Raw genomic sequence first — 69,797 nt, forward strand, 5'->3', positions numbered from 1 at the left:
CCTGGATTTAATAGCTGTACTGGCTATACTCAACGACACATACTGAAGTGAAACGTTGCTGAGGCCTGAATTATTACCTGGATCTCTGCAGAACTGGATTTGCATAGCTCTCCACTTTCCTCAAGCTGGTTCTTCAGCTCTTTGAATGAATGAATAAAAAACATTCACATGGAATTCTAGTGCCACCTGTCACTGAAAAAGGCAATGGCACGTTTCTACCAGGAAAGCCTCCAAGAGATTATTTCTTAACACTGCATTTTGAACGTAGCTTTTCCAGAGAGGATTCCTCGTGCCACTGGTAACAGGCTTTGATTTCTTCTGCCTGGCCCTCCCTGTCACTTCCACCAGATTCGATTCCTCTTTCAATCCCTTTGCCTGTCAAATGCTCTCACAAGATCCAGTTCTTCCCCTTAGAAGCAATCACTACATTTGATAATTTTACATGAATATTTTATGATGATGATGATCTGGTTAAAGTCATCCTTCCCACTGGTTTAACGTCCACAAGGAGAGGCCTTGTCTGTGGTTCGCCCACCATCATCTCCCAGCACCTGTGAACATTTCTGGTTCACTACAATCCTGTTGAAACAAAGATGCCTCTTGATGCTTTGATAATTTCTACTTCTACGTTGCCTTTACTTAAGCGTAATCCTGTTTTTTTTATTTTTATTTTTTAAAATTTTTAAAAAAGTCTACAGCACCCAGTATTCCCAGGCAGTCTCCCATCCAAGTACTAGCCAGGCCCGACCCCGCTTAGCTTTCGAGATCAGACAAGATCGGAAGCGTTCAGGGTGGTATGGCTGAAAACAAGGGTAATCCTTTAATAAACTTTATCAAATGTCTGTTTTAACAGTCACAAACAGATTTAATACTCAACGTCAGGCCTTAACCAGAGGGAAACATTTTCTAGCCCAAGTTTTCCCCTTCACCGGGTCAGCAGGGGAAGGATGTAATTTTCAGGCAGGGGGTGACTTCGCTCCCAGGGCGTGAACGCGCTATTTTGACGCTGCCTGTAAGAACGGTGTCTCTGACACTGAATAAACGGCACCATCCTCTCAACGACCAAAGCGGCCAGCATCGCGGGCCAGCACGTCCGAAGTGCGCCATGAGTATTCCCGTCCTCAGAAACGGGAGACGGAGGCGGCATGCGCAGGGGTCGGGCCCGACGGGCCCGAGGTTGAATCACTCGCGTTCCGGGCCCCGGAGTCCGAGACGGGCGGAGACCTCGGCAGCCTCAGTTGCTCGTTCTAAGCAAGTTCCGAGCCGCGCTCCCGGGAAGCCACTGTCGGTCGCCAAGGGCGCGGGAAACCTCCCGCCCCAGAGACCGGAAGGGGCGGGGGAAGCGCTGCGGATTGGCCCCTGGGCGCAACCTCATTTCCGCGCGCCGGGGAGGGCGGGCCTGGCGCCTGAGGCGGCGCGGCTCAGCGCCCGTTGGCGGCGGGGGTGGTTGGGCGTCCGTACCATGAGTGAGGCGGACGGGCTGCGACAGCGGCGGCCCCTGCGGCCGCAGGTTGTCACGGACGATAATGGCCAGGCCCCGGAGGCTAAGGACGGCAGGTAAGTCGGACTCCCAGACCGGGCGCTGAGCCGGGCCGAGCGGAGGGCGACCCTCCCGGACAGCGGCGACAGCAGTCACCGTCAGCCTGGGGGGATGCGGTGCCGAGCGCGTGGGCAGTGCCCTCTCGTTTAATCTCCAGGGAAAACTTGTTTTTCCGAGGAGGAAACGGGCTCCGACAGGCTGGATGCCTCTGCCAGGTCCTTGAGGTTCCGGTGCACCCTGCGCCGGGTAGTCAGTTATCCGTGGCTCTCCGGGTCCGTTCTGTGCCTGCCTTCCCCTCACTCCTGCCCCACCCTACAGAGCGGTCGCTTCCTCGCCTTTCCTTCGCTCCCCTCCCGCTGCGCTTCCTTTGGCTCATCTCATCTCCCGGGGGGCCGCCGCCTGGCCAGGGCCCTGCGTCTTCCTGGTCCCCCACTCGCACTTTCCTAAAGGAAGGAGGTCCCACGAGGTGCTGGGGTGATCCGGCGAAGAGATGGCTTCTACACTTGCTCTTTTGCACTTACGCCCCTCACGCTGCATGACCAGACCTCACCGCGGTGCTTGGAAAGAGTGGAGAACAGAAGTGACATTGTAGGCATTTTTTTTTTTTTTTTTTTGAGAATTCACCCTTGCAGGTTTTTCCTGATAGGAATGGAGAAACATAGGAAACTGTAGTTGTTGACGTCTAAGAAATTCCAGGTTTTGCCTTTTGGCTCCTCTCCCATCTTCCAGAATGTAAAAATGCTGCATTTTGTTAGCTAAAAACGGAATCATGATCCGTGCACCTAGATTTCAATATAAGATACTTAAAATTCACTTTCCAATTTTGTGTCCTGAATTTTGTAACTTTTAAGTTTTGAGGAAGACTCAAGAGGCCCCATAGACCAAGCTCGAAGTTGTGAAACTGATTTGACTTATATTTGATAGAAATATTGGAAATATTTGTTGATCAGTAGTGTGCCAAGAGGTGGTGTGGTACATATGAATGAGAGGCAGTTTTTGCCCCTGTATACTGAGTTTATTGACTGATCATAAGAGGAACACACTTGAAGGAGAGCGGTGGCAGAGCATTTAAGCTCTAGAGAGGCAATTTAGAGAGAAGACTTTGCGGTGACAGTTGACTCCTTGGGCCAGTGGAAAGATCAGGAAGATGCTCCCATATGTCCTGACCAACCATTCTGGGTTGCCCTGGACTGGGGTTTCCAAGGATGTAGAACTTTCAGTGCTAAACCTGGGCAAACTGGGAGAATCTGGTCACCCTACTTACTGTGAATAAATCATCTGTTGATGAAGGCATTTAGAGTGGACATGCAAGAGGTGGCAACTGTTTCCTACAGAAGTCTTAAAAACAAGGCATTTTTACCTGAGAAATGAAAGAGCAGTGGCCCAAGTTTGTCATTAGGTGCAGGGTGTTGAAAACCAGGGCATAGAGCCCTCAACTCTCAAGTCGACTTGCTCACGCTTCTGCCCCAGGGCAGAGAGGCAGATTTAATTGTTTCTTTTTTTTCTTTTTCTTTTTCTTTTTTTTTTTTTTAGGTTCTCTGTGAGGATTTCTTAATGACTAAGTAAATCTGGTTTTGAAGTCCTTTTTTACTGCCTGATCTTTTCCAGTGTGCCTTTTATATTTGCATTTAGTTACTTTCTTGACTTCCCCTGTCCGTGAACGTTGTTTCTGTTTCCCTGTGTTTGTTCTTGTTGTTTTTTTTTTTTTTTAAATCCCTTTTCTGTATATCTGTAATGATCTCTTTCAAAATGAGGTCTTGTTACCACCCTTCCTTTCTGCATTTATTATTGTAATATGGTATCTGTTTTTTCTTATTTTTCTTCTGCAGTTCTCTTCATTTTCATTTCTTTTGTGGTCATTTCTATTAGTTCATGTAATAGTATTCTTGATTACCTTAAAAGTCGAGGGTTCAACATAAGCCAGGAAAGCCTGTGTATAGTGGGTAAAGTAAAGGAATCTAAATTAGGAAGCAAAAACATGAAACTGTTAGGATAAACTTTAGCACTTTAGGTGTGCTAAATAGAATGAAGGAAGCCTTGAAAGGCATATTGCTAAATTGATGGAACTGAGACATAGATTTTAGCAATGCAAAGGACCCCTAGCAATAAGTTGGCTGGTCTCCCAACTTTTGGCGTGAAAGGTGGTGTTTGCTTTGTTTTGCTGATGAGATCATTGAGGTCTATGTGAGCGAGGTAGTTTATATGAAGTTACAGAGAATAGAGCTAAAAGAGAAATGAAAATGAATGCTGAAAATAGAACTGGTAACTGGACAATGAGAAGCGTATTTTTAAAATTATGCTTTGGAAATGAGATTTTATGCCAAAGCTCTTGAATTTCTGTATTCAGATCCAGTGGAGAATTTGGTTGGTAAATTCTTATATTCATTGTGGAACACAGATGAGCTAAGCACTTTAACATACCAGTACAAGCTTATAGTTATTATTTGACATTGATTTCCCCAAATGCTTTAGAAACTTAACTATACACTGTGGAACTATTCCTTTCCTTTGGAACATAGTTCTATCTAGGAAGAGAACTGTTTAATGTCCATAAATGACTCTTTAGGGGTGCAGAATGAATATATTTTCTTTAAAAAAAAAAAAGAAGAAAGAGAAAGAAAGAAAAAGAAAGAATAATAATAATGAAAAAAAGAATGAAGGAGAGGAAGAAAGAGGAAGAGGGAGAGAGAACGGGGGTGTTGCTTTATTGCCGGGGCTAAAATACAGTCTAAAAATGGGTATGCCTATAATTGTGCTTAATAATAGAGACATAAAAAAAAAGAGGGAAGAAAATAACTAACAAGCAGCCAACCAATATTTCATTTAAACCTGTAAATAGGTGTGATGTAGTACTGATAAGAGTGTATATTTTGTGTATTTGAAGTGGAGAGTTCTGTAAATGTTAATTAAGTCTACTTGTTCTGGATCTGAGTTCAAGTCCTGGATATCGTTGTTAACTTTCTGTCTCATTGATCTGTCTAATATTGATGTTGAAGTCTCCCACTGTTATTGTGTGAGAGTCTAAGTCTCTTTATAAGTCTTATATATCTGGGTATTCCTGTATTGGGTGCGTATATATTTAGGATCTTTAGCTCTTCTTGTTACATTGATCCTTTTATCATTATGTAATATCCTTCTTTGCTTCTTTTGATCTTTGTTGCTTTAAAGTCTATTTTATCAGCAAAAATGGAAACTCCTGCTTTTTATTTATTTATTTATTTATTTATTTTTTGCTCTCCGTTTGGTTGGTAAATCTTTCTCCATCCCTTTGTTTTGAGTCTGTGTATCCTTGTATGTGAGATGGGTCTGGATGCAGCATACCGACGGGTCTTGGCTTTTTTTTGGCCTGTCTGTGTCTTTGGATTGGGGAATTTAGTCAATTTAAATTTAGAATTTATAATAATATATGTGAGTTTAATACTGGCACTTAATGTTAGCTGGCTGTTTTGCCCATTAGTTGATGTAAATTCTTGATTATGTTGATGCTCTTTATTTTTTGGCATTTTTTAGAAAGGCTGATACTGGTTGTTCGTTTCTATGTGTAGTGGTTCTTTCAGAAGCTCTTGTAAAGCAGGCCTGGTGGTGATGAAATCTCTGAGTGCTTGCTTGTTCACAAAAGATTTTATTTTTCCTTTGCTTATGAAGCTTAGTTTGGCTGGATGTAAAATTCTGGGTTGAAAGTTCTTTTCTTTGAGGATGTTGAATATTGGCCCTCACTCTCTTCCGGCTTGTAGGGTTTCTGCTGAGAGATCTGCTGTGAGTCTGATAGGCTTCCCTTTGTGGGTAACCTGACCTTTCTCTCTGGCTGCCCTTAGTATTTTCTCCTTCATTTCAACCCTGGTTGAATCTGACGATTATGTGTCTTGGGGTTGGTCTCTTTGTGGAATATCTTTGTGTTGTTCTCTGTATTACCTGAAGTTGAATATTGACCTGCCTTGCTAGGTTGGGAAAGTTTTCCTGAATAATATCCTGAAGCATATTTTCCAGCTTGGATTGATTCTTTTCGTCACATTCAGGTACACCTATCAAATGTAGATTAGGTCTTTTCACATAGTCCCATATTTCTTGGAGACTTTGATCGTTCCTTTTTATCCTTTTTTCTCTAATCTTGTCTTCTCGTTTTATTTCATTAAGTTGGTCTTCGACCTCTGATATCTTTTCTTCTGCTTGATCAATTCGGCTGTTAAAACTTGTGCCTAGTTCGTGAAGTTCTCGTGTTGTGTTTTTCAGCTCCATTAATTCACTTATATTCCTTTCTAAATTGTGTATTCTTGTTAACATTTCGTCAAACTTTTTTCAAAGTTCTTAGTTTCTTTGCATTGGGTTAGAGCAAGTTCTTTTAATTCACAGAAGTTTCTTATCATTCATCTTTTAAAGCCTGCTTCTGATAATGGAACACACTTGTTCTCCATCAGGCCTTGTTCCGTTGCTGATGAGGAACTGTGATCCCCTGTAGAGGGGGAGGCATTCTGATTCTGGGTATTCTCAGCCTATTTAGGCTGGTTTCTTCCCTTCGTTTTAGATTTATCCATCTGTGGTCTTTATAATTACCATCTTTATAGTTGGGTTTCCGAGTGGATGTTCAACTTGTTGATTCCCAGTGCTAAAATCTGAGCAACCCACTGCACTGGCCAAAACAGCAGCGTTAAGATTGATGGTGCTTTTTTGACTGCACCAAGAATCGCGGCACCAAGGCAGCGGCAAAACCGCCTCGCCAGCCACAAGAGTCGCACTGGCGACCCGTGGGGCTCCTCCGCTGGGAATCTCCTGGTGCATGAGCAACAAAAATTCGTCTGAAAGTGTGGCATCCTCTCATTCTCTGTGCTTTCACTGGGAGCTACAATCCGGAGCTGCTAGTGATAAGCCATCTTGGATCTCTCTCCCTCCAGAATGAATATATTGAGGATTTAATATATTTTACTACATTAAATTCTGTATAATTCTGCTTTTTCAATAAATTTCTGAAGGATTTTAGTCTAATTAAAAGTCTCTACTAGGTCCATTTTCCTTTTTCCTCTTGGAGACTAAGGAGTAAGGCAGGCAGTATGGAGAAACGGATGAGGCATTCAGGAATTCATGAGGAGTCAGGCAGCTGGAGTGTTTGTCTCAGCTCTGCCCCAGGTGTATATTTTCAGGTGGCTTTTTAAACTTGTTTCTTAATTTCTTATTTTTTCTAAGGATAAAATGATGAATCTAGGAGCCCCAGTTTAAAGGATTGTGAAAATGAACAAATTCAATAATCTGTCAGTAAAAAAGATAGGTTGATGCAGTTTGACTTTCTCAGGTTGCAGGGATCACCTTGACACATGAGGCTGCTGGTCCCCTATGAATTTGGGGCTAACAGGTTTTCCACAACAATCACAGGTGAATTTTGATCTCTTGGAGTCTGCTTGTTGGGACTTTAGTTCAGGACCCAAGGCCCTGATGTCCTTTGTGCAGAGTTAGAGCCTACCCTTCAGACTCCGCCAGATCGGCTGGTGAATCTACAGAAGATTTTGCAAATTGTGGGCTGGCCAACAGCAATTGTCAAATCCTGTTGCATCACTGTGGTTGTGCTCTTGCCTTTAGAGAGCATAGGCAATTTCAGGTTGCAGATGTCCTCCTGGAGATGGGCATCCCTTTCAAGAGAACGGGACAAACAAATTGATTTCTCAAACTGCGTCTGGGAACTAAGTTGCCAACCTTCCTGGATGTGTCAGCAAGGATGGGAACCTGCAGTGCTTTGTCAGTGAAAATGGATAGGGATCGATATAGTGTCCTTTACTTAAGTTAAAATAAAGAGGGTAAGAGGGAGGCAGGCACCGAGAAAAGACAGAAGAATTGTAGTTGACTATGAGTTTGCAGGCAGCAACTCTGATGAGGGCCTGCCAAAAAGTTAATGAACCCTGGGCTAAAATAAGTCCGGTGCCCAGAGCAGGGGTCCAGGAGCTGTGGTTGATTCATGTATATAACAAGCTAACTCCATTTCAAGTAGTCAGGAACCACACATGGCTAGTGGCTATTGTATTTCCATCATTGCAGAAAGTTCTGTTGGACAGTGCTACTCAAGGAGTTTTGTTTAAATTTAAGCCAGTATTTCTAATACGTGACCACAGAACTTCCCAGTGGAGGCTGGATCAGGTGGGGTGGGGAGGTGTTGGTGAACTTGGGGAAGGGAGTTGGATAGAGTTAATGGTGTCCAGCTGCACATCAGGAACAACGGATGAAAAAGTTTTTAGGCCCACCCTGCATCTACCAAACCAGAATCTCTGGGTCTTGTTTAAGGTTTCTCAGGTCATCTTGATGTAGCCCATCTAGGAGTTGGCAGCCTTTGGGAACAGTAGACTCAGTGGCCTTTAAGAGAGTGTTACTGCTAGATCCCTGGCACTGGGACACAAATCTTTGCCCCTGGACTTTTGGCTTTCTTTCTGGCTGTAAGTACCGTGGCTTTCAGTCCTGGCTGGACTTTTTGTTTTGTACGTAATTGAGCCTTTAACCATTGTGTGAAAGGGCAACCAGATATTTAAACGGGGTGTCACCAGCTCTGAATCAGATTACCACATCAAGATTTTAAGAAGGTAAGCTGCAGTGTGGTAAAGGAGAGGTCACAATGTTGGAATCCAGGGATCACATCAGCTTCCTTTGCAGACAGGAGCGTCCCTGTTGGACTCAGTACCTGAGTGCAGTGAGGGCAGCGCTTAGGGCCGGCAGCCATATCTTCACCATCCATCTTTCAGTGTGCTTGTCTCTCTTTGGGATTTACACTGTCAAAAACGTTTCTGTCATTTCCTTGTAACCAGCCCTGCTTTAGTGTACAAGTAATTCATTTCTGTTGTGTTGGAAGACTTTACATCACTTAAAGAAAGTCACCTGGGTTGAAGAGTATCCTAGCCACTGGAGTGGCAGTTTGCATAGTGGAGTCACTGACTTTGTTTTTTTTTTAAACATCTTTATTGAGATGTAATTTGCATACCATAAAATTAACCTACTTAAAATGTCCAAATCAGTGATTTTTAGTATAATCTTCCATTTTGCAATAATTACCACAATCTAAGTGTAGAACATTTTTGTCACTGTCAACTTTTTTTTTTAGTCAAGGTGAAATTCACGTAACAGACAATTAATCATTTTAAAGTACACAGTTCAGTGATATTTAGTGTATTCACGATGTTGAGCAACCACCAGCTCTCTCTGGTTTTAAAACTGTTTGATCAAGGTGTTTGCCTTTTACCTATTAAGTAATCACTCCCATTTACCCCTCCCACACAAATGTTCTTCAGCAGATGAGTAGGGCTGGACATGGTCGCTCATGCCTGTAATCCTAGCACTTTGGGAGGCTGAGGCAGGAAGACTGCTTGAGGCCAGGAGTTCAAGACCAGCCTGGACAATGTAGCAAGACATTGTCTCTACAAAAAGTAAAACAATTAAGGCCGGGCGTGGTGGCTCAAGCCTGTAATCCCAGCACTTTGGGAGGCCGAGGCGGGTGGATCATGAGGTCAAGAGATCGAGACCATCCTGGTCAACATGGTGAAACCCCATTTCTACTAAAATACAAAAAAATTAGCTGGGCATGGTGGCATGTGCCTGTAATCCCAGCTATTCAGGAGGCTGAGGCAGGAGAATTGCCTGAACCCAGGAGGCGGAGGTTGCGGTGAGCCGAGATTACGCCATTGCACTCCAGCCTGGGTAACAAGAGCGAAACTGTCTCAAAAAAAAAAAAAAAAAAAAAGTAAAACAATTAGCCAGACATGATGGTACACACCTATAGTCCTAGGTACTTGGGAGGCTGAGACAGGAGGATCACTTGAGCCCAGGAGTTTGAGATTACAGTGAGATATGACCATGCCACTGTACTCCAGCCTGGTAGACAGACTGAGACTGTGACTTGATATTTAAAAAACAAACAAACAAAAAACAGATGAATGGGCAGCAAGTTGTGGTATATACATATGTAATCAACTGTTGACAGGAACTATGTATGGATACATACTGCAACTTAGGTGGGCCTAGAAAACACACTGAGTGAAAGAAGCAAGTCATGAGGGGTCATATATTGTGTGACTCTGCTTATATGAAATGCTTAGAATAGGCAAATCAACATGAGCTTTCACAGAGTTTTCAAACTTTGGCTCTGAAGGGCTCTGGGTCTGGGCATCCTCCACTCCTTCCTCTTGCCCTTGGCAGGCAGTGCTTCTAATAGTGACCGCAGGCATACAGGCACATCTGGCTCTCAGTCGTGCTTTTCCAGCTCTTGTGCTGGTTGTGGGAAAGCCACTAGAGCCTTTCCCCACCCACTTCCTTCATTTGTGAAGGAGAGAAATACCTAGTTGCGTCTGGTTGCCCACATAAAGCACGTTTTATGGCATACTCTCATTTTCACTGTGTTTGCCATTCCTCTTTTCCTGACCCTACTCCTTTCCCTGCTGCAGACCTCTCAGGTTGCATGAGCCTGCCGTTGTGTCCGGTCATAGTTGGTCTGTGCTTTGTAGACGTTTTCATGCCTGTGGTTCTCATACCTTTGGCTGGTGTAAGTCAGTCACATTAGAAGATTATTTGGTCCTGGGGTTTGGAGACAGGACTGGGAGGGAGAGGTTGACCTGACTTTCCCCTTCTTTCTCACCTGCCCTCTTCTAGGAGCCTGGGATCTCGTGGCCTCTCCCCGGGTTGGGTATGTGGCATTTTATTTGGGTTTGTAGGACCTGGACCACCTCCTTTTCCACCTAATAAAAGGGGTAAGGATGGCAATGTGGCATTTTACCTGGTCTCAGGTACGGGGTGAGCTGTGAACCTCTTATGAGTGAAGAAGAGGAAGTTAGGGACAAATTCATTTTTGGAAGATTATTAGAAGAAAAATGGACATAAAATTCTCATCAGCAAAAGGAAATGCCAAAGGAAGAAGGCAGTGGTTAGCACTGCCCCTGGGGTTGTCCTGCTCTGGAGGAGAGAGCAGCAGGAGAAACAGGGCCTCGCCTTCAGCACTCTGGAAATGTCCTTAATTGGGTCCAGTTTCAGCTTTTAGAGGTTCTGCTTTCCACGTAACTGCAGGATGTGATTCAGCCAAGGTTTCTGCCACGCGTTACAGGATCCACTTTCCTCCAGTTTTCAATCCCACATTCCTGACAAACTTCCATACCCTCCCCAGCACTGCCAACAGTGTTGTACCCAGTTAGGTTTCTCCAAGGCGATGTTTTTTTTTTTCCTGCTTTGCTCCTCTCTTCCTTCTGAGCCCTCACGAGCAGAGTCTCTTAACATTCATAGTTTTACGACTGTGTTCAAGGAAATCTAGGCTTTTTCTATGCTGCTCCTCAGAATTCTTCCATCCTTCACCCACAGCTCGATTCCAAAGCTACTTCCACATTTTTAGATATTTGTTACAGGAGCATCCCACTTCCAGGTGCTGGAAACTAGTTTAACTAGAAAACTGTTAATTTTTATGGTTGCCATTAACAAATCACCACACAATGAGTGTCCTGAACAACACAAGTCTATCATATGATATTTCTCTAGGTCAGAAGTCCTGGGCAAGTCTCCCTTTGCTAAGGTCAGGATATCAGTAGAGTTGTGTTTCTGGAAGGTCTGGGAGACTTGGTTTCGTGCCCACTCAGGTTGGTGGCAGAACCCAGCTGCTCTGCAGAGGTGCTGTCCAAAATGTGAGGGACACTTTGTGAAAGCTGCTTCCTCTTCTTCCCCTTGGTCCTTCCTTTGTCTTTATTTCCGCCTACCCCAGTAGAAATAGAGGGATTTATTTTCTTTTCTGCCTTGTTTGTAAGAATAATGCATGTACAGGACTTTATTTGTTTGTTAAAATCATGCATTTTCAGGAGGTTACCCTGCCTAACACCCTGTTTCACACTGGGGGAAACTGTAGGTTTTGGAGTAGAGACACTGGCCCGGCGTTGCCTGGCTGCTTGTTGGGAAAGAGGACTTGGCCTCCACATTTCTACACCGTACCCGGAACAGAGTTTAACATGTCTCAGTGGCAGAACACTACGCTTGTGTCAAAAATCAAACCCTGCCCCCTGAAATCAAGTCTGTTTTGTTAAGTGTGAGTCTTGATTTTTTCTTTGTCAACACTTTAATTTTTTTGGATGGAAGAAAATAATCTTACCTTAGGAACTCATGATTTTATTCATTTTAAGTTAATATTTATATCAAGCATTTAGTAAATTTGAATTCAATTTATGTAAACAAATAATGATTCTGTGATGTTTACTTAGTAGCAAGAGGCCAAATGTTTTTACTTGTTTACCAGATGAGAAATACTATATGTAAAGATGGGTCTGGTCATTTGTCCACATACTTCACCCAGGATTCCCAGGGAAGCTTTCAGATCTTCCCAAGGGTTTAGGAGTGATGACTTGGAATGCGAACTTTTAAGATCCTGTGTGGATAACTGTCAGTATCTGTCAAACTTCTTCTATTAGGTTGAAGAACTGGGAGGTCCTTTTGAATTCCTAAAAGTAGGCTGGGAAAATTACTGGGGAATTGGATTCTCAGGAATTTGTTCTGCTTCCATGTCCTTCATGAATTTAGCACTCTCTTCTATCCGTGAGAATCTTGGGGCTGTGCAGTACTGATTGTTGCTGCTTTGAATCCATGCACCAGGAAATCGTGGCTTTCGAGAATTACCCACCTTTTCTGTGAATGAGTATGCACCATTTACATCATTAGAAGCCTTTTTTACCATTACATTTTGTGCTCCTCAGTTCTTTGACTTTGCCTTCTTTAAAACCCTGCTAGAGGATTCAAGATCTGGAAAGTAACTGATCCAACATATCATACACAGGGGAAGCTGGAAGATTAAAAAAAAGAACAACAACAAAGGTGTGTTTGCCAATCCTAGCAAACAGTGCTAAAGTTTAATCACAGGCTAGAGGTCGGCCACCTTGCAGTGGGTGAACTAAATGAGCGTCCCTGCTCCTTCTGGGAGGGCTTTCGGACCAGCCAACCTTGTCACCGTCTGAGACTCAGCTGATTGCCTTTGTATCTTTTATTTCTGGCAGCTCCTTTAGTGGCAGAGTTTTCCGAGTGACCTTCTTGATGCTAGCTGTTTCTCTCACCGTTCCCCTGCTTGGAGCCATGATGCTGCTGGAATCTCCTATAGATCCACAGCCTCTCAGGTAGGCTGCCCTGCAGTCCTCAGGAGGGGTTGCTTGACAAAATGTAATAGGCTGAAATAATTTCTAAGGAATGGAGGGTGCTGAAATCAGTCTGTTCTGAAAGGTAAGTTTGAGAAAAAGTTTTGTGATTTCTTTAGTACCTGGGTTTTTATGCTGAATTAGATGTTACTCAGGAAATATGCCTGGTATTTCCCTGTCATTGTTAAAAAAAACTGCATAAACCAAAAATAAAATTTCAAAATTAGAGAGGCTTAATAATCATTAGAGACAGTCAACTGTAATTCATTTCAAGTAACAAAAGCACACACAAATGGAGCTTAAGTTACCTCATTACAGTTTTATAAGTAACTGATTTTCTACAAAACCTATAATCAGTATTTTTTTTTCCTAAGTTACCTTTCACCAATAGAGATCTATGAGCAATGCAGTCCATTATAATTTGAAAAAAGTAGCGTATATGTAGGGCTCCCTGAAATAGATTCTTGTTTGTAATTATAGTGGTACAGAGCCAGGCTCTCATCGATGTGGTGATCTATGACTTCCATGTTGGCCTAGTTGCAGGAGGGTTGTATAGTCTGGTTCAGTAATTTCCTGGTTCCCCTTGCAACTGCTGATGGGGTGAAGCCATCTGAAGCTTATTTTAAACGAATTAGTCCATGTAAAGCTTTAAAAACTTGAGACAAGAATTATATCTAGTTAAAGAGTGAATATAACATACTAACTAGATAATGTAGTGTTTTATCCATAAAAAATAAGGCTTTATATTGGATCTGATTCACTAAGAATATAGAGGACACGGTTCTGACCTTAGATTGACGTGTGTAGGTGAGTCAGTTTTTGTTGGATTTAGAATAGTGAAGGCTCAGGGTACTGTAAACACACAATTTGCTCATGTAAGATTGAGACTGGGTGAAGGGCTGGGAACTCTAGTCAGCCCCAAGAGTGTCAGCTGTGTAATTCCTGTTGTGCAGGTGGGTCCTCAAACGCATTTATCTGCCTGAGCCAGGCCTGAGGACATCCTGTCTCCGAAGGGGTGTTGGGGGGAGGTGTTGTGTGTTTCTAACCCTTCTCAACAGAGCAGGATGGCCCATTCTACCTGAAGAGAAACTGATCTGGGCCTTCTTGGATAGTCCAGTTGGCTAAGGTGGGGAGGGAACTATGTCCACAGTCAGGGATTAGAAGCTTGGGTTGCGGGGCAGGCCTTGGAAAAGGAGGCTGAGATTGAGCTTTGAGTTGGAGAGAGAGAGTGGAGCCTCAGTGAGTGAAGACCTTTGATCTCAGGAAAGATGAGTTTATGTGCAGAAAGAGTGGTGAAGAAATGCACTAGGAATAGGGGTACGTAGCCCTGGCCGGACACTGAAGGGAAGCAGGGCCCACTGGGGATTGAAAGTTGTTTGTACAAAGTAAGTTCTGTTTGTGGAGTAGAAGAGCCTGATGAGCAGGGAAAGGAAGAGAAGCAGTGGGACTGTCACAGCCAACAGGGGCCTCTCTCCTGGGCTCAGCTTTAGGAATGGCAGTGGGACCATCACAGCCAACAGGGACCTCTCTCCTGGGCTCAGCTTTAGGAATGGCAGTGGGACCATCACAGCCAACAGGGACCTCTCTCCTGGGCTCAGCCTTAGGAATGGCAGTGGGACCATCACAGCCAACAGGGACCTCTCTCCTGGGCTCAGCTTTAGGAATGGCAGTGGGACCGTCACAGCCAACAGGGGCCTCTCTCCTGGGCTCAGCTTTAGGAATGGCAGTGGGACCATGACAGCCAACAGGGACCTCTCTCCTGGGCTCAGCTTTAGGAACGGCAGTGGGACCATGACAGCCAGCAGGGGCCTCTCTCCTGGGCTCAGCTTTAGGAATGACAGTGGGACCATCACAGCCAACAGGGACTTCTCTCTTGGGCTCAGCTTTAGGAATGACAGTTGAACCGTCACAGCCAACAGACCTTGCACCTGGGCTCAGCTTTAGGAATGGCAGTGGGACCGTCACAGCCAACAGGGACCTCTCTCCTGGGCTCAGCTTTAGGAATGGCAGTGGGACCATCACAGCCAACAGGGACCTCTCTCCTGGGCTCAGCTTTAGCAGTGGCAGTGACCTAGTAGGTCACAACAGGCCTTGCTCCTGGGCTCAGCTTTAGGAATAGCACACTCAGAATGGGAAGATGGATCCAAAATGCAGAGCAGAGGCAGAAGCCTGGTATGTGACAGAGCTTGGAGTGTCTCACACAAGTACATGTGGCTGTGACACAGTCTGTGCCCCATGCATGCCATCTCAGCAGGTGCTGACTCAGCTTTGGCCTCTCATTCCATAGTCACTCTGTGGAAGGACGTGGTTTCTCTGCAGAAGGGGGCAAAAAGTTTATTTTTCATAGAAGGATATGGATGTTTCTAGTCACTGAGGAAAAATTAAAGTCAAATTTATGGTTAAAAAAAATTAGAGTAGCATTTTGGAGGATGGATTTGGCTGCTATAATTTTAAAGACCAACAGGAAGGGTAATTCTACTGGTGGTTGAAAGTTGTGGTACTGTTAGAAGTACACCTTTTACTACCAGGTTGAACTGTCAGATTGAGAGATATTAAAAAATAGCAACAACCTTTATGGGTGGTCTGGGACATCAAGAGAAAATAGAAGCACTGTATAGAACTCAGGCAGGGCCCACATGAGACCTACAAGGGAGGGAGAGAGCAGTGCCCCAGACCCTAGCTTCCTGTGTTAGAGACAGATGTGGGGACATCAGAGACCTGGTTCTCAGAAGTGCTTAGGAAAATCTTTGTGCAGTCTGTGGGCCGCAGTGGGTCACATCTCTACAGTTGAGAATCACTGCATCAGTGCAGGCTTCCTTCCCCTGTGTCAGCCATCTGTGATCATGCTGACACCCTGTTACTCTGTTCACATCTCCCCAGGTTGTCACAGGGAACTTGAAAGCCACTCTGTACATGCTATGGGAATCAAGATGTCACATACGGTGTGTCTGTGACAGCCCTCTAATCTTCCCAAAAGGAAGGGAAAGTGGTTTTGCAGGGCAGGTTTTTGGCAAAGCCCTGCAGCCTTCCTGGTGACTTTGTCCTTAAGTACTGAAACCAGCTTTGTAATAGTCTAGACTGGAAGAGCCACCACTCTTCTCTTAGTCCCCACCACACTCCTAGTCTCGCTGCTCTGATTATTTGGAGATTTCTAAGTGTGATTTAAGCTCGCACAGGAGTGGTATAGTACCCTGGGTAGACTCGCAAACACTTGTCCATTAGCCAAGTGGCCATTCCTGCCCTGTCTGCTGGCCTGATCCTCTTGACCATGGTGACCCCATGCTACCCAGCATGTAGAAGTGACCGAGGCTGGACAGAAACTGGTAACTCTGCTTTTGTCATCGTTGCATGGCACCACTTGCCCCAGGTGGGGTTTCCCTTTCCTTCCTCTTTTGCTGTGAAAAGAGCTTTAAAGAAGCCGTTTTTGCTGTTGTCATAAATTTTTCCCCAGCCCTTAGCTCCTTCCTATTCTTGAACTCCCTGCCTTGCTGGAGGCAGGGGGCAGGGAATAATTAGAAGATATTCCTCCCCACTTTGCTTCTCTTCAACAGTGCTCCTTGGGAGCCATCTATGTGCCATGTTCCATGCTGGGTGCTGGGAATGCAGTAGAGAAAAACACAGAAATCCCTGATCTCATGGAGCATATGCCATAGTGGGGACAGACAGACTATAAACATAAAAGAAGCAAATTACACAGTGCCTGAGAAGCTGGTATGTGCTATGAGGAGCATGGAGCAGGGCAGGGGCCTGCGTTCAGGGGAGGTGTTGGATATTCAGTTGGGTGGTCAGCGTGGGCCTCCTGGGGAGGGGAGGGTTGGTGTTTCAGGTGGAGCAAAGAGCTGGTGAGAAGGCACTGGTTAGGGAGATGCTGGTGTAGTCAGGACCCGGCAGGGAGGGGCTGGTGTGGGGGATGCAGAAGGCACAAGAAGGGGAGGAGGCAAGAAGATGCTGTGGCCAGAATGTGGTGCTCAAAGGCTGCTGCCAGGACTTGGCTCTGTGTGAGAGGGGCCGTGATGGGGCTCTGAGGAGAGGAAGGTCATGATCTGACCTGCTTGCTGGGTTGAGTAGGCTACAGGGGTCAAGGGAGGAAGCAGGAGCGATAGGATGGTGGCCATGGCCTGGGTGGTAAGGAGGACATGGGGAGAAGGGGTTTAATGGTGTCTGTTCAAAGGAGCCTCGCAGAATTGATGGTGGGTTGGGAGGTGTGACGTACTGGCATGTGGATGGGAAGGACAAGTAGAGGCAGGAGTTCCTGGAGCTGTGTCTGTGAGAAGGGCTCCAGGGCTCAGCTCAAGCCCCTGCTTTAGGGAGAGCCTGGTGGGCCCTCAGAGTGTCAGCGGGAGGTGGAGTGCCCTGTGCTGGACCATGGGGCAGTGGCTGCAGTCCCAGGAAGGTCTCCCCTTGCTCCTTCCATCTTCTCTGTGTAGCACGAGGCCGGGCCATCAGTTGTGAAATGTGGGCACCACTTGCCACCACTTTAGGTGGACTCCAGTGGCTGTGGTGCTGTGTGAGTCACAGGGGTGAGGAGGTCCAGCTGCCCTGAGGCATTGGATGGGGTGGGGAGCTGGGGAGGCTGCAGGGTGGGTGGGCTCAGGCCCCAGGATGCTCTCAGGAGACAGGACTGATGAAGGCCTTGCATTAGCACATTTATGTTGTCATATTTTTTTTTGTACTTTGACATTTTCTGATATCCTGAAACATTTTTTTCTTAACCCTTGTATTTATGGCAACTGGGGATGTTATTAGAAAGTGCCATCTTTATCAAAGAACCGAGACTAGGTCCTCGGTATACATTTTTTTCACATGTGTATTTATAGACAAATCTCTGGAATTGCATTATTTTGCAGCTTCAAAGAACCCCCGCTTTTGCTTGGTGTTCTACATCCAAATACAAAGTTGCGACAGGCAGAAAGGCTGTTTGAAAATCAGCTTATTGGACCGGAGTCCATAGCACATATTGGGGGTAAGTCTGAGCTGGGGGACCTTCCAGGCTATCTGTTGTCTGCGGGGACAGGTTCTGTGGGAACAGCTGCAGTGGCACACTGCTCCTGGACTGGGACCCTGCACACCCTTCTTTTTTTTTTTTTTTTCTTTTTTTTTTTCTTGAGACAGGGTCTTGCTCTGTCACCAGGCTGGAGTCAGTCGTGCAATCTCAGCTCACTGCAACCTCTGCCACCTGGGTTTAAGCAGTTCTTCTACCTCAGCCTCCCGAGTAGCTGGGACCACAGGCGCGTGCCACCACACCTGGCTAATTTTTGTATTTATGGTTGAAGTGCAAACCAATGATTTTACTTCTCAAAGAGAGCACTTTCCTGTCTTTTTTCTTTTCACTGGGATATTTGGGTTATGTGGGATATTTTGGGTCTTTGCCCTCTTCTTATGAACTTTAGGATTCATTTGTCTGTATCTATGAAATAACTTGCTGGGATTTTGATTGGCATTGCATCGAATCTATAAATTAAGGTTGGGAAAAACTGACATCTTGACAATGTTGATTATTCCTCTTCATGAACATGGAATATCTCTCCATTTATTTAGTTACTTTATTTCTTTCATCAGAATTTTGTAGTTTTCCTCATATAGACCTTGTGCATATTATATTTATTCCTAAGTATGCCATTCTTTTGGATGTTAATGTTTCATATATTGTGTCTTTAATTCCAAACTTCATTTGTTCATTGTTAGTATAAAGGAAGGTGAGTCAGTATCTTACAGTATCCTGCAACCTTGCTGTAATTGTGTATTAGTTCCAGGAGGGTTTTTTGTTGTTGTTGTTGATTCTTTTAGGTTTTCTTCCTAGACAGTTGTGTCACTTGCACACAAAGATGATTTTATTTCTTTTTTCTTAATTTGTATACCTTTGTTTCCTTTTCATGTCTTGCATTAGCTAGGTCTTCCAGTAAGATGCTGAAAAGGAATGGTGATAAGGGACATCTTTGCCTTGTTCTTGATCTTAGCAGGAAAGCTTCTAGTTTGTTACCATTAAGTATGATGTTAGATGTAGATTTTTTGAATGGATGTTCTTGATTAAGTTAAGAAAGTTTCCCTCTATTCCCAGCTTGCTGAGAGTTTTTAATCATGAATGAGTGTTGGATGTTACTAGATGCTGTTGATATGATCATGTGATTATTCTTGCTTAGATTGTAGAAGTCTCTAACTGTGATAGTGGATTCTGTTTCTCCTTGCAGTTTCATCAGTTTTTGCCTCACATATTGGTGCTCTATTGTGAAGTGTATACACATTAAGGATTCATATGTCTTTTTGAGGAATTGACCCATTTGTCATTGTGTGATGCTCCTGTTTATCCCTGATAACTTTCCTTGGTCTTAAGTCTTTTCTGTGTGAATTTAATACAGCTACCCTGGCTTGCTTTTGGTTAGTGTTAACATGACATACTTTCATCATCCCTTCACTTTTAATCTATGTGTCTTTATATTTAAAGTGGGTTTCTTGTATACAACATAGAGTTGGGTCTTGTTTTTTGAGTCATTCTGGCAACGCATGTCTTTGAGTTGGTATATTTAAACCATTTATGTTTGAAGTGATTAGTGATATATTGGATTAATATCTGCCATATTTGTTACTGTTTTCTATTTTTGCCCTCATTCTTTGTTTCTATTTTTGCGTTCTCCTCTTTTTCTATCTTTTGTAGTTAAAAACTGAGTATTTTATATGATTCCATTTTCTCTCCTTTCTTAGCATATCACTTATACTTCTTTTTTTACTTTTTGTAGTGTGACCCTTGAGTTTGCAATATGCATTTGAAAACTATGAAATATTTTAAGAACTTGTGTATCATCAGTGCCCAAGGGGCATGCTAGTCTTTTCTGTATTGTTCTAATTTTAGTATATGTGCTGTTGAAGTAAGCGCTTAATGTGCTGTAATTTTCTCCTCGAGGATTTCTGGCAGACATGGATGTGAGGTGAATGTGAACTCATGCCCCTGAGTGCTAAGTGTCAGCTTGAGTGCTTCAGGACTGGAGGAAATCCTCCCAGTGCTCATCACTGATTGGTATCTGCTGTACCCTTGCTCTTGAGTCAGGTTCATGCCCACAGGCTGCTTCCCTAGGGCCCCACAGTTTTATTGCTGTAAGTTTGAAGAATTTTTTGCATTCCCAGAAATTGCATCTCCTTCATCTTCAGAATTGCCACTTCCTCTTGGGGGGCAGGGGGAACACATAAACAGGCCCTCTTGTAGGAGAAGGTGGCATAGTCATGGTTGTTAAGCTAACATTGCTCTTCCTCCTTTTTGTGTTTTTAAACAGATGTGATGTTTACTGGGACAGCAGATGGCCGGGTCGTAAAACTTGAAAATGGCGAAATAGAGACTATTGCCCGGTTTGGTTCGGGCCCGTGCAGTAAGTTGGTGGTAATCCCTTGACGTGTATCTCTTCCAGTCTTTCAGAAGGATGTTGGATTGCTCTGTGGAACTGCTTTTCCCTAGAATGCTTGTGGGGGAAAAAGAACCTCTGACCATCTAGCAGAAGGAACGTGATGTCACCATGAGCTCTTCATTTGCCTGGTAGTTTCTGAGCCTCATGGTGCCTGATGGTCACCTGCAGTCCCCATTTTGCAGCTGGGCCATGGCCCCTGCTTGGTACTGTGTGGGCCTCGCCCTTCACCATTTTACTGGGCTCCCTGTTTATCTTTGTGGTAGTTCAGAGGCCAATAGGTGTTGTCAGCGTGCTGCTGTAGAAAAGCAGGTGACCTTGTCATTACTTGGATTGTAACTTAATTCTGCCTTGGTCACAGCAATTTCAGCCCTATCATTCAAAGTGAGAATACCCTTAAGTCACTCAGATTTTGGAGAAGTAGAGTAGAAGACTCACTGTTTAAAACTGATAGTCTATAGACTTAATAGTGCCATTTTTTAATAGTTGGAATGTTTTTATTAAAATGATGCATTTTTTTTTTTTTTTTTTTGAGACGGAGTTTCACTCTTGTTACCCAGGCTGGAGTGCAATGGTACGATCTCGGCTCACCGCAACCTCCGCCTCCTGGGTTCAGGCAATTCTCCTGCCTCAGCCTCCTGAGTAGCTGGGATTATAGGCATGCGCCACCATGCCCAGCTAATTTTTTGTATTTTTAGTAGAGACGGGGTTTCACCATGTTGACCAGGTTGGTCTCGATCTCTCGACCTTGTGATCCACCCACCTCAGCCTCCCAAGGTGCTGGGATTACAGGCTCGAGCCACCACGCCCGGCCTTAAAATGATGCATTTTAATAAACACAACACAAAGGTACAAAGAAGAAAATAAAGATCACCTACATTTTTTCAGATGTAAGTGTTACGAACATTTTAGTGAATGTCTTTTCAGACATCTTTCTGTTCATGGACATCCACACCCACACACAGTTTTGCATGATGGAATTGCACTCTACATCAGTTCTTTAACCTGCCTTTTTTTGTGCCATATGGTCAGTAAGCCCCCTGCAGTGAGCATCTCACCGTGAACACCCTGCAATAAGCATTTGCAGTGAGCACTCATGGTGAGCACCTACAATAGCACCTGGAGTGAGCACCCATGGTGAGCACCCTGCAATAAGCACCTGGAGTGAGCACCCCACGGTGAACACCATGCAATAAACACCTTCAGTGAGCACCCTGCAGTGAACACTCTGCAATAAGCACCTGCAGTGAGCACCCCACAGTGAACACCCTGCAATAAGCACCTTCAGTGAGTACCCCACAGTGAACACCCTGCAATAAGCACCTGCAATGAGCACCCGGCAGTGAACACCCTGCAGTAAGCATTTGCAGTGAGCACCCCACAGTGAACACGCTATTAAAAGCACCTGTAGTGAGCACCCTGCAGTGAACACCTTACATAAGCACCTCCAGTGAGCACCCCACAGTGAACACCCTGCAGTAAGTACCTACAGTGAGCACCCCACAGTGAACACCCTGCAATAAGTACCTGCAGTGAGCACCCTGCAGTGAACACCCTGCAGTAAGCACCTGCAGTGAACACCCGGCAGTAAGTACCTGCAGTGAGCACCCCACAGTGAACACCCTGCAGTGAACACCCTGCAATAAGCACCTGCAGTGAGCACCCTGCAGTGAACACCCTGCAATAAGCACCTGCAGTGAGCACCCTGCAGTGAACACCCTGCAATAAGCATCTGCAGTGAGTACCCTGCAGCGAATACCCTGCAATAAGCATCTGCAGTGAGCACCCCACAGCGAACACCCTGCAGTAAGTACCTGCAGTGAGCACACCGCAGCCAATACCCTACAATAAACACCTGCAGTGAGCACCCCGCAGCAAACACCCTACAATAAACACCTGCAGTGAGCACCCCGCAGCAGACACCCTACAATAAACACCTGCGGTGAGCACCCCGCAGCAGACACCCTACAATAAACACCTGCAGTGAGCACCCCGCAGCAGACACCCTACAATAAACACCTGCGGTGAGCACCCCGCAGCAGACACCCTACAATAAACACCTGCGGTGAGCACCCCGCAGCAGACACCCTACAATAACACCTGCGGTGAGCACCCTGCAGCAAACACCCTACAATAAACACCTGTGGTGAGCACTCCGCAATGAACACCCTGCAGTAAACATCTGCAGTGAGCACCCCACAGTGAACACCCTGCAATAAGTACCTGCAGTGAGCACCCCACGGTGAACACCCTGCAGTAACCACCTGCAGTGCTAGCTGTATGCCATGGTCTTGTTTTGTTCCATACTGCATGACGTATGGGAAGGGATGGATGAGAAAACTGGATACTGCAGAGAGCACAGATAGAATCTGGGACCAACTACCAATCCCTGTCTTTTATTTTTCTAGAAACCCGAGACGATGAGCCTGTGTGTGGGAGACCCCTGGGTATCCGTGCAGGGCCCAATGGGACTCTCTTTGTGGCTGATGCATACAAGGGACTATTTGAAGTAAATCCCTGGAAACGTATGTGACAATATCTTATTTCCGTCTATGATGATTTTAGATCTTTTAAACAATATGTGTGTGCATAGACTTAAAAGGATTTGTTAACAACAGTCTACTAAAGACTGATATTTCTTTCTTTTTTTTTTTTTTTGAGACGGAGTTTCATTCTTGTTACCCAGGTTGGAGTGCAATGGCACGATCTCGGCTCACCGCAACCTCCGCCTCCTGGGTTCAGGCAATTCTCCTGCCTCAGCCTCCTGAGTAGCTGGGATTACAGGCACGCACCACCATGCCCAGCTAATTTTTTGTATTTTTAGTAGAGACGGGGTTTCACCATGTTGACCAGGATGGTCTCGATCTCTTGACCTCGTGATCCACCTGCCTCGGCCTCCCAAAATGCTGGGATTACAGGCTTGAGCCACCGCGCCCGGCCTGATATTTCTTATCTACTGAACAGTACTGAAAGCATTGCCTAGAAAAGTCAGCTAGTTTTAAACACCAGAAAACTCCCCACCCATGATTCCATTTGGTCCATGGAATTTCCTCCTACTATTTATATTTTAGCTACAGGGTCTCAAAAGGACTTATTTTGAGGAAATTAGATGTGTTTCTGTCTGTATTTTTCTGTGTCTTTGCGTCTTGTCTATTTGTTTTCTGCCTCCTTTGTCTTCTCTGTGGCCTTCCCCTTTGTCTCCGCCTTTCCATTTTCTCCCGTTGTTCCTCCTCTTCTCTCTCCTGATTGCTCATGAGTCCCCTTGAGCAAGCTGTAACAGGTGCTATGTGTCCGAGTGGAGGTTCCTGCCAGGGAGGAGTCTGTCGTCTTGCAGTGCATGGGGACCTGAATGTAGGCCCTGCAGCCCAGTTGCTTGGGGACGCTCCCCTCTGCTGGCTACCAGCTGTGACCGTGCAGGTCCCTTGGCTGCTCTGTGTCCAGCTTCCTCATGAAGTCGAGGTCACAGTAGCCCTGCCCGTGGGATTGTTGTGAAGGTTTAAAGGTGATCACACCTGGAAAGAGCTTAGCACTCAGTCCATGTTCTTTCTACTGTTTTTCAAAACTTACTACAACTTTTTTTTTCAAAAAGCAGGTGAGTAGAATATGTCTTATTTCTCTCAAACAAATAGAATTAAAGCCTAACACTTGGAATGGATGTATCAAGTTAGTTGGCCTTAGTAAAAGAAAGATTCCTCATCCTTATAGCAAAGATTCTGCCTTAAACGAAGTTAGTCTAAAAAGAATTGTTTAACACCTAATACTGTTTTTAGTATAAGAAGGAATAAATCTTCTGACATATGGAGAAGTTTATGTTTTTAAGTCAGGCTGGTTAATATCTTGAAATTATTGAGATGCAAGTTCCCAGTTCAAGCCAATTTTTTTCTTTTTTTTTGTTTTTAAACTTCAGGTGAAGTGAAACTATTGCTGTCCTCTGAGACTCCCGTTGAGGGGAAGAAAATGTCCTTTGTGAATGATCTTACGGTCACTCAGGATGGGAGGAAGATTTATTTCACTGATTCTAGCAGCAAATGGCAAAGACGAGACTACCTGCTTCTGGTGATGGAGGGCACAGATGACGGGCGGTGAGGCCTTGCTCCAGCTCTCCCGTTGGTTGAGTTCGCCAGCCAGCCAGCTGCTTCAGCAGAGCTTGTTACTTCTAGGGAACAAGGGAGTATTTCCAGCATCATATTTCAGCTTCTAAGGCAGGACCTTAGTGGCTTCTGGAGGCAGGTGATGGATGTCACAAAGTGGAACAAAGCACTTTTGTTTTCTTTGAGAAATTAAAACAGGCCAGTCTGTTTGAGGATGTGAGTCTACATAGTTGGGAGAGACCCTGGAGCCGGGCCTGGGCTTTGGGTTGCCTTTCTGAGGGGATCTCCTGTCCAGCTCCCAAGTCAGTGAGAGAACTGACCATGGGGTTCTCTGGAGGGGACACTGGATCTGCCCTGGATGGGGAAGGGCCCCCAGGGGCCAGCCTCAAATCATGTTTGAGCAGAGGCCCCAGGGCCTGTTGCTCTGGGATGAGGCAGAGTCACCTGCAGGCCCATGCCCTGAAGGCCCAGATCAGGAGCCACGGACTCTCCCCCCTAACCCTCTGCTTTTGGTGTTCTGCAGCCTGCTGGAATATGATACTGTGACCAGGGAAGTAAAAGTCTTACTGGACCAGCTGCGGTTCCCCAATGGAGTCCAGCTGTCTCCTGCGGAAGACTTTGTCCTGGTGGCAGAAACGACCATGGCGAGGATACGAAGGTATGTGTGGGGTTAACTAAGCTGTCAGTTGTCAGCCAGAGTGCATCATGGCTGGGGTAGGGTGGGCATGGGAATGGGATCGCCAGGAATCAGAGGCAGCAGCACACCTTCTGCATGGCATGTGAATAAAAGAAAATTCAAGGGTGCGCTTTCTTTTTCCTACTGTGAGTCACAGTCTGGGAGAGTGTCTTAAGTTAAGGCCAACTGGCACAGCCTGGGCCTTATTCCTCTGCCAGCAGGGCCTTGGTCCTCCCCCGACCTGCTTCCCCTCTGTTCACGCTGGGCCCTGGGCACAAAACTTCCTTCTCAGCAGCTGTGCCTTTGTTCATGATGGACATAGTTAGAGGACTTGTGTCATATATATATTTGGACCAAGACCACTGTGGTGCTTGGCGAAAATTACTTTCTTGAATTATGGGGCTACTGCTCACTCTCTGCTTTGGTGAATTTTTCAGAGTCTACGTTTCTGGCCTGATGAAGGGTGGTGCTGATCTGTTTGTGGAGAACATGCCTGGATTTCCAGACAACATCCGGCCCAGCAGCTCTGGAGGGTACTGGGTTGGCATGTCAACCATCCGCCCTAACCCTGGGTTTTCCATGCTGGATTTCTTATCTGAGAGACCCTGGATTAAAAGGATGATTTTTAAGGTAACTATAAAAACTGTTATTTTAAGAAACAAAATAGAAATGAATCTAATCATATTTTTTGACCCTTAATAAGCTTAAAAATCTAGTTGTGCTTGTAGTATTTGGCTCTTTGAATGACTACTTAGAAACACATTTCATTCTTCTTCCTGAAATACAGGTTTAAACGTCTAGACCTGTTCATTCTTCTGGTTTCCATGTTTCTGGGTGTTTTTTTTTTTTGAGACGGAGTTTCGCTCTTGTTACCCAGGCTGGAGTGCAATGGCGCGATCTCGTGTCACCGCAACCTCCGCCTCCTGGGTTCAGGCAATTCTCCTGCCTCAGCCTCCTGAGTAGCTGGGATTATAGGCACGCACCACCATGCCCAGCTAATGTTTTTTGTATTTTTTAGTAGAGACGGGGTTTCACCATGTTGACCAGGATGGTCTCGATCTCTTGACCTTGTAATCCACCCGCCTCGGCCTCCCAAAGTGCTGGGATTACAGGCTTGAGCCACCGCGCCCGGCTGTTTCTGGGTGTTTTTATTACCACCCTTGCCATCGTGGCTTTGGGCATCCACCTGCCTGTCAGTCTTGCTCCTCTGTCTGCCATGGCTGTGCCAGACCGTTCCACTCTCCGCCCTCCTTGCTGCTTCCTCAGGGAAGGAGTCGGCAGGTGCCTTCCTCCCCTCCCTGCAGGTGTGACCATGCCTGTAACCCAGTCACCATGGCCGCCGTCCTGCCTGTTCCCCGCTGCCTTCTTGCAGCCTCACTGTCAGGCATTCTTCTCCATGGGGTTCGGCCCTTTCACCTCTTACCACACCCAAATCATTCCCTTTAAAAAAAAAGGCACCCACCCCCACCAATGGCCAACCACAGCACCTTTTACACAATAGCCTCTTCAACACAACAGCCCCTTCAACACAGCTTTTAAATGTTGTGCATCCTGCCATTTTGGTGGCTTCCCTGAGGTACCCTGCATTATAACTCAGCACGTTTACACTGTGGAGGGGTCACTTGGCTGGCGTGAGCACTTGTGTGATATAGAGATCTGGTTTTCTGGCAAGCTCCATGTTGTAGGCTGAATAGTATTTAAAATTGATGCTGAATATTTGAACTGATGTGGAAATACTAGCTTACAGTCCTGGTGCTAACAGGCAGCAGTTGCCGAGTCCTGGTGCTGGGCTGTGTGCCTGGACCCCTTCTGGGGGCTGCATGCACATTCTCAGACTGGCCCTGTGTCAGAAGTCGTAATCTGTTCAGAAATCGGTCCTTCTCTTTGACTTATTGGCTCCAGAGCCTGCATCTGTTCCTGCTAGGACCTGGGGGAGGCAGAATGGCAGCTGAGCCTGCACAAGGGTTTTGGAGGCTGGTGGATCAGCTGTGGGACCCTGGGCCAGGGACTTGGTCTCTTTGCTTTGGGTACTCTGTGTGTAAAGTAGAAAGGATAATAGCACCTGATGAGGAACCTGGGAACATTTAGTGAGAATATGCACATAGTGCCCTTAGCTTAGGGTAGTATGTGTTCAATTTCTGTGTCAGTCGTCCTGCAGCAAGGATGCGATCATCACCTGGCAGTGGTGTGTCTCTTGCCCTGACTAGAACATGTGCACCATCAGAGCAGGTGTTTTTCTGTTTAGTTCATGCATAGTTCATTTGTCATCCTCCACACCTGCAACAGCACCTGGCACGTGTAGGTGTGAGGAGGTACCATTGATCAAGGGTGCAGTTAGGGAGGGGGCTGTAAGTGTGAGGGTACACAGAGTCTTCCTGCAGCTGGGTGAGGAGGCATGAGAGGGAGGACCACAGCCCCATGGACTTGGAAAGAGGGTCTGATTTTATTCAAAATGTAATCCAGGTCATTGAAGAGTTTTTTGTTTTGTTTTGTTTTTGAGATGGAGCCTTGCTTTGTCACCCAGACTGGAGTGTAGTAGTGTGATCTCAGCTCACTGCAACCTATGCCTCCAGGGCTCAAGCAATTCTCCTGCCTCAGCCTCCTGATTAGCTGGGATTACAGGCGTGCATCACCACACTTGGCTAATTTTTGTATTTTTAGTAGAGATGGGGTTTCACCATGTTAGCTAGGGTGGTCTTGAACTCCTGACCTCAAGTGATCCACCCACCTCAGCCTCCCAAAGTGCTGGGATTACAGGTGTGAGCCACCACGCCTGGCTTGATTTTTTTTTTACTTTATTTTTTTAATTTTGAGATCGTGTCAAAGCTGTGGAAATGTAGCAGGGATGGTACAAGGAATTTTTTCCTGGCACTGTTTCCGAGTCACCTGCTGGCCTGATGCCGTCACTTATTGCAGATGCCTGAGCGCGTTTGGCACATTCTTCATGGCATCAATCAAAACCAGGAGATGCCCACAGCTCCCCTGCAACTGTCCAGTCTGCAGGCCCCATTCAGATTTTGCCAGTTGTCCTAGTGTTGTCCTTTATAACAAAGGATTCAACCCAGGATCAGGAGTGATGTTTAGCTCTGTTTAATCTCCTTCAGTCTCGGGGGTATTCAGCTCCTAAATCTTTTTGAATTTTTGGCCTTGATCCTTTGGAAGTGTACAGGTCAGCGGTCTCAGAATGTCCCTCCAGTAGGGTTTGTCTGATATTTTTTCACTTTTAGGATCTGGTCTTGCGTTGCTGGCAGCAGTGGCATAGCAGTGAAGCTATGCTCGTCTTGGTGTGGCTGTTATGAGGGCACGATATCAGTTTGCTCTGTTATGGGTGGCAGCAACTTTGGCCACCAGATTCAGGCGGGGAATGCCAGATGTCTTCACCTTGAAGTGACTCTTCCATGTGTAATTACTGAGTTACTTGTGGAGAGATGGTTTCTGTAAGTAATCATCAGTGCCATCTCATGGTTACCCATGTTCTTAATGGTGATTATGTTACAATCATCATTTATTTTGATGCTCAAATTACCCATCTGTGGCTAGGAGGAGCCCCTTCCGTGGGACTTATGGGCCTTTGGGCATGCTCTGTCGTCTTGGACAAACTCCTCACTTTCTGGCACACAGGTCGTTCCATGCTCCTCTCATTGGCCCTGCTCCGGCTCTGCAGTTGGCCGTTTCTCAGGAGACCTGGTTCCCTGTGGAGGAGATCTGGGTGCCAAGCGTATTCATTGCCTTGGGTGTCGCTGCTCCCGGGTTCCCAAGGGACAATGCTGGGAGTACAAGCACATGATGTGCATTCACACATGCCTGCATGCATAGACATTACATACCGCTCATGCTTACGCCTGCATCTGTCATCTGTAAATTGAAAACTATGACAACACCACAGGACTGATGCAAGTTTTCTCCCGTTATTTCTTCCCCTATTTGTACCTCTCTTCTCTAGCAGTGAGAAATCTGGATCCCATTGTCCTCCCTAGGTTTACCTGTTCAACCATTTCCCTGCATATGATGAATCTGTGGCTGCTGTCCCCTCTCACATGGCCCCATCCAGGGCTGTAGCACTCCATGCTGGGCTGTCCCCTTCCTCCCTGACCATGTGCTGGAGCCTGCCTTTCCCCTCAAGGGCTCTGATCCCTGTACCGGGCTGTCCCTGGGTGTACATCTCCTCACCTGCATGGGCTCTCATAGCCTGATCTGGACCTCATTGTGGGGATACCTCCTCACCCTGTGTGGGCCCTGACAGCCCATGCCAGGTCACCCCACTGCAGGGACACCTCCTCACCCCAAGTGGAGTGGGCTGGTCTGGGCCACCATGGTCTGGGTACACACATACCCTGCTCTGCCCCATGCGTGGCGTCTTGATGGAGTTGTTTAGGAGGGGAGTGATACAGTACAAAGAATGTTTTTAAAGATAACTGCAGCCCCTGCAAGGAAAACAGCTTGCAGCAGGGCTCAGGAGGCTGTCCCAGTGACTGGAGAGAGGCAGCGGGGCAGGGCCCAGGCCAGGGACACACACCAAGGATGGCAAGACTGGCAGCTGGACTTGTAGGGCATAGAGAGACCGGGATCAAGAATGAGGGCTGAGGTGCCGGCCTTGTCTCTGGAGCTGGGGAGCCTGTCGAATTTGAAGTGCGGTTAGAAAGTCCAGGCAGACATGGGTCCCAGACAGTGAGTGACTTAGCACCGGGGTTGGAAATAGAGGTGGAGATTTGTGAGCTTTCTGGGAAGGTGACTAGTTGTAATAGTGAGAGAGGATGCGGTCTCTGAGGGAGAAGAGAGGAGAGAGGAGAGAGGGAAGGATTCACGGCTGAATAGCAGCTGTGGGTTGTGGGAAGCCTTGGGCATTTTTTGAGCTGTAATGCAGTTGATCTATTGCTATTGAACCTAGAGCCCAGTCAGCTTTTCTGTCTGCTTGAACGTTCCAGTGACTGGGTGACATTATTTGTTGGACACTTGTTTGGGTATTTTCCCTTGTGTTAAAAGCTGGAAATCTGTTAATTTCCATTCCTTGGTCTTAGGTAGTGGAGTGCTTTGTCATAATTTCTGACCAGGTGTCCTGCTCTGCCAGAAATCATGTCTCTCTCCATCTGGTTTCTCTGCTTAAAACTCTTCAGCAGCCCTGTGTGGCCACAGAGTCCATGTCTAAGCACTTTTCCATCCGTCCATGGAGGTGTCCCTCAGGATCTACATGCCCCGCTTTGAGGAAAGCAGTGGGATTTCGCCTTCTGTTTTGGAAGCCATGTCGTGTGGTGTGCGGACCTGCTTGTTTGTTTTGAATGTGAACCGTTCTCAAATTTCATCATTGGCACCTTGCCTATTTGAAAGGTTTTAAACCTTAACAGAAGACTTGCGTATTCCAGGGAAGCTGTGCTGGTTGTGATATGATGGGTCAAGGTCATTCTGAGCCTTGGCTTCTGTGCTGTGACTGCCTCGGTTGTGATGTGTGTCCCTCTGAGTTCAGCCAGGCTGTCTAGAGATGTGCTTGTGTTGCTGTCCTTGTGCTGAGGAGCCTCCTTGGCCTGATATTCACAGGGACAGGGGTGGGGTGGGGCCTGCTTTGGGGCCTCTGGGCTGAGAGTGGGAGCTGGGTTAGTCTTGGCACTGCCCTGTGGGGCTGCCCTGTCATGGGAAGGAGTCAGGCCATTCCTGGATGGTGGGGGAGGCACGGTTGATCCGCTCACAGCATTCTTGGCCAGCTGGTGAACTCTCCCTGCACTGTGCTTCCCTCTAGCTCTTCAGTCAGGAGACGTTGATGAAGTTTGTGCCGCGGTACAGCCTTGTGCTAGAACTCAGCGACAGCGGTGCCTTCCGAAGAAGCCTGCATGATCCCGATGGGCTGGTGGCCACCTACATCAGCGAGGTGCATGAGCACGATGGGTACCTGTACCTGGGCTCTTTCAGATCCCCCTTTCTCTGCAGACTCAGCCTCCAGTCTGTTTAGTCCGCCCAGATAGCTGCCCCTGCCACGCAAACCTGGAGTCTTCACACTCAGGCACCGGGCCTGGTCCAGAAGGAGCTGTGGACACAGTCGTGGTTCAAGTGTCCACACGCACCTGTCAGTCCCTGAGGGGTGGTGGGCACGGCTGCTTCATCCTCTTCGAGGATGCCCGGGCCCGGCCAGGGGCACCTTCACCTGGGCCCGTCTTTCTGTTTAGCGGGAAGTGTAACATATCTGCCACAGGGAAGATAAATTCATGTAAAGCCATTTTCTCTTAAAACAAAACAAAGCTTTCTAAGTACAGTCATTCTCTAGGACTTGGGAAGCTTCTTGCATTTGGAGGAGAGCTAAGGTGAGTGGAGCACTGACGCACTGCCCATGAGCTTGCTGCTGCGGCCCTGTCCCGTGGCCTCAGTGTCCTTCTTTAGTATCTCATAATGTGCGATCATACCTTTGTTTGTTGGGGGGAGGATGGAAGAGCAGAGGGAGCACAGCCCACGGGTGTTGAGGCGAGCAGCAAGAGCCGTGTAAGCCAAGAATGGAACCGTGTTCTCAAGGGGTGTGTGGGACGTGGGCTCTCCATAGTGCATAGGAAAAGCATGTTGACTCTAGTGGCTCAGAGAGAACTTTGCTGGGTTTCTTTCTGTGAATATCTCCACACTGCCCATGCTGACTATGCTGGAATTGGATGATTCTGCAATTCGGGACCTATTGCAGGGGTGCGTTCAGTAATGTCCTGTGACCTTTGTTCTTGACCCCTAGACCCCAAAATGTGAACAGTGCACGTGTTAATGTCATCTTTGCTCATGTGTTATAAACCCCAAGTTGCTGTATATTTTCACAAGTATGTCTACACACTGGTCATGATTTTGATAATAAATATGATAAATCGACTTCTGCTGATTTACCTTTTTTGGTGGTGTGGCATGGGAGTTTCTTCTCTAATTAACAGTGAGTGAAATTTAATTCCATCAGGTGTTGATGTAAGAATTGCCTTGGTGAAGATGATTTAAGGCCGAGCAGTCCATCCGACTAGCTCAGGAAGGGAAGCCACGAGACCTCTCTCGGGCAGCAGTCTTCAGGCAGGGAGCAGGTAGCATTAGGCCATTAGCTCTCCACGACGCTGACTCATTCTGGCGTAAGTTGATATTACACTTCTCTCCTGTTTTCCAGCCTACGAAATGGGGTTGTTATCTGTTCCTTTCTTTCCTGGGTATTTGTGAAAGTAACAAGAGATTTTGTCTCCAAAAATGTTTGGAATAACTTCACAGAGACAATATTTTAGATAGCAATAAAAGTCAGAAAAAAATCAGATAAATATGTAATGATATATGTAATGTAAATATGTAAAGATAAATATGTAATGAGATGAAAATTCAGAGAATTGATAGCTGTGGTGACATCCGGGACCATCTGTATGCACTGGCTGGTCCTGGACTCCTGTGCCCTGCTCTCCCCTCAGCACTGGGCAGGCTCTGTGTTGGGGGAAGAGAGTCAGGAGTCTGATGGTTAATTGTGTGTCCCCACTTCTTCAGGCTGGCTCCTGGGGCCAGCACCAATAGGACAGAGGCAGAGATCAGCTTCTCTCTAGTTGATGTGACCCACGTTGTGTCAGATGAACAACTCAAAATTTTTAATGTGACTCTATCAGAAAGAAAATCAGTGGTCAGCAGAAATACTTTTTTAGTGACAAATGATGTGCCTTTCAGGTGAGGTATACGAAGAAAATAAGTAATACCTAATCATTTCTGTCATATAAACAGTTTAAATGTGTTGGGCTTATAGGTGGTCTTCTCTTTTTAAATTGAGAACCGAGAGCTTTGCTTTCAGTGCTGAATGTTCACAAATATGAAGAAGCTGGCAAACTGTTTTTCACAGTTTTCAGCAAAGGAGTCTTGATTTTGACTTAGCTGTTGATTTTCTGTCTCCAAGTGTCATTTCCTGTGTTCTATCTGGTAATTTGACATGATGAGGTGTGAAATGGAGTCTTCTTATTAGGTTTAAAGATGTGATATGCTTTTGCTGTAACATAAAAGGGATTTGTTCTAACGTGAATTACATGCTCTTATAATTAATCAGGTGATTCATTGTGTGCCTCTGTTATCCATTCCTGAAACTCCATCAAGATTCAGCTATTATGTTTCATGGGACAGAGATCTCAGTTTGAGGTTTTTATCATCAGCTTATGCTTGCAGAGTGGTCTGTAGTTTTGAAAGTTGTTCACATATGCTGACTCTTAATCATTCCAGAAGGCATGGCCTCATTGTGCCAATGGGAACTGAGGCTCTGAGGGGTTAGTTTAGTGACTGCCAGAGTCACAGCCAGCATAGCTAAGCCAGCCTCCCGGGGATGTGACTGGAGAAAGCTTGGGTGAAGCTGGGAGCAAGGGAGACAGCGCCTGGCTGGGCAGTGGCTGCTGAGCCTGTGGATCATGGCAGGGCACTGACTCTAACTTTAGCTTCACAGCAGAGTCCTTTGGGGTGCCCAGGTCTCGGGGTGGCCCAGCCTGGCACTTCTACCAGTCTACTTCCAATTCCTGGTGCCCTCCAGCCCTCGGTGGCCTCTTCCTCCTCCTGCACCCTCAGCACAGTCATCTTCAGTGGGGCGCCCTCTCTGGAGGGCTCTGGGGAGCGGTCTGCTGTTCTGCCCTCACTCAGACAGCGGGGCAAATCCCCGGGAGGCCTGAATCTCAAGGAGGCACAGCTGTGGCTCTGCCCCTTGTGGTGTGGACAGATCACCTGTTCCGGGGCTTTGGCCTTCGGGGGGTTGTAGCTAGCAGCTCAGGCTGGCCAGGCCCCCAAGGGGAAGTCACTTCAACTTGTCAGACGCCTTGGTAAGGGGGACCCCTGGCAAGGCTTACCTCACCTCCTAGCTCTCCCCTAAAAAGGCCAGTATGGCTGCTGCTCATCTTGATTCCCAGCTGTATTCATCACAATAGGCCAAGGCACTCAGTGGCTAAGGGGGTCCCCACCCACGCTCCACGGATTCTTCAGAACCAGAGCTGCACCTCTGCTCTCCTGGGGGCCTGTGGCCACGGGGGATCATCCATTACTTTCACAACTCCCTCCCTTGACTCAGTCCCCTACACCCAGACCCAGAATCTAGGTGTGCAGTGTCAGAAACAGGAGTTAATTTTAGAAGCAAATGTGATCTATTTAATCTGTTAGGAAGTGCCACCATGCTCCCATCCCAGCTGCCCTGCGGTGACCCAGCAGCACTTCATCTGCTCACTTGGGAGAGGCCTGAGCGGGTCTGTGAGGCTGGGTCATGAGGTGGCTGGGAGGGGACACTCCCTGGTGTTTGTCACAGCTGTTGAAGAGGTGGGGGTCAGTGACAACGGAGAACAGGTACCTCGAATTGCTGGAGCCAGGGCACGACCCAGACTTCAGAGTAGCAGCTCAGAGTCTGAAACAGAGAAGGGCACACCGAGGTTTCTGACTTGCCCCATGGGGAGCCCTCTGCCCGTGGAGGGGTTCCTCACGGAGGAGCTCTTCTCCTGCCCCTAGTTTTCATTTTGAAAAATTTCAAACCTACAGAAAACTTGAAAGAGTGATTTAAGAAGACACTCTTTTCGTCTCTATAATTGCTAAATGTTGCCATGTTTCCTTTCTCTTGCTCTCTCTGCAGAGATATGCTATATATCAAATATATGTATAGTTTCTGGATTGTTTGAAAGCTTTTCTTGCTCTAATCCTCTCTACCTGCACCCCAGAACGCTCCTCTGGAGCTGTATCTCTGCCTCCGGGAAGGGAGGATGTCGTCTGAGGAGCTCCTAGCACAGGCTTTACCTCCCACTGTCCCAGATCCTCGGTCGTATGGGAGTCCGGGAGGCTTGGCTTTCTCAGGGGTGAGGTTTGGAGTGCTGCCTTAGAGAAGTGGTGACAGGGTGTTTTTCACAGCCCTGGTAGTGAGTGGGCTGGGGAAGAGAGGGACATCTGAGAAGGGCCCGCTGCTTTACCTGCTTTAAGGTGTGGTTGGTTTGGAAGTCACAATCGTCTAGACGTGGGTGCTGGTTTTTCTTGCAGGTGGTTCTGCCAATTTCCACCTCGAGCATGTATTTCAGGCCTTTCACTATCTGGAGGGAACAGAGGGACTGGGTTACTGGGCATGGGGGAGGGAGGGCAGGAGGCCCTCCTTCACTGGAAGCGGGGCCTCAAGACAGTGGTGCAGGGGCCCACCGAGTAGAAGGGAAGTGGGCTGGCTTGGGGCAACGCTTCAGGCTTACAGCAGAGCCTGCATACCCCTCCCGCTCTCCTCCCTGCTCCATGCTGGGGTTTGTGTCCCTTCCCGGGACAGACGTCTCCTTTCTGCCCAGAGCTCTGCACTCAGGAGGGACATGACACTAGGTCTCCCGCATGCCCCCCTGAGCCTGCCCTGCAGCCCTCACTCCAGCCCCACGATGGCAGTTTCTCATGGCCTCTGTGTCAGGCCTGGGGTATGTGGGTTTCCGCTTCCTGGGATTGTGAGTTTTGAATTTCTGGACAGCCCTTCTCCACTTGGACATGGCAGCTGCCTGGTTCATTCTCGTTTGTGGTCTTAGAGGAGTTGAAGAAAAATTCTTCAGGTTTTAGTCTCAGCCCCAGCCCCAGGGAAATTGTTTTGTCCCCAAGCTAGAGAGGGACAACCTCCAAGCCTCCTCCCAGAGAACCCTGAGGACTCAGGCAGAGAATCCCACTGGCCTCTCCAGAGAAGGAGGGAGGGCCTGCGTCACCCAGGGAAGATCCACGCCCCAGAGGCCAGGTGGTGGAGCGAGGACCCTGGCTCCACACCACACTGCCCTCTAGCACGCTTCTCATGTGCAGACGTGCTGCCCTTCACAAGTTCACAACGGACAAAAATAATTGGGTTATGAAAGTCACCCCGACCTGTGACCTGGTGCAACCGTGAACACTGTGAAGGCAGTCCTGGACAGGGCTGCTTCTGTTCCTTCCCCTCCAGGCACCAGTGCACAGTGCTGAGTGTTAACCACAGCCTGCGTCCTACATTAGCAAGCGGGTGTTCTTGGGATGCAGACAAGGCCTGGCTGTGCCTTGGAGGGTCCCCTAGGGGGAAGGGTGCTGAGCAGGCGCCCTTCCACAGTAGGCATGAGTCAGGGAAAGATCAGTGGCTTGGGCAGAGCTCTGGGACTCTGGGGCGTGAGTGAGCACTGAGGGGGGAGTGGCAAGGACATCCCTAGGCTGCCATGCAAGTGAGTGGTGAGGCCAGGTGTGGACCATGGGCCCAGCCGGGGTAGCTCCTTGGACAGCAGCTTCACCGGTTTCTCTCCAATCAGCCTTGGCGCCAGCCTCCAGCCCTGTTAGGGCCCCAGCGCCTCCTTACCCCATGCCTAGTGGGCTCTGCGCCAGTGGCCTGTAACCGTCCTGGAGCTGCATGCTTTGTGTAATCTGTGTGCCTGGCTCTGGGGAATGCTGGCCTCAGTGGCTGCTGTCCGCTCCCATCGTGTATGTACCTCCTTTCTGCCCAGAGTGCTGCACTCAGGAGGGATGTCACATTAGGTCTGCCCTGCTTTCCTAGGTGTCACATTGTAGCAGCTCGGCTTCCTAGGGGTGTCCTTCACATGCGACCAGAACCAAGACCCTCACCTGGACCAGGGCCCTTCTAATGCGGGACTCCTTGAACATGAACATGTCGTTTGTGCAGTTGTTGAACTTCTCAACACTGTGTCTGGCTGCTTGGCGGACTCCTGGGTCGTTGGTCTTTATTGTTTCGGGAAATCCTGGCTTCACACCTGACTTAAGGTCCTGGGAACAGAAATCTGAAAGAGAAAAAAAGAACCAGAGAAGAACACTGATGTTAGCAGGGCCTTTGGTCCAGGTGTCACACCTCATGTTCAGTTCTCTGTCGACCTGTGCCTCTTGGCCCCACCCACCTCTCATCTGCTCCCCCCTCACCTGCCCTGCCCTCACCTGCCTCACCCTTACCTGCCCCCTCACCTTTCCCCTCTCACCTGCCCGTCACCTGCCCTGCTCACCAGTCTCCTTCACCTGCCCTCCTCCCCAGTCCCCTTCACCTGCCCTCCTCACCTGTCCCACTCACCTGTCCCCCCTCACCTGTCCCCCTTTATCTGCTCCCTCACCTGCCCCCCACTTTCCCGCCTCACCTTTCCCCTTACCTGCTCCCCTCCTGACACCCCTGCAGTGCATTTATTGCTCTATTTTCAGCTGAGGACCAAGTGCCAGGGGGTGCAATGAACCTGTACCTCACACATACTCCTTCAGAACCCAGGCTTATTTCCAACATATGTGTTAAAGTAAAGCGGAATGTGTCCCCCAGGTGAGACCCTCAGTATGGGATGTGGCCTTAGGACGGTGGGAAAGTCAGCCCCAGCCTGGTGCTCTAGGCGGTGGATGAAGGTAGTGCTTCCCACAAGAAGGAGGTGGTGCCATCCTCATCTCAAGGCCTTCCACCTGCCTGGCTCTCAGGCAACCCACAGGAGGGCACCCCTCTGGGCAGCCTGCAGCACCTGGTGCCCCTGTGCTGCCTCCTGACTTTCCGGGGACAGTCATGGCACTTCTGTGAGTGACAGTGCACTGTGTCCACAAGCTTTGCTGAGGTGGGGGAGGCCTGCCCTGCTGTGAGGTCTGCATTTGGATAAAAGATAGGAAGCAGCATTGGGGGCTTCCCCCCGCCCCATAGTCATGTCCCCTAGCATCTGTACCAGAGCCGGGCAGAGCCAGAACCCCGACATCCCTCCTTAGCTCCCCACGCTCTTGCTCCAGCTCCTAGAGAAGTGGAGCACGGTGGCCCCAGCATCCCTGGGCCCAAGCACATCTAGCTAGCTGAAGACCCTAGGCTATTCCTTGTTCACCCTTGCTTGCTAAGCCCCTTCTGGAGCCCCCATCCTGCTGACTGGGAACACAAAGCTGATGTTTGCTGGATCTCACCTCCTCCGGATAAATGGGCAAGAGAACCTCAGAGTGGCTAGAAGCCAGGCGGGAGGGCAGGACCTGTCTGTGGAAACAGATCTATATGGAGATGGGGGTACTGGGTGTTGTAAATGGCCGTGGGCCTGGGCCCCAAGACTTAGGAGGCCTGGTGAGTGGGTAGGCAGTTGAGTGGGTGGGCAGGTGAGGGAGTGGGCAGGAGAAGAGCTGGGGGTGAGGCTAGCTATGGGCATTTGGTTATTTGAGCAGCAGACTTCAGATTTTATTATAAAGGAAGTGTGAGTATAAACAGGCCCCACAGCCTCCGCACCGTGTGAATGGGGGCCTTTGCTGGTTGGAGGTCCATGTGGGTGATTTGAATTTGGGTTTTTCTGCATTTTTCATGGATGACTTGTGTATTAATAAGTTAAAAATTTGGGGGAAGTTCTGCCTTAAACATGGGGGAGGGACGGTGGGTGGAGAGGCTGCAGGCTTGCAGGCTGCTTCTCTTGAGAAGAGTCCTAGATTTGCCTGACGTGCCAGTGTGCTGGATGCTCTAGAGCTGAGCTGCAAGGCAGGCCTGGCCAGCGTGGCTGTTTTTGACATTATCTTGATGAGGTTAAATAGAACATTCAGCTCCTCAGTGGCCCGAGCTGCACAGCGGCATGCAGCCGTGACTGTGGCTTGGTCGGTGCAGGTGAGAGTGCAGTGTCCTTGCAGAGGGCCCTGTGGGACTCACTCCCTGGGGGACTCAGCTCAGCTTCCCTGGGCTGTGCCCTCCTGAGCACCTTAAGTGAGTGTGTGGCAGACCTTAGGGTTCCATCAGTCTTTCAGGGAGGAAGGTGGGTTTAGCAGTAGGAAGTATAGACCTGGCTATTAATTTCAGCAGAGCCCGGAGCGTAGGTAGCATCATTGCCCAGAGCAGAAGTGGGGTGTCCCACTGGAGACAAGGTCCTCCCTCCCACAGGGACTCCGTACATGATCATGAGGCCCAACAGAGGGGAGCAAGAGACACCTTTGACCTTGAACTGGGGCTGGGAAGTAGATAGGGCTGTTGGGCTGGCTGGGCGGGGAACGGGACAGTAGGCGGAGGCCTGAGTGCTTGAGCCTGCAGGATGCACATGCCTGCTATGGCCAGGATGGAAAGCTGGGCCCAGGGCCTTGGGGGCAGGGCGATTGGGGGAGGGGAGGCGGGCAGCCTTCATAGCTGGGCACAGCAGGGAGGCCTTGCCAGGACTACAGTGTTTTGTTAGCTCAGAGCGAAGGCCCCGGAGGAGGCCATTCCTGCTGCTGCATGAGGTCTGCAGGAGGCCCTCCCTGGGTCCTGGATGCTTGTGGGTACACACTAGATGCCCCCAAGTGTAGAAAGCCAGGACAGCGGGGCTTCTGGTCACCATGTGGCACCCTCAGGCTGGGCAGTGCAGTGCTGGGAGTGGGCAAAGAAGGCGTGGGTCTGTGGAAGTTCTGTGGCCTTGGGGGTGTTGCCCCATCCTGGTAATAAGTCTCCATTGTAAAGGGAGGCTGCTTGGCACATGGCTGTCCTGTGGTTGGTTCCGGGCCAGAAGGTGAGCTTCATGGCTGGGCTTTGGTTGACTGTGCCTGCCCTGTGCTTTAGCAGCTCAGGGAGCCTGGATCTTCCATCTCAAGAAAGCATTACGGTGCTGGTACCCGACCCCATAGAGAATGCTGGTCACGTGCTGGTCCCCTGTGCTGGTGCACAGCTGTGTCCTGTGCCGGCGTGCCCTGGGACTGTCCTTCAGAGTAATCTGTGCCACACACATTCCCACTGAAACCTCTGCAGCCTTTGCTTAAGAAGACTAAGGCCTCTGAAGATGGAATCGAAACTGCTGCGTCCCTGAGGAGCACAGGCTGGGCCTGGCGGCGAGGGGAGGCCCTGGAACCTGGATTTCTCCAGGCTCCCAGGTGACTCTGACACTGGTGCTGGCAGTGGGGGTTCCCTGGGGACCTGCAGTGTTACCATCAGGCAGGAGGGGACCCCAGTGCCAAAGGCAGCTCCTTTCGTCCCTGTGCTTGTTGATGACAGGAAGTCAAATGTGGTTTTTAGTTACAACAAAAAACTGTTCTGGAAACCAGCTTGGTTTCTGCTCCTCACTTGTTATCTGAACAGCAGAGAAAGAGACATGCGAGTGGAAGGGATAGTGTGTTCAGTGTATTTTTGCCATCAGAAATTAGTGTTTTTTTCCCTCACATGACATTAACATGGCTGCCTGCCGATTTTTTCTGTGTAAAAACTACATTTTGTGGCTTTTTCTGATTATAAACTTACCTATTTTTGGTAGGAAATTTGAAAAATACAGAGGAACATAACAAAAAATAAAAATTATTATTGATATCTTAAAGCTAACCACTGTTAACTTTTTAAAATAAAATGCATTAAATTTAATTTTCCTTGGAATTAACAGAATTTCAAAAATGAAGTGAAACTCTGTTTATGCTGAACTTCAGATAAATTTCCCTTCCAAGCTTGTGACGTTAGTTCCTAAAATATTCTGGTGACGTTGCCAAAAGGTTACAAAAGGTTATGAAAAATACTGAAATTGGTGTATTTTTATTTACATGTTTCATGAAATGTAGGCTTCAAGTCAATAAACCTTTGACTGTCTTACAGTTGTCTAAGCAGACATTAAAAGCTCAATTTTTAATTTAAAAATGTTTAAAAGTCAGACCTATTTTTAGGATGATTTGTTAAGGGAAATTAACAAGGAAAGGTCCATCACTAAGAATTAACACCCTAAAGACGCCAGTCATCTTCAGGGAAGAGAACAAACGGCCTAGCAGGTGCTGAGCTGACCAGCTCTTTGAGAGCCTCCTCCGGTCAGAGAACTGTGGAGAGGACCGCCCAGGGAGGGGCTCTGGGGCTTGCCCCACGCAGCTGAAGGTGGGGAGTGGGAGAACGGGTGCTCTCCTCTTCTGCCTGCTCTGCCTGGAGGGCCCCGCGATACTGTTTCTTCTCACTCCTGCATGTCCATTCTGCAGGCCAGGAGACCAAGAGCTCGGCGTGCAGGGTGAGGGACTAAACCCAGAAATGACTAACTCGAAACACCACGGTCGCCTTTTCCTCATTCAAGAAGGACTGTTTGGCAGGTGCTAAGGGAGATGCAGCGAGGACTCTGAGATAGGCGCCACACACAGTGGAGGAGGGGCAGAGACAGCTTGGGGCACTGGACGGGGCACCAACCTGAGGGTAAGATGGGTGAGCAGATGGGCACGGGGGAGCAGCTGGAAGGTGGCTAAACTGACCGAGGGGAGGCGTGGGCTGCATGCTGGGAGGAGTTGAGGAGACCCCGCTGGTGGCTGCTGCTGGGTTCGGAGGGTGATGGGTGACTCAGATAGTGGTGGTGATGGCCAGGGTGACATGAACGGAAAGAACCCATGGACTAGCAGGCTTGTGAGAAGAAACAAAAGTTGGCACATAAAATTCGTCTGCATAGAAATAATGCCTGGGGCCTGCTGGGCCTGCTCGAGGGTAGTGGGGGTACCGGCCATGTGCGAGGCCTACACCAGGAGCCGGGACAGCCTGACTCCAGCCCACCACTGCTTCTCATGCAGGGTGGGAGGGGAGGTGGGCCATGCCAGAGACAGGTAGGGAACTTCCAGACGCAGAAGCTGGAGGAGGGGCAGGGGTGAGCAGGGCCTGATGATACCAGGTGCTGAGAAGGCCCCAGGACACATGGTCACAGGAAGGCGAATGAAACCATCCCCACAGGTTGACAAAAATTGCATGCCAGGTTCTGGACAGAAAGATACTCATAATTAATCAGGGTGATTCAGGCTGCTCTCTGGCCCAAGGTGTTTTTCAGACCCCAATTTCAGCAACCAGTTTGGAGATCCCCCCCACAGAGGAATGGGATCAGCACAAAAGCACAGCTTTTTCCTCTGTGCTGTGACTTCACCCGGCCCTTTCCAGCAATCGATCTCCACGCTTCGGCCACTCCAGAACTGTTAAAAACCTGGGCCCCAGGCCCTTTGGGGAGACGGATCTGAGTTTCCTCCATCTCCTTGTCTGGTGATCCTGCCATCACCCTGCTTTTCTGCTGCAGCCCAGTGTCTCCATACATCGACTGGCTGTGTGCATGGGGCATACACCTATTGGGGTACCTGAGGACCAGTGTGCACTGGGGTGCAGATGTGAAGCTGCCGGGCGGGGGGAGGTGGTGGGGCTTCTGCCCAAGGCAGCAGAGTGCTGCAGCTTCTGACAGCTGCTGGGCATGCCCTGGGCAGGGGACGTTCATGTCTTCTAAGCACTGGCCCGGTGGCAGAGCTGGCACTAAGCCATTCTGAGAAGAGAGAAAACATGAGCAGGAATTGCTGTGCTGGCACCAGGCAGACCCTTCCCACCTGCCCTTAGTAGGAAAAGGGGTGGGCACAGTAGGGGCTGGCATTGCCCACAGCCTCCCTATTTCAGGAGCGTTCTAGGTATGGCTGGGAGGTTGGGAAGCCCCTGCTTGTGAAACTCCTTGAGATGGGGACCTGGGTGCCAAAAGCCAGACGCAGATGGTCCCTGCTAGTGTCCCTCTCTGTGTCACCTGAGGGGTTGCCCTTTCTGTGGGCTGGTGCTGAGCTGTGTGGGGAGACCCTTTGAGAGGAGCCCCATCAGCTTCTATCACCCAGAGCATAAAGTCTGCATGGCTATGCCTGAGCACTGGGGTGTTGGGGGGTGCCAGTCCAACTCAGGGGTGCTGGTGTCCACTCTGCCCACCTGGAGATGCTTCACCCCAAGCCCTCTCACGTGACATTATCAAAATTCAGTGAGCCTGGGTCCTTGGGACTGCATCTGCCCGCTTTGCTCTTGGCTATTGGCAGAGCCCATCTTTTGAGGGCACACATGTGCCCCTGGCACAGACAGGACACTGAGCTCTCCCAGGATCAGTCCTGACTTTAACCCACTAGGACACACCCGGAGTTTCAATTCCAGCTCTGCCTCTCACTGGCTGTGTGATCTCAGGCAAGCTGCCTAGCCTCTCTGAGCCTTTTGTCCTCACCTGTAAAATTGAGATGGTGATGACAGAATATATGAGGCAACACACACAAAGCATTTATCAAGAAATGATGTACAATACTGTAATCCTTATTAAGTATCATATCAAAATGCACGTGGCCACCGCAGGGGTCCCAGGGCAAATGAATGCCTCTATTGGGAAAAACAAATCTTGCCACGTGGAGGGTTGCTCAGCCTGTGGCAGCTCCCAGTGCTCCCAGGAGGCAGGATGTCCCTGGGCTGCAGGTGGTCTCTCTGCTACTGGGAATTAAAGACCTTGCAGAGGGAAGCTGAGGGGGCTCCCTGACCCCAGGGCCTCTGCCCAGGCAGATGGGCCGTTGCAGCTAGAGTGGAGGGGTGGAGGGTGACATGGCAGCCTGCAGAGCTTCCCAGAAGAGACGCCTATCAGGTTGAGAAAGAAGCAGCCTTTTTCAAAAGGGTGGCGGAAGCCAGTGTGGCAATTTCCTAGGTTCTGAAGGCCTCAGGCAGGAAAGTTGCCCTGAGGGGCTCAGTGCTGTGGTCTGTGCAGTTCAGCATGTGGGCGTGGACAGGCCAGATGTTCAGATGGCTTCACCCCTGGGGTCCCTTTTGCTTTCCCCACCCCCGTGGTGTAGGGGTGGGGGCAGGATGCAGGCTTGTGTCTGGGGCCCAGGTTCCTATCTCTTTTTCGCCGCTGGTTTGGGGGCCTCCCAGCGCCCTCCCTTTACAGCCTAAGACTGAAGGCCCTTGCTGGCAGCACTAGAAATGATTACAGTGCCTGGGCAGGGTGTTGGGGGCTGTCACCAGCACAGCGGCAGAAGGGCCTGCACTGGACAGACCAGCGGGCCGAGGCTGGCGGAGAGCACGCACGCCCCGTGTGCCCCCATGCCTGTGCCTTCCCCGAGCCACCTCTGTTCAGCTTCCCCAGGGTGGGAGACGGGTGCACGTATCTTCCCACTTCATGGATGGTGGGACTGAGGCTGAAGGCCCGCTCCCTGTGTGTGAGCTTGAGCTCTGGAGCTTCCATGTAGGGTTTGGCGGCCGACAGCAAGTCTGTTGGGAATGGAGGGGAAGGGCTTCTTGCAGCATCACACACCAGCGTGGGGCTGGCAACACGACCCAGGAAAGCGACGCTGCCAGGCACCAGCACGATGGCTCCCACGCCACCCTGCTAGTTCCTAGCCCGCTCTGTGAGATGAGCAGAGCTCTGAAACCCCTCAGCAGTCTGTAGGAATAATTAGATCCCAGGACACACTGGGACAGTCGGCTCCATGCCCCTTCAGGAGAGCCTTTTCTGAGGTGTGAGGAGCCGCTTCTCTGGGGTGAATGTTCTGCTCTTCCCCGCTTCCCCCTTGGACCTTGGAGACTTGAAGGGTCACAGCACAGGACAGCAGTGCATGGGTGGCACTGCATCAGGGCAAGAGGACAGGCCCCTGTGAGGCTGGGAAGCAGGTGGAGGGCCCCACGCCTGAGCTAAGAAGAAGGCTCCCGAGGTGGAGGCAGGGCCGGGTGTGCTGTCCCCAGTCTTCTGCTGGCCATGGATCAGCTCCACGTTCACTGAGCATCACCCAGAGCTGGCGGTGGCGGCATGCCATCAGTGAGAGCAGAAGCTGCCCTGCTGCCCCTCCCTCAGCCTGCGCTGTCCCCTTGGCCACTCAGAGGGGGCACGGGAGGGGCTGTAGGAGTCCTGAGGTGGGACAGGATACAGGCTTGTGTCTGGGTCCCAGATTCCTAACTCTTTTTCTCCACTAGACTGGGGGCCTCCCAGTACCCTCTCTGTACAGAAGACTGAAGGCCCTTGCTTGGAAGCCCCAGAAACGATCACAGCACGGGGGTCGGGTGTTGGGGGCCTGCACTGCAGAAGTGTAGCACCCACCCTAGGCCGGGCCTGGGAGCCCAACACTGTCCCTCAGCGTCACTGAGTCCTCAGCATCCTGATTCACCAGGAGGAGGTGTGACCCCTCCGCAGAGCCTTGGGGTGCTCTGGGGCCATCCCTTGTCAGCAGTCCTTCTGCACACCGCCCACCTGGGCCCCTTTGGCCAGGCTCAGACCCCTTCCATCCCCTTCTGCTGGGTGGGGGTCATGTGACTTGAGCCGCTTGCCTGAGCCCTCTGGCGCCAGCTTCCTGGTTGGTTAAATGAGGTGGGGGCTTCCCAGGTCCCTATCAGTATCCTGGTCTGATTCCTGTGCTGGGGAGGGCACAGTCCAGTTCCCTTTGGGCAAGGGCAGGCGGTCCCTGGCTGTGTGACTTGGGCAATTCACTTAGCCTGGTTATGCGTTCGTTTCCCAGTGCGCAGGCAGTGGCTTCCTCCCTGTCTTCCCCCCACAGTCCCTGAGTGCTGACCCTCAGGATGTGGATTGCAGGAAGGGTGAAAGAGTCTGATTGTTAGGGTCCCTGGGGCCAAGTCACAGGACAGCAGCCGGTAGGAAGGAAGGACAAACCATCAGATAGAAGCAGCCAACCGCAGGCATGTGGCTGCCTTGTCGCCTCCATCCCGCAGAGGGGCTGCAGGAGACCTGCCTTGCTGAGACCTTTCTCAGACCTCTGTGAAGAGCCAGAGAATGGAAGACGCTTCCCTTGTCCCCCGCCTTCTGGGGCAGCCCCCACACCCTTCATCCCTGTAGCCTGCTGCCCCCAGAGATTGCTGCAGCTGCATGGAGCCCTCACCCCTCTCACCACTCCCAGTGCCTCTCACCACCCCATGGTCTTGTGGGGGCTCCAAGCCAGGAAAGTGTCCTGGGGAAGACCCAAGGTGCCAGCCGCCAATCTCAGGGACAAACCCCTGGGGAGCGGCCAGGGGAGACTGTCACTTACCTGGGGAAGGGCCCCCGGTGGCATTCAAGAACAGGCAGCAGAAGACCAGTAGAGTTCCAGCCACCCGCATGGCTGCCCGGGTGGGGCCAGTGCGGGACAGTGGTGGGTGGCTGTGCCAATTCTTCTCAGGCAGTTGGGGGCAGTGGTTTGTACCCATGCTGAGCCTTCTGTAGCAGCACAGGGCAGTGGCTGTCCCAGCCCAGGGGCAGGTGCTGGGGCCACAGCATGGAACCCCGCCCTTCAAACCACACTGGGCAAGGGGCAGGGGCGGGGCTAGGGGGCTGCCTGCTTGGTGCTGGGGAGCGGGGTGGTTTGCTGCTGAATCATTTTGTCCAGAAGCTTTTCATCTTCAGTTCTATCAGCCACAAAGGCAACCGCTTCCTTTATAAAAGTTTCCAGGCAGCTGTCGTTTGCTGGGGGAGGAGGAAGAGAAATGAGACCCATGAACAAATCCTGGTGCAATGTTCTACCCCTGAGCCACACACAAAAGCGATGTTGCATGGAAAAAATTAGCAGGAATTTTCAGAAGCAGAATCACTTGATTTTCTTCTCCAAACCATATACCCCTTCTGCCCAAACTTCTGGTGTTCCGAGTGGCCTCGGGCAGGAGGCTCTGTGTCCCTGCGGGGTGAGTGGGCATCTGGCCATGGCATCTCCATGGGAAGGCAGGGTCCAGACTGCAGCTTCCCAGGATGATCCTCTCGGCACACATGCTCCCCCTGCCTCCCGTGATTTCTGCACCTGGAAAACAGATGAGCAGTGTTTGCGGATGAAGCGACTGATCACTTTGAATCTTTGGCTCAAATCCTACAAAAGAGGAGAACGAATCCAGAGGTTCTGGCTTCCTGGTCATGCATTCATTTCCATGCTCAGCCCAGGGTTGGCGTGGGGCCCTGGAGCCAGATGGTCTCCATCAGAACCCTCGTTCTGCCTCCCAACACCTGGGTGACCTTAGGCGAGGAACAGTCTCTCCCAACCTCAGTTTCCCCGAGAGGTTGTGGTGAGGATTTGTGGACTTCCTCAGTGTAAATGCTCAGGGCTTGGAATAGAGCCAGCAGTTATGGCTTCAGCTTCAGGCGAGTTCCTGCAACCCCTTCTGAACGGGGCAGTGTAGGCAGTGGGAAGGAGTGGAAGACACCTGGGCCCTGAAGCTCACGATGGGAGGAGCTGTGTGCACAGTCATCGGAGTCAGAACCTTCATTTTAACGCCATCCCAGGGAAGCTGTGCCCCAGGCGGGTCCTGCTGGGTCATACCAGATTTCAGGCAGGGAGATCTGGGTTTGCAGGACTGAACAAGCCGCATAACCTCTCAGGGCCTCTTAGGTCTTTGGCTACTTGGCGACACAAACACTGTGAGGACTGTTACCAGGAAAATGAATTTAGCACATGGTAGAAGGTGGCCTTCAGGAAAGGGCAGCTGCTGCCACTGTCCCCCATCACTCTGCCTGCCCTGCTCTGCTGGTCCTGAGATTCCAATCCTCTGGCTTTTGGCTACTGTGCCACCAGGGCTATGGATGGTGACTCTTATGCAGGCCTCTGTGCCCTGATTTCATGTGTCCCATCTGGGATTCACTCCTGCAGAGGGAGAGGCAAGACCTCAGGGGCCTCAGCATTGGTGACTTTGCCCATGACCAAACAGGCAGGGAGACAGGTGTGACCCTGCAGGGAGCCAGGAGGGCAAGTTGTTGTCACTGATGCTGCTGTTGGTAGTGTCATATGTTGTTCTCACTTTCAGATGCACTGGATGAAGCTCAGGTGGATGTGGGACTCGGCCTGGGCCCTTCCATCTGTGAATGTGGGTGATAGTCACTAACATTCTCTGGCCTTTCCATGCCCAGGCCTGCCAGGCCAGCAAAGGCACACGGTGGCCCCGGTTAAGTAATGAAATGCCACAGTAGGGAGAGGCTGTTACAATAACATTGTCATGGGTTCTGGGGAAAAGTATGCATGTGTACATGGCATGTATGTGTGTAAATGTGTTTGTGTCTGTGTGTGTATGCACGTGTGTCCAGGAGTCTTTATCTAGTGTAAGTGTGTGTAAATATTTTCTGAATGTGTATGTGCTTATATGCATGTGCCTAAGTCTGTACATACATGCTGTGATGGTTGATTTTATGTGACAAATTGACTGAACCACAGGGTGGCCATATATTCGGTTAAACATTATTTCTGGTGTGTCTAGGGGGGCATTTCTGGATGGGATCACCACTGGAATTGGTGGTCTCAGTGACACAGACTGCCATCCCCAATGTGGGTGGGCCTCATCTATCCATTAAAGGCCTAAATAGAATAAGAGGCTGAGTAAGAAAGAATTATTTCTTTCTGCCTGTCTTTGAGCTGGGACATCAGTCTTCTCCTGCCTTTGGACTTGGACTGGAACTTGCACCATTGACTATCCTGATTTTTGGACTTGTAGAGAAACTTACACCATCGGCTCCCCTGGTTCTCAGGCCTTCAGACTTACACTGGATCTTATACAGCTATCCTGGGTCTGGACTTCTGAGCCTCCACGACTGTGTGAACCGATTCTTTACAATAAATGTATATATGTTTTTGTATGTCTCTATCTCTGTCTTTCTATATCTTCTATTGGTTCTGTTTCTCTGGAGAACCCTGATTAACACAGATTTTGGTATCAGGAGCGGGGTTGTAATGGAACAGATTTTTAAGGATTCGTTTTCTGAATTTGTTCTGGAATTTCTGGAATTGGCTCTCTGATATAATTAGATTTAAAGACTGTTAGTGACTCTATTTCCAGTAGTAAAGAGAGCATTAATAGTCTGTGTGGGCCAGATCTGGCGTGATCTGGCAATAATGATATGAAAAATATCTTTATTGGATTTTGCTAAACAACCAGTTGTAAGAAACAAGTTCTGGGTGACTGTGCATATGATACTTTCAAACATTTTTGTAAATCTGACAAATATAATGAGGTTGGCTGGTTGTTCCTAATGCCACTGGACAAAGTGCTGAAAGTAAAAGATGAACTCAGGGATTTGAATTCCCAGCTCAAGTGCGTTGCATAAAGTGACCTGAAAGCTGCTAGGTATGCCCTGAAGCCACATGGCCAAGATTGCTGAAAATCAAACACGGAATCTTATCTTTCAATTGGCTCAATGTAGGTTGTACTCCCAGCCTTGCTGAGGTTGACTGTTAAAGTGAGGGCATTGATTGGGGAAAAAATGAGATCCTGTAAGTTAGAATGGGGATTCTCCAGATTCTGATGAAGCTGGAGACATTGAGCCCTTAAATTCTAATGGGTCTTCTTCGCCAGTAGAGAGGCCTTCCTGTCTTCAGTGGAAAGTACATCCCGCTCTCTCAGGAGTTAACTCTGCATTTCCTGAGGAAACCGATGGCCTGTCCCGGGGCAATTGCTATGGAAGGAAGACGATACTGATTCTTCTCAGGACCCACCCACTTTGCTCCTAGGCCTGCACCTAGGCTCAAGTCCCATCAGGTCCGTAAAGGTGAGGTACAGGGTATGACCCATGAAGAGATGTGCTCAACTCAAAAGAGCTACCCAGGTTTCTAATCCATGTTAATAGAAATCTAGGGGACGTGTGAAAATAGATATTGAGGGTTTTGTGTAATGTAATGGTGGAAGAAACATCAAGTTGGGTCACGTTGAATTTATTGATACAGGCTCACTAAGCAAAGATTCTGCATTTAATGTCGAGGCTCAGAGCGGTAGAAAGGGTCTAACCTTTTGACTGTTGGTTGGCTGAAACATGGATCAAATCATGACCTGTAGAAAGCAAACTGAAAATGCCTGACCTGCTTTGGTTTAATGTAGAGAAAGGGATTGAAAGGCTTTGGGAGATTGGAGTGTTAGAGTGAATTTGTTAATTAAGGGCTGCTTGCCAACACTGGGAGGGCCCAGAAGACTCCTCTTTTACAACTACTGTGTGAAATAGATTTGTGGGGGAACCCCAGCATCTTTCAAGACCTCTGTGGTCACTCTTCTCTTTGGACCAGAATGGCAGCCACTCAGTTGGGAAACCTGAGTGCAATGGGAGTAATTGGATCCTGGGGTGGCATGACCAGGAGCAGCATTCCTGGCACCACCGAAGACAAGGTGGGTATGGTTATGCTGATGGACAGCAGGATCTAGGCAGCAATCCGGTAGTCTGACTCTTGTATACCTATGACATCAGCTAGTTGATCATGGTGTTCCTAGAAGTGAAATGGATAGGAAGCCCATTAAATTCTTCCTTGATCTGTATAAGCAGAGAAGTTCTAGGTCAAGTGAACAGAATTATAACCTGAATCATATAAACAGGGAATCACAATCTCTCAATCAGTTCAAAGACTTGAGCCAGTTTACAGACCCAGAATCCCTTGAATGAAGGGGAGGTCACCTTCCTTTGAGAAGGAACCCTACTACAGTCCCAAACATTTATACCGTGGATACTTCTCCCAGCCTTCACCAAAGGGACCTACTGCTTTTTACCAGGGTGACTGTGCTTTGGGAGAAAGGAAATCATCAGACCTGTCTGAGACTACAGGATTTGGGCTCTGAACTGATACTAATTCCAGGAGACCTGATATATCACTGTGGCCCTCCAGTTAGGGAAGGCGCTTATGGAGATTGGGGAATCAGTGGAGTTTTAGCTTGGGTCCATCTCACAGTGGGTTCAATGGCCCCAGAACCCATGCTATGGCTATTCCCCCAGTTCTGGAATGCATAATTGGAGACATGCTTAGCACCTAGGAGAATCCTCACATCGATTCCCAACCTACATAGTGAGGACTATTATGAGGAGAAAGGCCATGTGGAAGCCACTAGTGCCTCCTCTAACGGCCCCCCACCAATAGTAAACCGAGAGCAATACCACATTCCCGGAGGAATGGCAGAGATTGGTGCTGCCATCAAGGACTTGGAGGGTGCAGAGGTGGCGATTCCCACTGCATCCCCATTCATCTTTCCTGTTGGCCTGTGCAGAAGACAGATGGATCTTGGAGAATGAGAGTTAAACACGGTTGTAACTGGGTGGTAACTAGAGGCTCAGCTTCTGTACCAGATGGGTTTTCATTGTTTGAGCAAATCAGCACACCTCCTGGTACCTGGTACCAGCTCTTGATCCGGCACACGTTATTTTTTCCTCTGTCCCTGTTAATGAAGACTACCAGAAGCAGTTTGCTTTCAGCTGGGAAGGCCAGCAACCCATCTGCACTTTCCTGTCTCAGGGTGTATCTGTACTCCAGCACCCTGCCACACTTTCATTCTCTGGGATCCTGATTGCTGTTTCCTGCCACAGGATGTCACACTGGTCCATTACATTGATTTCATGATGCTGATTGGAACCAGTGAGCATACAGGAAGGAGCAGCTACTCTAAACTTGCTGGTAAGACATTTGTGTGTCAGAGCTGGGAAATAAATCCAACAAGAAACTCAGGGGTCTTGTACCTTAGTGGAATTTCTAGGGCCCCACGGCCCTTCTGAGGTGAAGGGTAAGTTGTTTCCTCTGGCCCCTCCTGCAACCAAAAAAGCACAGTGCCTAGCGGGCCTCTTCGGATTTGGGGGGCAATATATTCCTGACTCGAGCAGCTACTCCAGCCCAGGTACCAAGCAACTAAAAGAGCTGCTAGTTTTGAGTGGGCCCAGAACAAGACAAGGCTCTGAAACAGGCCCCAGCTGCCATGCAAGCTGCTCTGCCAGGTGGGCATGTGACCCAGCAGATCCAGCGCTGCTGGAGGTGTCAGTGGCACACTGAGGTGCTGTGTGGAGCCTTTGGCAGGCCCCTCCATGTGAATCACAGGGCGGACCCTTCGGATGTTGGAGTGAAGTCCTGCCATCTTCCTCAGATGACTACTCTCACTTTGAGGAGCAGCTCTTGGCCTGCCACTGGCCTTAGTACAGACTGAACACTGAATTAACCACGGGCCACCAAGTCACCATTCGCCTTGAGCTGCCCATCACGAGCCAGGTGTTATCTGACCCGGCAAGCCGTAAACTCGGGCATTCGCAGCTGCACTCCATCACCAAATGGACATGGTCTGTACAAGATCAGGCCTCAGCAGGCTCTGAAGACACAAGTAAGTTACATGAAGAAGCGGCCCAGATGCCCGTGGTTCCCACTCCTGCTGCACGGCCTTCCTTCTTCTAGACACACCAGTGGCCTTGTGGGGAGCTTCCTACAATCAGGTGACAGAGGAAGAGAAGGCGCTGGCCTGGTTTACAGATGGCTCTGCACGATAGGCAGGCACCGCCTGAAAGTGGAGGCTGCAGCACCACAGCCCCTTTCCGGGACATCCCTGGAGGACAGTGGTGAAGGGAAATTCTCCCTGTGGGTAGAAGTCTGGACAGTGCACGTGGTCGTACACTTTGCTTGGAAGGAGAAAATGGCCAGATGTGTTATTATATATGTGTTCATGGGCTGTAGCTAATGGCTTGGCTACAGGGACTTGGAAGGAGCAGAATTGGAAAATGAGTGCAAGGAAATAGGGGAAGAGGCATGTGGACAGATTCCTCTGAATGGGCAACAAAAAACCTGATGATATTTGCGTCTTATGAGAATGCTCATCAAAAGAGGACCTCAACACAGGAGGATTTTAATCATCAACTGGATAGGATGACCCAGTCTGTGGATGCTACTTGGTCTCTTTCCCCAGCACCCACCGCATTGCTAATGGGCTCATGAACCAGGTGGCCATGGTCGCAGGGATGGAGGTTACACATGGGCTCAGCAATGTGGACTTCCACTCACCAAGGCCAGGCAGGCTGAGTGCTCAATCTCAGGAGAGTCCTGACTAGAAACGGGTGACACTGTGCTTGTGTCTGTGCCTCTCTGCGTTGCAGTGTGTGCAAGTGCACATTGTCTGTGTGTTTGTGTGTTTATGTGTCTGTGTTCTGGGAGTCGGGCTGAAGGGCTCTGCATGTGTGTCTCTGTGCCTGTGAGTGAACGTGTGTGTGCAAGTGGACACATGCGGATGTGCACGTGTCTGTGTCTCTCTCTGTGTCCATGTGTGGTTGTGTGTTAACTGCACTATTTCTTTCTCATCCAAGGCACTGCTGAGGGACTCTGTGGTGAGTCTCAGTCCCTCATTCATCCATTCATCCATTCATCCATTCATTCACTCATCCATCCTTTAGCCCGTTGCTACTTAAAGTGTGGCCCCTGGGCCAGCAGAACCAGCATCCCCTAGAACCTGATGGAAATGCAGATTCTCAGCACCAACCCAGACCTGCTGGATTCGACTCCCTGAGGGTGGGGCCCAGGGTCTATCATCACAAACCCCCCAGGAGACGTTCTGGCCTCTAAGGTTTGAGAAGCTTTGATTTAACTCATGTTGTTGCTCCTCTGTGCTCTCCTTGCTGCAATGCATGATGTCCTCTGGCCTCCATGGTGTGTTCAATGCTGACCTTGGCCAGTCGTCTGACTTTGTCCAGAACACGGCTTTGCCCATTCCTTGGTCATAAAGCAGGGTTCCTGTATAAGATCTGTGGTCCTGAGGGCTGTGAGTGAATGCGGGACAGACAAGGAGTGGCCCAGAGACGTGGGCCCAGCAAAGCCAAGGCTGCAGGCAGGTGCTTCTCCCCCGGGGGTGTGCCACACAAACGATGCATCCCTCACTGGCTGTGAAGCTCCTAGACTCTCTGGAGCCAGGACTTCTAAGGCCAGCCACGCTGCAGGGAGCCTCCTTGCTCTCACTCAGGTGGGCAGGAAGGACTGTCTGGGTAATTGGAGGGGTTCCAGCAGTCATGGGCTGTCTTCTGTTCTCCTTCTCTCCTGTGTGTCTCCTGGGAGTCCTTCCCTGCCTGGCATTGGGGTGAAGAGGGCAGTGGAGTGTGGGTGGTCTGGACTCCTGGGCAGCTGGCAGCTGGGTTTCCCCCACTGTCCTGTACCCTGTCTCCCACAGCTCAGCACATAGTCAGTTCAACCATGTTGCATTTTACTAGATAAGTCCCATCAGTACAGATGGCATTGCTGTGTGGATGCCCTAGACAGGCCCTGCCCACAGGATCACTTGCCTTGTTACCATGACTGTGGATCAATTCTGCAATCTGTAAGGAGAATCTGATGAAGTGTGCTGTTATTGGTATTAGTCACCTACTGCTGCAGTGACCGTGAACTTAGCAGAGCAAACAACATACTTCTCTATCTCACAGTTTCTGTGGGCCTGGAGTCCGGACTGAGCAAGCTGGGTGCTCTGAGTTTCACCAAGCTGACTTGGGCTGGAGTGGGGCAATGTTGGAAATAGATGCTTGGTGCTGCAAAGGAAACATTAGCACTGAGACAAAGAATTTTTCAGCAACGCAATTTTTAATTCCTGGACTGCAGGAAGGGTACTCTCACTAGCCTTCCTGCCACAAGAGTATAAAGAACAAAGAAAAACACACAAATTTATTTCTTACACATTTGGGGTTGTCCTTACTGCTGTGTCTGATCTCTGTTGGGTGGAGCCAGAACTCACAATCTAAACTAAAACCCAGTTGGCTAACAACTTAAATTTTTTCTAAACAGGTAAAAGCAATGGAGAGCTGGGACATGCCTGTGAGCACGTCCAGCACAGATATCTTGGTTAAAGTACAAAGACATAGAATGTACTATGTGGCTGTGAGGATGTCTAACAGCTACATAGGATAGGGCTTAAAATTATTATTAGCACACTTATGATTTATTCTTTGACAGGAAAGAAAGCTTTAAAAAGGAACTTTTTCTACTTCCTACAGGCAATGTGACTGGGGCTGCAATGTGGGGCTGGCTGGGACTACGGTCTCATCAGAGGCTCAGCTGGGGAAGGGCTGCTTCCCAGCTCAAGAGCTTGCTGGCAGCTGTTGGTTCCTTGAGATTGTCAGTCTCAGCAACCTGCTGGCTGCTGGCTGGAGGCCACCTTGAGCTCCCAGCCATGTGGGCCTTCTTGACAGGGCCTCTGCTTTCCTGAAAGCTGGCATGGGAGAGATTCTATCCTGGAAAAATGGGCTATAGTGTCACATACAATTATCATGGAGGTGACCTGCTATCACCTTTGCCATATTCCAGTGGCTGGAAATGAGTCACAGGTTCCACCCACACTGAAGGGGAGGGAACAGCACAGGGCTGGGGCAGTGGGGCCACCACAGAGTCTGTTGCCACACTTACCTAAAGTTTACTACAAACCCTTGCTTACTCTGCGCTGATGTGGCCAACGAGGTGGCAGTGAGCACCCTGAAAGCAGTTTCTCCCTAAAGACCAAGGCTGGTGGAGAAATGGCTGATTCCAGTTCAGAGCAGGAAATGTACAAGATGAATGAGAAACATCTCATCTTCCAGAGAGCAGGGAAACCCCCAGAGGCTGTCGGGGCCGTGTCAAAGGCATGGGAGCCAAGCAGAAGAGGCTCCCACTGGCCCAGGGTAGGGACAGGTTGGTATCAATAAGAATAACTATGGGGGATTGAAGGACACAGATATTTTAAAAGCATCGAGAGTCGTATGACACAGATACTGATGACAATGAGAATCATTAGAATTCCTCTGCAACCTCCAAGGGCTGAGGGGCCAGTGGGGCCCCTTCTCCCAGGCAGTGACCCCTGTGCCACACGCCCGGCCACAGTGGCGTCCTTCCGGCCTTCAGAAAGCTCAGGAAGGAGGAGTGGGGCCCTGCTCTTCTCTGCACCGGGAACCCTGCTACTCTCCTCGACCCATGGAAAGCCATGTTCCCAGGAGGCCTCAGGGACAGGGTTTCCTGGGGGCCAGCTGTGGGATGCAGGGGCTCGCTGGACTTCCTCAAACTCTATAGCCTCCTTGTCTGTTAAAAAACAAACGCGAGTAAAAGAAGAGATAAGGAGAGGCTTGACTGTTCATCTCTTCATGTGAGGTAGAGATGAGCAGTGGGCATGCTCAGAGTGAGGTCCATGGCAGCCAGGTGGTTTTCTGTCATCCTTATAGCAGGAGTGGAGCTTTCAAACTGTCAGATGTCAAGTGTGTGTACCCACACATTCCCTTGCACAAATACACATGACGGACGTGGAGGTAAAGAAGACCAAGCAGTCTCTTGATGCAGGACTTCTTAGAGCCTTTAGAAGGCAGGTATAGTGTGCAGATGCCCACATTCATTTACAAAGGCAGATGGAGCTGCCTCTGCCCAGAGCATCTCTGATACCCTCTGAGGCCTGGGTTTGAGGACCTTTGCATGGGACAGGTGGGGAGTCACAGAAACGAACAGGGCAAGGCCCTGGAGAGAGTTGGGGTCTGACCTGCCCTGGGGCTTTGAGGATGCACAGGAAGGCAGGCCTGATGTGATACATTCAAGACAGGACTCCTGTCAGGGCGGGTCCCACGCTGTTGACCCTGGATGAGGATGCTGGAGGCTGAGGGCAGCCAGGCCTGTTGGGCGGGTGTGAGCCTGGTTGCCGGGGTCCCTGGGTTTGGCCCCAGCTCAGCTGCCTAGCGCACAGGCCTTCTGAGGCTTGGACTCTGCGCTGCACGAAGGGCCCAGCCAGGCTTTGTGGGGTGGGGGTTGGTGCCGCATGTGTGAAGCCAACCTTGGCCTCCATCTCAGCTGAAGACACGTGGGGGTGAAATGGCCACTGCGGAGAGCCCTTTGAGGATGCAGGAGACAGTGCCCCAGGGAACTTAGAGCAGTCCCCACACAGCACTCAGAAAGCAGCGGCTGTTACCGAGGGCGACTGTGAAAAGCCATGTTTCCTGAAAGACTTGGCAAAGCAGCCGGCTGGGTGGCTGGCGGGGTGGCCGCTTGCATTCTCGAAGTCAATGTACCCGTACTGCCCCCAAGAGCCGCCCTCCCCTCCCCCAAGCTGCGGGTGGAGGCAGCAAAGGAGCAGGTGGCTGAGTGGATGGAGATCCTCAGAGCTGTTGACGTGCACTGACTGCCTTCTGTACACGTTTGCACGTTGGTTCCATTCATTCTGTCATGACCCTTTCAGGTGCATGTTGGTGTCCCCTCTCTACACGTGAGAAACCTGAGGTTCAGGGGAATGAGGCTCATTTAATCCCTGCCATTTCTGACGGCCCAGGCCATGGTCTGACCATCTGCATAGCTGTCTGCTTGCAAAGGTGCCTGCCTAGTGACTTGAGAATATTCTGGACCTGGCAGCCTAGGGCACACTGGAAGCTACCCCTTGTCTGGCGGGAAGAGCCTGCAGGTCTGACCTGTGACTCCCTGAGTGTCTGTTGTGTCTGCAGAGGCAGGGATGAGTGTGGGGGCCAGAACATGGCTGGGTGGGTTCTGAGCTGGGGTCCTTGCAAGCGATCATCTGAAGCAAGGGTGCTTGGTTCTGGGAAGGGAACCCTGTGTCCTTGCCACTGGCGCTGACATCAGCATGGACCTCAGCACACAGCCCTCACCACACCCAGCTACAGCGCTGCAGGGAGAGCAGGGCGTGGCCTTTGGAGCCCCTGCTGAGAGTGAGGTTGTGGTTGACCCAGGGCGCTGGGGCCAGGCTCCCGCTCCTGCAGGGAGGCATTTGTGCCATGTGGGTGTGGGTTGATGGGAATCGTGCAGTGCTCAAGGTGGGCTGTCCTGTCCCAGCTGCCCCGCTGTGCCACCCTGTGAGAAGGGCAGGGACCTGAGCTGACTTGTGGCTTCCGAAAACACAGCTTCCACCAAGGGCACCAGGGGTTCTCAGGTAACGTAATATCGTTAATTACAATGATAGACATAATGATGAGGGGAAGGTGTTTTCGGTACAATGGTGCGCCAGACACTTCCTTAACTGTGTATGACTTTCTTCCCTTTTCTCTTTAACAAAATTTATTTTAATTGACAAATACATATTGAATAAACATGGTGTATAGCATGAAGTTTTTCAGTATGTCTGCATGGTGGAACAGCCAAATCAAGTCATTGAACATCTACACTACCGTACAACCTTATTTATGATGAGAACAGTTAAGATCCACACGGCAATGTTCAAGGAGGTGTACACTGTCACTAATTAGAGGCACCACGTTGCACAACAGCTCTCCTGAACCAGCTGTGTCTTCATTGAATCCATCATTTTACAGACAAGGAAAGAGGCACGCAGAGAGTGAGAAGCTGCCAGAAGTTATGCAAGGCTGGGGATCAGGCCCTGGCAGCGTGGCACTGGCTCCTGGGTCCCCAAGTCTATCCTCCTTGGGGAGCAAGGAGGGTCTCAGGCTGGGTCTCAGGCTCAGGATTGAGTGACACGTGAGCTCTGCCTGCAGGCACCAGCTTGTCAGTGGGGTTGGGGGAGCCTCTGGCTGTGGCCTGCATGTGCCGGGACACATGGAAGGTCACCGCTGATCCAAGACTGTCCACAAAGCGTGCAGGGCGGGAGTGACGTGGCCTCAGAAGGAGTCTCATATGTGCATGAGAGAGATTTTTTCTGTGCAAAAACAATGTATGAAAGAAACACAAAATCCCTGGGGCAGATTTCCAGAGGAGAGGAGTAGTCAGGGGGCGGTGGCGTCAGCCTCCTTTCTGTTCTGTTTGTACGTGACTTCTAAAAGTCAGCCGTGGTTATCGGGCTGCCTGGCTGGAAGATACAATTCAGTTTCTCCAGAATGCCGGGCGCAGAAGGAGAGCGTCGGCCACAGGGTGGCGCTATGATCCCAGCCATCGACCCGGCCCGGCCCGGCCCGGCCTGAGCGCATTTCAGGGCTTCCCAAGGCGGCGCCGCCTCTCTCGCTGTGAGCCTCGGCAGCGCCCCCTGCCGAAGGAACCTGCGCAGTCCCCAGCCCCTTCCGCAGCGGTGACGGGGCCTCAGCCTCCTTCAGCCCTTTCTGGGGAAATGCAAATTCTGGGCATGAGACACGACCTCTAAACCGCAAAGCCCTCTGCAATTTCGGTTCTCAGTCCGTGGGGAAAATCCTGCAGATAAATCTTCCAGGCTTGGCAGGCCCCTCACCCACCCCCTGGGCCTCTGGCGTGGAGAATCTCCGTGTTTGGGGGTTGGAGGGTTCTACGTACTTAGCTGCACGGCTCACTGCAAAGCTTAGTCCTGAGCCACCATCCATTCCATCATTCTCAGACCTTCCGAGGCCAGGGATGCGGACCACGGGATGGGGCTGCCTGTGGCCACCGGGTCTGGGATGTAGCCTGGGGGATCCGAGGGTGGGGTCTGGCATCATGGACCGTGCTTCCTTCACATGTCTGGAGTGGCACTGGCTGCTGGCTGGACCTCAGTGGGCTGGGGTGGGAAGGGCTCCACGTGGCCTGCCCGTGGCCACCTGGGCTTTCTCACAGGCTCTGAGAAAGAGTTTTCCCTGGAGCAGCAAGTGGACGTCATCCTCTTTTATGACTTAGCCTCGAAAGTCGCCTAGTGTCACATCTCCCAGAATCACAGGCCTGCCCAGATTCAAGAGATGGGAAACCAAGCAGACCCCGCCTCTTGGTGGGACAGTGTCAGGTCACATTGCCAGAAAGCAGGTGGGAGGGGATGTGTTGGTGTGGCACCTTTAGAACGTTGTCTGCTCAAGGGGGACCAGAGAGAGTTACAGTCTAAGCTTCCTGGCAGGGCTCTCGGTTCTTCGTGGAAATGCCATTTCCAGCCTCCCTAACCCTCCTCATTCCCAACTTGCTGGCCACTGGCAGCTAGCACCCCTGATATGGACCTAGCTGCAGAGCTGCTTCTCATCTGTTCAGCTGTAGTCCCTCTGCTGAAAACCAAGGCCAAGCAAATCTGGAGAACCCAACTGGAATGGTTTTAAACAGTAAGGGGATTTCTGGGAAGTCCTACCTGGCGAATCTAGCAGTAAGTGAGCTTCATGACCTGCACAGGGCCACCTGCTTCCACAATGCTGGGTGCAGCTGGGGCAGTGGACACTCTCTTCCTGCAGTGCCAGGTACAGGAGGGCCCGGCCCATTCCAGCTCATGCAGTGATTTTTCTTGGCCCACTTTAGTTCAGTTGGTTTAGAGGTGGGCAGGGATGGAAGGTGGCTCAGTCAGAGTCGTGTGAAGGACTTATGTTTTATCGTTGTGGGAGAAAAGTGTCTGCCCCTTTCTCTGTCCCACTTTCCCTCCTTCCATGGATATCTATGAAGCTGTGTGTCACTCCTAAGCTGCTGGCAGCATTTTTGTTACACAGGGGCAGCCAGGCCGAGGAGAAGCTAGAAGGGAGAGAACTGTAGTAACTCAGTCATGACAAACCCCTGGATCCAACCAATCCTGAAGCTCACTTCCTGCTAGATTTTTCCAGGTAAGAGTTCCCATAAATTCCCTTACTGTTTAAGACGATTCAAGTTGGGTTTTCCAGTTTTGCTTTCAGCATGGAGGGGCTGTAACTGACACAGATGAGAAGCAGCTCTGTGGTCAGTATCAGGGGTGCAAGTTACCAGTGGCCAGATCATCAGGAATGGGGAGAGTTAGATAGGCTGGAAATGATATTTACTGGAAGAACTGAGAGCCTTTCCCGGGTGATGGAAGCCAGGACTGAAGGGCAGAGCTGATGACGGGGCTGTGCATGGTCAGTTTTGAGAAGACAGAGGTGGGGTTGGTCCTTGGAGGCAGGTAAACCTGCCTGGCTGTGCCCAGCACCATGACGTTCACCCAGGGATGACTTTCAGGTCTGCTGTGGCTTCCCTGCTACCTGCGGTGGTCAGTGGAAAGGCTAAGTTTGAATTTCAGACAACACATAAATATTTAATATACATATGTCCTGTATATTGTATGGGATACCCTTACACTAAAATTCACTCATGATCTGAAATTCAGATTTAACTGGGCATCCTGTATCTTTATCTGTGAAATCTGTCAGCCTACCTTTTGGTAACCTGGAGAACTTTATAGAAGGATGAAGTGGCCGGCTCTTTATGCGAGATTCTGCTGTGTGGAGTGGGGAAGCTCACAGCTCTGAGCGCTGGGAGGCCATCCTGACCACCTTGGCCAGCCTCTGGTTTAAGGCTTGGCCACCAGCATGGAGAGCACCTGGCATCTGCAGGACAGGTCTCCTGTCGCCTTCTGCGCCTTGGACCCCCATGGTTTGCAGGCACAAAGAGCCCTCAGGGGCCCTGATGTCCTGCTCAGCAGTGTGGGGTCTGCATTCTGGCCTGGGCCAGCGGGCTCGTTGGAGAGCAGGGCTGGCTGCTGGCCTTACACACCTCCCATGAGTTTTGAAGGCTGCAGCGGCCACTCCCTTGGACTCCAGGTGGCCGTCGAGACACAGCAGATCTGACTGCAGAGCTCTTGGTGCCTGCCTGAGGGATGACTGAGACCCAGGCTTTATCCCTGGTCGGTGGCAATGGCTGAGGGAGGCAGCTCTCTGACCCTCTGCCCTCTTCACCTCTTTCTGAGCCAAGCTGGGACAGGATCCCCACTTTTGCCAACTCACGTGATGAGATTTAGGCTCCACCTGGATGATCCAGGCTAACATCCTGTCTCAAGGCACACAGCCACAGGTTCCAGGGCCAGTAGAGGACATCGCTGGGGACCACAGGGCGTGTCAGGAAGGAGGAAGAAGCTGCCTCCTGTGCTGCCAGGGAGCTCAGGCCGGCCCCGTCCAGTCCTGTGTGTGTGTGTGTGTGTGTGTTGGGGGGGCGGGGGTTGGGGGATATAGTGTTTCCAGACCAAACTGAGTGTTGGGCTGCTATTTCTGGCAGCCCAGTAACGAGATGCAGATGAACTGGGGAGGAAGAGAGTTTTTATTTCTGTAACCGGTTACAGGGAGAAGGCCTGGAAAATATCCAGACCCACTGAACATTGCAAAGTTTTCCAGAGCTGATATACCTTCTAAGCGATATGTCTGTGTGTAAGTGTGCATTTATCTAAAGACATAAGTGATTAACTTCTTCTAAGCTGTAACTGAGTTCTGAGCCCTGAAGACCTTCCTCTGGAGCCTCAGTACATTTACTTAATCTAGATGGGTTCTGGTGCTGGGTGATTACCCTTATCTTGTCTCCTGCTAAATCATGGAGGTTTGGGGAATTCTTCAGACCCCCTTGTTTGTGGAGGACTGGGGAGTTTCTTCGGGCTCCCCTTAAAACTTGCTTAATCCAAAATAGCTTCAAGGCCCAGGAAAGGCCTGGGTAAAACTTAGTGGGTTTCTGTTACATTCCAGCCTTTGTATAAGGTCACTGGTTCCTTCAGCTTTGAATATGGAAGCTAACCACTCAGTCAGTGCTGAAACAGTTGTTCCGGAGGCTGCCTTCGTGGGACCTGGCCTGCCATGGTTAGGGGGGCTGGTGAGGACTCCGGGCACACCTGCAACTCAGACCAGTTACAGCTGCGTAGGCTTTGCCCTCGTCTCCCAGGAAGGGCTTGTGCTAAGTCCCCAGAACAGACCCTGAGACACAGTTTGCAGCCCGGGCAGAGTCTCCAGGCAGGCACCCCACTGAGAGACAAAATATACTAATGGGTGACGGCCAGCACTCGCACAGCAGGAGAACCTGGACCCGCGGCCTGCAGCACCAGCTCGGGAAGCCAGACCATGGCCGCCCACAGGCTTGGCCCATAACTGCCAGCTTCCCTCATCCAGTGAAGACTGAGGATCAGCCGGAGAAGAAAGCAGACATGCTCCGCTAATCAGTCACAGGGACCACCCCACTTCTAGCGGCCCCTCCTGCTTGCCCAACAGCTACCCGACTGGGGCACCTCTGAAACCCCCTCTTTCCTCTGTGAGGCTTTCCCGCCCACACCTGCACGTGGGTCCCTGCCTGGTGGGACTGTCTCCCGCTGCTGCACGCCTTGAGCCACTAGGCGCCTTTGGATGGTCTTTGTCTGTTTCTGTGCCAGGGCACATGGCAGGAAGGTGGGCTGTGGGCCAGGCAGGGTCATGAGCCGTCTGAATAGGGAGGGCTAAGAGCAGCTGTGGCCATGGACATTGGGGCTCAGGCGCCCTGGGGGCCTCACGTTGGCCATGGGAGGGGAGGCAGCTGCTGGGCCGAAGGCTGAGGGCAGCAACCCTGGCCTGTGCCTCCTGCATGCAAGAGCGGGCAGAGACCATGCTGGTGGTGGCCCTGGGTCAGCGGGCTGGAGCCCAGAGAGGCACTGGGGTGCAGGTGGGGTCCCTGTGGCTTTCTGGCTCTTCCCATGCTGCTCGTCAGAACAGCCAGCAGACCTGGGAACGTGCAGCCAGTGTTCCTCAATGACCCCTCATTCTTCTCCACGGAAAACTGTGAAATATTTGAGGAAATTTATTCTGGGCCAAATGTAAGGACCAAGGGCCTGTGACACAGCCCCAGGAGGTCCTGAGAACATGTCCCCAGAGTGATCGGACTGCAGCTTGGCTTTATGCATTTTAGGGAGACATAAGACATCAGTCAGTACATGGAAAGTGTACGCTGGTTCAGCCCAGAAAGGCGGGGCCCCTCAGAGAGGAGGGCGTCCGGGTCACAGCTGAATTCAAAGATTTTCTGATTGGCAACTGGCTGAGCATTACCTAAAGACCTGGAATCAATAGAAGGGAATGTCTGGGTTAGGATAGGGGATCGTGGAGAGCAGGATTTATCAAGATGAAGCCTCCAGGTAGCAGCCTCGGAACTCTCATCAGACCCGAAAGGGTGCTAGGCTCTTAGTTAATTCTCTGCTGGATCAGGGAAGAGGCCTGGAAAGGAAAGGGATTCTCTACAGAATGTGGATTTTTCCCACAAGAGACAGCTTTGCAGGGACATTTCAAACATGTTAAAGAAAGCTGTTTTAGGGTAAAATACTTCGGCTTCTTTCAGGTCCTGCTATCTGTAATGTGAGGCTATACTAGAGTCAGGTTGGAATTCAGAGTCTCATCGGAGGTGTGTCCGGCCCCCACTTTCCATTATAGCCCGAACTAGATGTTCAGGTTTGTGTTGGAATGTCCTTGGCCAAGAGGAGGGGTCCATCCGTTGGTTGGGGGACTTAGAATTTTATTTCTGGTTTCATTCTGTAGATCAGAGTGTGCAGCCTGGGAATTTTACAGGCTCCCTGGGTACCCTTTGGAACCTTGCGCATGGCACCTCCATGGAGTTCACAGGCAGGCTGCCTTGCTGACGCTCCTGCCTGGCCTCACCCACTTTCCCTCCACGACCTGCCTCCTGTTTCTTCCAGCGTGAGTGCTGGTGTAAATTTATGGAGATGGCGTTTCTGCCTCAATCCCCTTCTGCTCTGACCACCCATTATGATGGCGTGAATTAAGCTCCTAGTGGATCTTCCCCACAGGCGTCTGTAGCTCCTGGGTGCCACTCCTCTGCCCGATGCTGACAGGGAACTGAGGATAAATACATTTCACGCTTTCGCTCTGTCATTAACGTCTGTAGCTCTTGTGTAAAGCTTCCAGGTTGCAATTTCTGTGTTGGTTTTTCTTGAGCAAACCCCTCTTTGTCTGGATGAGTTTAGGGTTGATTTCCCCTCTTCCCTCGCCCTTGGCCTGTCTTTGGCCATCTTGCTCGGTCTCCAGGGAACTCTGCTCTGGGTGTTTCTGGCTGGCTTGGATTTGCGGATCATTTCGTGTGGTTGGCATTGGTGTCAGTTACCATCTGATATGGGAGAACCTCGATCCAGGATTGGAAGGGATTTCACTCAGTTCTTCATTTGATTTCTTCCTGCAACGTTTTATTATAAAGGCTTTAAAATTTTCCAGGAAAGTTGGATGAATTGTTCAGTGAACACTCACATGCCCACACGCTAGATTTCACCGTGACCTCTTTCTACATTTATCCTGTTTCTGTCCATCTATCCATCCGTGAATTTGATTATTGTTTTGGCACTTCTCAAAGTAAACTGCAGTACAGTCAATGTTAAATTCCCAGGACCCGCCTGCCCAATGCCTGCCTGATCTCTGTTTGAGAGATGGAGAGCACAGGGCTGGGCCCATGCTCAGGGCATCTTGTGCTGAGGGGCCTTTCTAGCCTCTGTCACCAGCTCCCAGGGAAGGCTGGTGCTGCCCACCCAGGGCCCCACCTCAAGAATCGCTGATCTAAGCTTACACAGTTTCCTGGGGAAACAATGTCTCTAAAATAGCCAGATCTGGAGTGGGAGCCAGAGTACTGGGCGTCCTGCTGACGATGCCTGTCTTACTCTCTGGGGAGCCACACCAGCTCATTTGCAGGTGGCCTCAGGCACCCTGGCTGCTAGCTGGGGGCAGGTGCTTCCCTGGAGCATTCAGTGCATGGCTCCCTGTGAGGTGGGGTCTTCCCAGGGGTTGGCCAGGCCATAGAGTAGCCTCTGTGACTGTATCCATTCCCATGTGTCACTGGTTCTGCTGAGTGCCTGGGGCTTGGGTCCTGGTCAAGTCCCCAGAGAACAGTGTCACCACTGGAACCGGAGGAACCCGTGCACCCAGCAATCCATCTTTGCCCAATTTATTTCCCCACTGCCCAATGCTAAAACGTTCTGTTAAAAGACAAATGTGTGCCTGGACCATACCTTTGCTTCTTTCTGCCGGTTGGGGAATGCTGAATTTCACCCTCTGCTCTTGCAAATTAAGTCATTAAAGATAGAGTGAATTTGTGCTAATGGTAGATGCTTATTGGTACTGATGAAGACGTCCAGGCAGGAACGAGTGTGGATTTCATTAATTTCTCCGTGCTTTGGGGTTTGGTTTGAACTCAAAGGCCTTCCTTGAGTGAACTCTTGTAAAAGCTTTAATTAACTCTTGCCAGTGTCAATATGTTTCATTACCTTCCACAGCCCCCAGCCTCCCCTGGTGTCCAATTACCCGGATGCTCCTAGGCTGCCAGGATGGAGGCTGGCGCGGTGCTCTGACGCAGGGTGGGTTAGGTTGCTTTATGTGTTCTGGCTAGAGGGCAGTTCCTCTCCATCAGAAATGATGATGGCCACTTTTCCACGGGGGGCACCCGAGGTCGCAGTCAGAACTTACTGCATCAGAAACAAAGGGCTGAACTTGGACACAAGACCTTGGCCATCGAGGGCATGCATAGAAGAGCATGAAGACTCATGCTCAGGTCTAGACCATGGCTTGTAAGTGGCAGGGTGGGAATCAGGGATGTTGCTGTACAGAAGTCAGGCGAGGGGCTTGTCTGAGGCCCCAGGTGGGCACAGCACTGCTGATCCCTGCAGTTTGCTGGGCTAGGGTAAACAGCTGCCCAGCCTCCTGGGGAAGGAGCAGGAATTAAGCTTTTCCATTGTCTTGGAGCTGTCAAGGGGATTGGATGTCAGCAGTGTGCGGCTCCTCCAGAGGTCGCCTGCCCGCATTTCGGCATCCCTGCCCATGGGACCAGGAGGGCTGGGAGGCAGCCAGCCCCAACCAGGGAGGGACAGGGCAAGTGGGTCAGAGCCCCCAGTGGGATGGGTGAGACAGTGGCGGAGCTGCGGGCAACAGTGAGCCCCTTCCCTGGCCTCACCACCTACCCTCGTCCTGCTGCCTGGAGTGGTCCTCCCAGTAAACTGCCCAAACCAAGTCCTTTCTCCCAGTCTGCTTTGGGGAAGCCCAAAAAAGACAAAGGGGTCAGACAGAGGTGGGTTGTGTGGGGGAAGGCCAGAGCATGGAGGGCGATCTGAGGAGGAGGATGTGGAGAAAATGAGAAGAAATAATGAGAAATTCATTTGAAATACACACTTGTATACATCATATCCCAAACTCAGGTCATAAACCCCACCACCCTTGGGCCAGGTGGTCTCTGGCAGGTAGAATAGACACTGCCCCGAGGCACAGGACTGAGGTCCTTCATGGCTGAGGGGTTGAGTTCTGCTGGGTGGAGGCACCTCCGGCTGTCTTGACTTCCCTGTAACACCAAATCCAAATAAATCCAGGGTTGATCTTTGAGGCTGGTGTTTTAGTCTGTTTTCAACCGGACACCTGAGACTGGGTGATTTGTATAAAAAGAGAAGTTTATGTAGCTAATGGTTTTGGAGGCTACCGCCCCACGGGCATAGCAGCAGCTGCTGGCCTGGGCAGACGGTGTCACAGGGCTGGACGATGCACTGAGAGCCAAATCAGGTTTTCTAACCCACTTCCTCAATAACCCATTAATCCATTAATCAAGGAGTGGATTAATCTATTCCTGAGAGCAGGACGCTTGCAACCCAGTCACCTCCCAAAGTGCCCACCCCTCAGCACTGTTGCTTTGGGGACCAAGTTTCAACACAGGAACTTTTCTTCTTTTAAGTTACTGAATTTTAAATTTTATTTAAATTCAGTGGATTTCTGTTTCAATTTCTTTTTTTATTGATTTCCGACTTTTATTTTAGGTTCAGGGGTACATGTGCAGGTTTGTTGCGTAGGTAAGCGTGCGTCATGGCGGTTTGCTGCACAGATCATCCCATCGCCTAGGTCTTAAGCCCGGTATCCATTAGCTGTTCTTCCTGATGCTCTCCTCCTCCCACCTCCCACTCCTCCGACAGGCCCCAGGGTGTGTTGTTATCCCCTGTGTGTCCATGTGTTCTAACTGGTCAGCTCTGATTTATAAGTGAGAACATGCAGTATTTGGTTTTCTGTTCCTGTGTTAGTTTGTGTTTGATAACGGCCTCCAACTCCATCCATGATCCTGCAGAGGACATGATCTCATCCCTTTTTATGGCTGCATAAAAGTTCATGAGGCATATGTACCACAGTTTTTAAATCCAGTCTATCATTGATGGGCATTTAGGTTGATTCCACATCTTTGCTGTAAACAGTGCTGCAGTGAACATATGCATGCATGTGTCTTCATAATAGAATGATTGGTATTCATTCGGGTATATACCCAGTAATGGTATTACTGGGTCAAATGACATTTCTGCCTCTACACCTTTAAGGAGTCACCACACTGTCTTTCACAATGTTTGAACTAAGTTACACTCCCACCAACAGTGTAAAAACATTCTTTTTTTCTCTACAGCGTCACCGGCATCTGTGGTTTTTTAACTTAATAATAGCTATTCTGACTGGTATGAGATGGTATCTCATTGTGGTTTTGATTTGCATTTCTCTAATGGTCAGTGATGTTGAGCTATTTATCATGTGTTTGTTGGCTACATGTATGTCTTCTTTTGAGAAGCCAACACATGAATTTTGGGGGAACCAATTCAAACCACAGCAGCTGGTGTCTATGCTTTGATTGAAGTAATATTTATTTACAGCGAAACGTAAGATCTGAGGTTCCATGAGCTTTGATACATATATACACTTGGGTAACACACATCCCAATTGAATTAGTAAATCTGTCACATGGAAAGCTCCCTGGCGCCTCCAGTAGTCAGTCCACCCTGCTTCTCAGACAACTGCTGTTCCAATTTCATCACCTAGGTCAGCCTTGCCTGTTCTTGAACTCTGTGTAAGTGAAATCATATAGTTCACTCTCTTCTGTATCACACTCCATTTGTGTAATGTAAGATTTTTGAGGTTGCACATGCTGTGTGTGTGAGCCATCCATTCATTTTTATTGAGCGGTAGTATTACATTTTATAAACAGACCACATTTTATTTATCTTTTCACTTGCTGATGTATGTTATCTTTTATCTAGTATTTGGCCATTATGAAGATTGCTGCCATATCTGCCATTGCACAATACGCTGTGTGGACATATATTTTCATTTCTCTTTGGGGGAATTGTTGAATCATTGGGTAGGTATGTGTTTAGCTTTATAAGAAACTGCCAGACCATTTTCTAAAGTGGCTGCACCATTTTGCAATCTCACCAAAAATGAATGAGTGAGTTCTTGTTGCTCCACTTCCTCACCAGCACTTGATGATATCTGTCTTTAATTTTAAGCACTTTGGTTGATGTGAAACAGCATCTCATTGTGGTTATAATTTGCATTTTCCTGATAACAAATGATGCTGAACATACTTTCATGTACTTGTTGGACACCAGTATATCTTAGTTTGTAAAATATATTTTCATGTTTTTTACTCATTTTAAAATTGGACTTTTGGTCTTTTTATTGATTTGTATTTCTTTGTATATTCTAGATATTGGTCCTTTATCAAATATGCACATAATAAAAGTTTTCCTGAATCTGTGGTTTGTCTTTTTATTGTATAAATGTTGTCTTTTCATGAGCAGAATTTTGATTCATGCTTTCTACTTTCTAAAATTTCATCTACTTTTGATTGAGATGCAGTTAGGCCTTTTTAAAGCATACTCACAAACCAATCAGCCCGCTAGGTGGGAGAGAGTCCCTGAGAGAATTCCACAGGACGATGGGGCTGTCTGCTGTGAGTCTGCATGTGGGCCGTCCCAGCTGTGATGCACATGTGTGGCCAGCCCAGCTGCTGGGACAGCCACAGAGACACCCAGCATCAGGGAAGGAAAGCGGACCCCCTGCCCTTGCCAACTCCGAGCTGCCTGACTGCAGGTCCAGCCTCATTAGACCCTTGAAAGAACTCAAGATTATCTTTTATTTCCATGTGTGGGGTGGTCCAGCAGGTCCCTACAAGGGGTCCCTGCTCCATTCCATTGGTAGGAGCCCAGGCCTCCTGGAATGCACAGGTGATATGTGTTATGGGCATTTGGAGGCAGAGGTTAGTAGGGCATGAGAAAGCTTATGTCCAGCAGCAGGTAACAGGCTCCTTGGAAGTGCCCTTTAGCCTGGGCCTGAAGGTGGGCAGTGTAGGGCTACAGGGGTGGAGAGGGCCCTCCAGGTGAGAGGTGGTGTGGGAGAGATTCTTGGAGGTGGAAGTCCTGGAGGGTGCACAGAGCACGCATCTCCACTGCAGTGAGGCTGGCTGCCTGTGAGAAGCCACAGGGAGGTGGAGGACAGGATCCAATCTGTGTGTCTAGAGGTGCACACATCAGCCAGAGCACAAGTTACAAGGCTCTTTTTAGAGGGATTTTGGGAAATAGTCATCATCTGTGTTGACCTAAAAGGAAGAGGCTGAGGCACAAAATATAATTTAAAGAGTTTGCTTGAGCCAAAGTGAGGCCAGTTGCCTGAGACACACTTCCAAGTTGCCTTGGGAAGTACTCTTATAAGCAGGTTCTTAAAGAAAAAAGGGGAAAAGGAGTGGGCAGATATAAAGGTGTTTAACAGGAGTTCTCCATGGTTCACAGGAAGAGCTTTGGTTATGATAGCAACAGGAGGGAGTCAAATGCCCAGGCAGATGCGGTGAGTCTTGGTGAAACCCCACCTCCAAACTGAAGGCAGTTTAAAGCCTGACAGCCAAGCTATAGTTAAATCCTTGGACCAGATTGAGAACATGTCTTCATGTTTGGTGCCCTTTCCTCTGATTGGTCCCCACCCTTCACCTATTTTACATATACCTTGCCCTTTCCTAATTGGTTTTCTACATTGTCATGCCCACCTTTGAATTGAGTAAGATATACTCCTGTGAACAAAATATGGAGCATATTTATTTTTCTCTGCCTGGTTTCTCTAGAATTTGGAAACTATTTGTGAGTATTCTTAAGTTATGGCAATGTAGTTACTGCATCTTTGCAATAAGAATCTGACTGCCATCTTCCAAAAACAGTGCCCCTTGTTGGTAGGAAGCAGTTAAGATCAGTCATCATCCCTATTCTAACAGCAGTTAGATGTACCTTTTCAGAGGGGTGAAATGATAGAGGCAGGAGGCAGCCAAATGCCTGGGTAGATAAGGGCAGGTCCTAGTGAAACCCCACCTCCAAGCCAAAGC

The 69,797-nt window shown here is 49.6% G+C and overlaps 2 protein-coding genes, 1 non-coding gene and 1 pseudogene across 4 annotated transcripts; 1 reads left to right on the forward strand and 3 right to left on the reverse strand.

Annotated features, from left to right (window-relative positions):
* Positions 1-689: 689 nt before the first annotated feature.
* LOC120368033 (5S ribosomal RNA) lies at positions 690-808 on the reverse strand (annotated as a pseudogene).
* A 578-nt stretch (positions 809-1,386) lies between these two features.
* Positions 1,387-31,646, forward strand: APMAP (adipocyte plasma membrane associated protein). Of its 2 annotated transcripts, XM_039479406.2 has the most exons (9): positions 1,387-1,557; positions 12,523-12,639; positions 17,505-17,620; positions 19,923-20,015; positions 22,457-22,573; positions 23,956-24,130; positions 24,663-24,797; positions 25,253-25,445; positions 30,547-31,646. In XM_039479406.2, the coding sequence occupies exons 1-9, from the start codon at positions 1,463-1,465 to the stop codon at positions 30,754-30,756; spliced, it is 1,251 nt and encodes a 416-aa protein (XP_039335340.1). In that variant the 5' UTR covers positions 1,387-1,462; the 3' UTR covers positions 30,757-31,646. The 2 variants fall into 2 exon arrangements, with proteins under 2 accessions (XP_039335340.1, XP_074262264.1); XM_074406163.1 differs by lacking the exon at positions 22,457-22,573 and having other exon boundaries at positions 1,392-1,557.
* Positions 19,422-19,528, reverse strand: LOC120367968 (U6 spliceosomal RNA). Its single transcript, XR_005582204.1, has one exon. It is a non-coding gene; the product is annotated as a U6 spliceosomal RNA (small nuclear RNA).
* A 2,239-nt stretch (positions 31,647-33,885) lies between the features above and the next one.
* Positions 33,886-45,629, reverse strand: CST7 (cystatin F). Its single transcript, XM_003942918.3, has 4 exons — positions 45,411-45,629; positions 36,336-36,508; positions 34,712-34,828; positions 33,886-34,158 (listed from the first exon to the last, which is right to left on the reverse strand). The coding sequence occupies exons 1-4, from the start codon at positions 45,565-45,567 to the stop codon at positions 34,081-34,083; spliced, it is 525 nt and encodes a 174-aa protein (XP_003942967.1). The 5' UTR covers positions 45,568-45,629; the 3' UTR covers positions 33,886-34,080.
* Between the last annotated feature and the right edge of the window lie 24,168 nt (positions 45,630-69,797).

This window comes from Saimiri boliviensis, chromosome 9, assembly GCF_048565385.1.
Source record: "Saimiri boliviensis isolate mSaiBol1 chromosome 9, mSaiBol1.pri, whole genome shotgun sequence".
In the NCBI taxonomy this organism is placed as follows: domain Eukaryota; kingdom Metazoa; phylum Chordata; class Mammalia; order Primates; family Cebidae; genus Saimiri; species Saimiri boliviensis.

Bases quoted from the DNA above. Each gene is read 5' to 3' on its own strand.
- APMAP (XM_039479406.2), top strand. From the start codon at position 1,463: ATGAGTGAGGCGGACGGGCTGCGACAGCGGCGGCCCCTGCGGCCGCAG. The intron at 20,016-22,456 runs GTAAGTTGGTGG...TTATTTTTCTAG, and splicing joins GTTTGGTTCGGGCCCGTGCA to AAACCCGAGACGATGAGCCT. The intron at 25,446-30,546 runs GTAACTATAAAA...GCTTCCCTCTAG, and splicing joins TTAAAAGGATGATTTTTAAG to CTCTTCAGTCAGGAGACGTT.
- CST7 (XM_003942918.3), bottom strand. From the start codon at position 45,567: ATGGGTACAAACCACTGCCCCCAACTGCCTGAGAAGAATTGGCACAGC. The intron at 36,509-45,410 runs GTAAGTGACAGT...TTTCTCTTTCAG, and splicing joins CACCGGGGGCCCTTCCCCAG to ATTTCTGTTCCCAGGACCTT. The intron at 34,159-34,711 runs GTAAAGCAGCGG...TCTCTGTTTCAG, and splicing joins CCAACCACACCTTAAAGCAG to ACTCTGAGCTGCTACTCTGA.